The following is a 72,089-nucleotide window of genomic DNA, read 5'->3' on the forward strand; positions in this document are numbered from 1 at the left end:
GAAAGCAATACTGAGAGGAGAACTCATAGCTCTGAGAGCTTCCAAAAAATCAGGAGAGAGCAGACAATAGAAAATTGTCAGCACAGTTGAAAGCTATAGAACAAAAGGAAGCAGATACACCCAAGAGGACTGGAGGGCAAGAAATAATCAAACACAAAGCAGAAATTGACCAAATAGTAACAAAAAGAATTATTGAAAGAATCAACAAAACCAAGAGCTGGTTCTTTGAGAAAATAAACAAGATTGATAAACCGTTAGCCTGACTAACTAGAGGGCAAAGAGAGAGTATCCAAATTAACAAAATCAGAAATGAAACTGGAGACATAATAACTGAAACTGAGGAAATTCAAGAAATCATCAGATCCTACAATAAAAGCCTATACTCAACAAAGCTGGGAAATCTCAAAGAAATGGATTAATTCCTAGACAGATACCAGATATCAAGTTAAACAAAAACCAGGAAGACAATCTAAATAATCCCATACATTCTAAAGAAATTGAAGCAGTCATCAAAAGCCACCCAACCAAAAAAAGTCCAGTTCCAGATGGGTTCAGTGCAGAATTTTATCAGGCATTTATTGATGATCTAATACCAATAATCTCCAAACTATTCCACAAAGTATAATCTGATGGAACACTACCTAACTCATTTTTAGAGGGCACAATAACCCCCATTCCTAAACCATACAAACAACCTATAAGGAAAGAGAACTTCAGAACAATCTCACTTATGAACATTGATGGAAAAATACTCAACAAAATCCTTGCAAAATGGATTCAAGATCATATCAAAACAATCATTCACCATGATCAAGTAGGATTCATCTTTGAATGCAGGGATGGTTTAATATATAGAAATCCATCAACATAATCCACCATATAAACAAACTCAAATATATATATATATATGGTCATCTCACTACATGCTGAGAGCATTTGACAAAATTTAATACCTCTTCATGTTAAAAGTCTTGGAAAGAGGGCGCAAAACAGAGCCCAGTCCATCTGTCTCTTAGACCAGCAGCTCCTAAAGGTTGAAAAACTGGTGAGTAGGAGATCTAGGCAGCCAGGGAGCAGAGAGATCTCTGCGGAGTGCGCAAAAAAAGTGCACCCTCCGACCTGCCTGATCCAGGGACCAGGAACAGAACTTTGGAACTTCTGTTCCCACCCAGCAACTCTGAGTTATAGAACAGGGCTCAGCCCATCAGCCACCTAGACCATTGGAGATCCAGGGACACAGACTAGATACAAGGGAAATGCAAGAACATATCACTGAAAACAAAATGGAAAGAGGAAAGCGAATGAGAATATCCCAAAAAAACCAAGACAAACTGGCAATACCAGAAGCCAGCTCTCCCATAACAGCAAACATTGGAATGCCAAAAACTCCAAAAAAAGAAGAGGCAGACCTGAAATCATACCTCAAGATGCTGATAGAGATATGTAAACAAGAAAGGGAGGAAAAGCAAAAATATTCAGAAGCTTTTAAAGAGGAAACAAGAAAAACACTCAAAGAACTCAAAGAACTAGAGGAAAAGAGATACAAAGAAATGAAGGAATGGAAGAGGGAATTTAAAACGGAAATTGACACAATAAAGAAAACACCAAAAGAGATAACTCTAGAAATAGAACACCTAAAAAAGAAATCAGGAGTCACAGAAGAAAGCATTTCCAATAGATTACAAGAGATCGAAGACAGAATCTCGGGGGCAGAAGACAACATTGCAAACATAGAAAAACAGCCAGAGAAGATGCAAAAAACAAAAAAGCTCTTAACCCAAAATGTCCAAGAAATCCAGGATACAATGAGAAGACCGAATTTAAGGATAATAGGAATAGAAGAGGGAGAAGAGTATCAACTAAGAGGCACAGTAAATATCTTCAGCAAAATCGGAGAAGAAAACTTCCCTACCCTCAAGAATGAGATGACCACAAGCATAAAAGAAGCCTTCAGAACTCCAAATAGGTTGGACCAGAAAAGAAGTACCTCCCAACACATAATAGTCAAAACACCAAGTGCCCAAAGCAAAGAAAGAATACTAAAAGCAGTAAGGGAAAAAGGTCAGGTAACATATAAAGGCAGGCCAATCAGAATCACACCCTATTTCTCATCAGAGACTATGAAAGCTAGAAGAGCCTGGACAGATATCATGCAAACCCTAAGAGAGCACAAGTGCCAGCCCAAGGTGCCATACCCAGCAAAACTATCAATCACCATAGATGCAGAGATGAAGATATTTCAAGACAAATCAAAATTTACACAATATCTGACCACAAACCCAGCACTACAACGAATTATAGATGGAAAACCCAATACAATGAGGGAAAATACAGCCTAGTAAAAACAAGAAAACTCCTAAACAAGAAAACCAAAAAAAGAAAAAGACACAGACACAACTCAACCCACAAAAGCAATAATGTCAGGAAACATAAACAACTATTCTTTGATATCTATTAACATAAATGGACTAAACTCCCCAATAAAGAGACATAGGTTCTCAGACTGGATACATAAACAAAATCCAGCCTTTTGCTGCATACATAAAACTCATTTCAGAGACAAAGACAGACACTATCTCGGAGTAAAAGGGAGGGAAAAAATCTTCCAAGCAAACAGCTCCAATAAGCAAGCTGGAGTGGGTATTATAATATCGAATAAAGTAAATTTCCAACCAAAAGTTATCAAAAAAGATAAGGAAGGACACTTTTTTTTTTTTTTTAAACGATTTTATTTTTCAAAACAAAGATAGATGTAAAGATTTTAAACATTTTTTGCTTAAAATTATACATTTTTATCAGTACTGTTTTTTCAGACATTAAAATAAATTTTACATAAAACCATGTGAATAAGTTTTTTAGTCAGTACTTGATTTTTTTCAAGGGCTTGACAGTATGCATTGAAAACGTACTAGTTGCAATAAGCGTAAAGTACATGCAAAACAAAACACAACATGGAAATAGTCAGTCTTCTTGTTTTGTGAATATATGTATAGTTTTTGTTTTCTTTATTTCTTGGACTTCATACAGTCTGTGAGTTGTTTCTGGGGGAGTGCAAGCCTCTGGGGTTAGCATCCCACTATCAGTGACTGCATATTATGTCTGTTCTTTTGTGACTGGGTTATCTCACTCAGGATGATCTTCTCTAGATGCAGCCATTTTATTAAGAATTTGGTTAAGTCATTGTTTCTGGTGGCTGAGTAGTATTCCATTGTGTATATGTACCACAATTTTTGTATCCATTCGTCTTCTGAAGGACATCTGGGTTCCTTCCAGCTTCTGGCTATTATAAATAAAGCCGCTATGAACATTGTGGTGCATATATCTTTGTTGTGTATTAAAGTGTCTCTGGGGTATATGCCCAGAAGTGGAATAGCTGGGTCTTCAGGTAGTACTATATCCAATTTTCTGAGGTATAGCCAGACCGATTTCCAGAGTGGTTGTATTAGCTTGCAACCCCACCAACAGTGGAGAAGTGTTCCTATTTCTCCGCAGCCTCGCCAGCATCTGCTGTCATCTGAGTTTTGGATCTTGGCCAATCTGACTGGAGTGAGGTGGAATCTTAGGGTTGTTTTGATTTGCATTTCCCTGATGGCTAAGGATGCCAAGCACTTCCTCGGATGTTTTTCGGCCATTCGGAATTCCTCAACTGAAAAGGATTTGTTTAGCTCTGTACCCCATTTTTTAATAGGGTTATTTGATTCTCTGGTGTCAAGCTTTTTGAGTTCCTTGTACACCTTAGATATTAGGCCTCTATCTGATGTGGTGTTGGTAAAGATCTTTTCCCATTCTGTTGGTTGCCGTTTTGTTTTCTTGACGATGTCCTTAGCCTTACAGAAACTTTGCAATCTCATTAAGTCCCATTTGTTAATCTTTGACCTTAGAGCTTGAGCCATTGGTGTTTTGTTCAGGAAATTTTCTCCTGTGCCTATGTGTTCTAAGGTTTTCCCTACTTTCTCATCTAATAATTCCAGTGTATCAGGTTTAATGTGGAGATCTTTAATCCACTTACACTTGAGCTTTGTACAAGGAGATAAGAACGGGTCTATTTTCATTCTTTTGCATGTTGAGTGCCAGTTGGACCAGCACCATTTGTTGAATAGGCTGTCCTTTTTCCATTGAATGTTTACTGCTCCTTTGTCAAAAATCAGGTGACCATATATATGAGGGCTCATTTCCTAATCTTCTATTCTATTCCATTGATCCACTTGCCTATTTCTGTACCAGTACCATGCAGTTTTCAGCACAATTGCCTTGTAATATAGCTTGAGGTCAGGGATAGTGATTCCCGCTGATGTTTTTTTGTTGTTGAGGATGGTTTTCGCTATTCTAGGTCTTTTGTTATTCCAGATGAAATTGCACATTGATCTTTCCAATTCCATGAAGAACTGGGTTGGAATTTTGATGGGGATTGCATTGAATCTGTAGATTGCTTTTGGTAGGATGGCCATTTTTAAGATGTTGATCTTTCCAATCCATGAGCATGGGAGATCTTTCCATTTTCTGAGATCCTCCTCAATTTCTTTCTTCAGAGGTTTGAAGTTCTTGTCATACAGGTCCTTCACTTTCTTAGTTAGAGTCACACCAAGGTATTTCATAGTTTTTGTAACTATTGTGAAGGGTACCTTTTCCCCAATTTCTTTCTTCACATGTTTGTTTTTTGAGTATAGGAATGCTACTGATTTGTTTGAGTTAATTTTGTATCCGGCCACTTTGCTGAACTTGTTTATCAGCTGTAGGAGTTCTCTGGTGGAATTTTTGGGGTCACTCAAGTACACTATCATGTCATCGGCAAAGAGTGATGTTTTTATCTCTTCCTTTCCGATTTGTATCCCCTTGATCTCCTTTTGCTGTCTAATTGCTCCAGCCAGGACTTCCAGTACTATGTTGAATAGGTAGGGAGAGAGTGGGCAGCCTTGTCGAGTCCCTGATTTTAGTGGAATTGCTTCAAGTTTCTCGCCATTAAGTTTGATGTTGGCTGTTGGTTTGCTGTATATTGGTTTTATTATGTTTAAATATGGGCCTTGGATTCCTGTTCTTTCCAGGACTTTTAACATGAAGGGGTGTTTGATTTTGTCGAATGCTTTCTCAGCGTCTAGTGAGATGACCATGTGATTTTGGTCTTTAAGTTTGTTTATATGGTGGATTACATTGATGGATTTCCTTATGTTAAACCATCCCTGCATCCCAGGGATGAAGCCTACTTGGTCATGATGAATGATGGTTTTGATGTGTTCTTGGATTCGGTTTGCAAGGATTTTGTTGAGTATTTTTGCATCAATGTTCATAAGTGAGATTGGTCTGAAGTTCTCTTTCCTTGTAGGGTCTTTGTGTGGCTTAGGTACGAGGGTTATTGTAGCCTCAAAAATGAGTTGGGTAATATTCCATCTGATTCTATCTTTTGGAATAGCTTGGTGAATATTGGTGTTATATCCCCAATAAATGTCTGATAAAATTCTGCACTGAACCCATCTGGACCTGGGCTTTTTTTGGTTGGGAGGCTTTTGATGACTTCTTCTATTTCTTTAGGTGTTATAGGGTTATTTAGATGGTTTACTTGGTCCTGGTTCAACTTTGGTACCTTGTATCTGTCTAGGAATTCGTCCATTTCCTCCAGATTTTCCAATTTTGTGGAGTATAAGTTTTTGTAGTAGGATCTGATGATTTCTTGAATTTCCTTAGTTTCAGTTGTTATGTCGCCACTTTCCTTTCTGATTTTGTTAATTTGGATACTCTCTTTTTGCCCTTTAGTTAGTCTGGCTAGGGGTTTATCAATCTTGTTGATTTTCTCAAAGAACCAACTCTTTGTTTTGTTGATTTTTTCAATGGTTTTTTTTGTTTCTATTTGGTCTATTTCTGCCCTAATTTTGATTATTTCTTGCCGTCTACTCTTTTTGGGTAAATCTGCTTCCTTTTGTTCTAGGGCTTTTAGCTGTGCTGTCAGGTTGCTGATGTGAGCTCTCTTCAGTTTCTTCTTGGAAGCACTTAGAGCAATGAGTTTTCCTCTCAATACTGCTTTCATTGCATCCCATAGGTTTGGGTATGTTGTGTTTTCGTTTTCGTTGAATTCTAGAAAATCCTTAATTTCTTTCTTTATTTCTTCTTTGACCCTGCTATCCTTTAGCAGAGTGTTGTTTAGTTTCCATGTGTATGTGGGCATTTTGTTGTCTTTGTTGTTGTTAAAGACCAGCCGTAGACCATGGTGATCTGAGAGGATGCATGGGAGTATTTCAATCTTCTTATATCGATGAAGGCTCGTTCTGTGTCCAATTATGTGGTCAATTTTCGAGAAGGTGCCATGGGGTGGTGAGAAGAAGGTGTATTCTTTTACTTTAGGATAGTATGTTCTGTATATATCTATTAATTCTAGTTGGTTCAAAGTCTCTGCTAGTTTTGCAGTGTCCTTGTTCAGTTTTTGTTTCCCTGATCTGTCCATTGGTGAGAGTGGGGTGTTAAAGTCTCCCACTATTATTGTGTGGGGTGAAATGTATTTTTTGAGCTTTAGTAGAGTTTCTTTTATGAATGTGGGTGATTTTTTATTTGGAGCATATATGTTAAGGATTGAGAGTTCCTCCTGACAGATTTCCCCGGTAATGAGTAAAAAGTGTCCTTCTTTATCTTTTTTGATAACTTTTGGTTGGATATTTACTTTATTCGATATTAGAATAGCCACTCCAGCTTTCTTCTTGGAGCTGTTTGCTTGGAAGTTTTTTTCCCACCCTTTTACTGTGAGATAGTTCTGTCTCTGTCTCTGAGATGAGTTTCCTGTATGCAGCAAAAGGCTGGATTTTGTTTATGTATCCACTCTGATAGTCTGTGTCTCTTTATTGGGGAGTTGAGCCCATTATGTTAATAGATATCAAGGAATAATTGTTTCTGTATCCTGCCATTTTTGCTTTTTTGGGTTGAGTTGTGTCCGTGTTTTTTTTCTTTTTTTAGTTTTCTTGTTTAGGAGTTTTCTTGTTTTTACTAGGCTGTATTTTCCCTCCTTGTATTGGGTTTTCCACCTGTAATTCGTTGTAGTGCTGGGTTTGTGGTCATATATTGTGTGAATTTTGATTTGTCTTGAAATATCTTTGTCTCTCCATCGATGGTGATTGATAGTTTTGCTGGGTATAGCAGCTTGGGCTGGCACTTGTGCTCTCTTAAGGAGTGCATGATGTCTGTCCAGGCTCTTCTAGCTTTCATAGTCTCTGCTGAGAAATCGGGTGTTAGTCTGATTGGTCTGCCTTTATAAGTTACCTGACCTTTTTCCCTTACTGCTTTTAGTATTCTTTCTTTACTTTGGGCACTTGATGTTTTTACTATTATGTGTCGGGAGGTATTTCTTTTCTGGTCCAACCTATTTGGAGTTCTGAAGGCTTCTTTTATGCTCGTGGTCATCTCATTCTTGAGGTTAGAGAAGTTTTCTTCTATGATTTTGTTGAAGATATTTACTGTGCCTCTTAGTTGATACTCTTCTCTCTCTTCTATTCCTATTATCCTTAGGTTCGGTCTTCTCATTGTGTCTTGTATTTCCTGGACATTTTGGGTTAGGAGCTTTTTGTTTTTTGCATCTTCTCTGGCTGTTTTGTCTATGTTTGCAATGTTGTCTTCTGCCCCTGAGATTCTCTCCTTGATCTCTTGTAATCTGTTGGAAATGCTTGCTTCTGTGACTCCTGATTTCTTTTTTTGGTGTTCTGACTCTAGGGTTATCTCTTTTAGCGCTTTTTTTATTGTGTTAATTTCTGTTTTAATTTCCCTCTTCCATTCCTTTATTTCCTTGGTTCTGTTTTCGTCTCGTTCTTTGAGTTCTTTGAGTGTTTTTCTTGTTTCTTCTTTAAAAGCTTCTGAATCTTTTTGCTTTTCCTCCCTTTCTTGTTTAAGTAACTCTATCAGCGTCTTGAGGCATGTTTTCAGGTCTGTGTCTTCTTTCTCTGGAGTGTTTGGAATTCCTATGTTTGCTACTATCGGAGAGCTGGGTTCTGGTGTTGCTAGATTGTCTTGGTTTCCTTGGGATATACTCTTTCTCTTTCCTCTTGCCATTTTGTTGTCAGTGATATGTTCTTGCCTTTCCCTTGTATCTGGTCTGTGTCCCTGGTACACTTTCCGTGTGCACTCCTCAGAGATCTCTCTACTCCCCAACCAGAAGTTATCAAAAACGATAAGGAAGGACACTTTTTACTCATTACCAGGGAAATCTGTCAGGAGGAACTCTCAATCCTTAACATATATGCTCCAAATAAAAAAGCACGCACATTCATAAAAGAAACTCTACTAAAGTTCAAAAAATACATTTCACCCCACACAATAATAGTGAAAGATCTAATACGCCACTCTCACCAATGGACAGATCATTGAAACAGAAACTGAACAAGGACACTGAAAAACTAGCAGAGACTTTGAACCAACTAGAATTAATAAATATATACAGAACATATCATCCTAAAGTAAAAGAATACACCTTTTTCTTACCACCACATGTCACCTTCTTGAAAATTGACCACATAATTGGATGGAGAATGAGCCTTAATCGATATAAGAAGATTTAAATACTCCCATGCATTCTCTCAGATCACAATGGCCTATGGCTGGTCTTTCACAACAACAAAGACAACAAAAATACCATATACACATGGAAACTAAACAATGCTGTGATAAATGATAGCAGGGTCAAAGAAAAAATAAAGAAAGAAATTAAAGATTTACTGGAATTCAATGAAAATGAAAACACAACATACCCAAACCTATGGGATGCAATGAAAGACGTACTGAGAAGAAACCTCATAGCACAAGTGTTTCCAAAAAGACACTGGAGAGAGCTTACATCAGCAACCTGACAGCACAGCTAAAAGCCCTAGAACAAAAGGAAGCAGATACACCCAAGAAAAGTAGACAGCAAGAAATAATCAAAATTAGGTCAGAAATAGACCAAATAGAAACAAAAAGAACCATTGAAAAAATCAACAAAACCAAGAGTTTGTTCTTTGAGAAAATCAACAAGATTGATAAACCTCTAGCCAGACTAACTAGAGGGCAAAGAAAGAGTCTACAAATTAACAAAATCAAAAAGGAAAGTGGAGATACAAAAACTGAAACTGAGGAAATTCAAGAAATCATCAGATCTTACTACAAAAACTTAAACTCCACAAATTGGAAAATTTGGAGGAAATGGATGAATTCCTAGACAGATACAGGATCCTAATGTTAAACCAGGACCAAGTAAACCATCTACATAACCTTATAATACGTAAAGAAATAGAAGAAGTCAGCAAAAGCCTCCCAACCAAAAAAAGCCCAGGTCCAGACAGGTTCAGTGCAGAATTTTATCTTACATTTATTCGGGATATAACACCAATACTCTCCAAACTATTCCACAAGATAGAATCAAATGGAATACTACCTAAGTCATTTTTTGAGACCACAATAAAGCTCGTACCTAAACCACACAAAGACCCTACAAGGAAAGAGAACTTCAGACCAATCTCACTTATGAATATTGGTGCAAAAGTACTCAACAAAATCTTTGCAAACCGAATCCAATAACACATCTAAATGATCATTCATCATGACCAAGTAGGCTTAATCCCTAAGATGCAGAGATGGTTTAATATAAGGAAATCCATCAATGTAATCCACCATATAAACAAACTCAAAGAACAAAATCACATGGTCATCACACTAGACGCTGAGAAAGCATTTGACAAAATCCAACACCCCTTCATTTTAAAAGTCCTGGAAAGAACAAGAATCCAAGGTCCATACTTAAACATAATAAAAGCAATATACAGCAAACCAACAGCCAACATCAAACTTAACGGTGGGAAATTTGAAGCAATCCCAATAAAATCAGGGACTTGACAAGGCTGCCCACTCTCCCCCTACCTATTCAACATAGTACTGGAAGTCCTGTCTGGAGCAATAAGACAGCAAAAGGAGATCAAGGGGATACAAATTGGAAAGGAAGAGATAAAAACATCACTCTTTGCTGATGACATGATAGTGTACTTAAGTGACCCCAAAAATTCCACCAGAGAACTCCTACAGCTGATAAACAAGTTCTGCAACCTGGCTGGATACAAAATTACCTCAAACACATCAGTAGCCTTTTTATGCTCAAAGGACTAACATGTGGAGAAAGAAATTATGGAAAAGGTAACCTTCACAATCATCACAAAAACTATGAAACACCTTGGTGTGACTCTAACTAAGCAAGTGAAGGACTTGTATGACAAGAACTCAAACCTCTAAAGAAAAAATTGAGGAGTATCTCAGAAAATGGAAGATCTCCAATGCTCATGGATTGGAAAGATCTACATTCTTAAAATGGCCATCCTATGAAAAGCAATCTACAGATTCAACGCAATCCCCATCAAAATTCCAAACCAGTTCTTCATGGAATTGGAAAGATCAATGTGCAATTTCATATAGAACAACGAAAGACCTATAATAGCGAAATCCATACTCAACAATAAGAAAACATTTGTGGGAATCAAAATCCCTGACCTCAAGCTATATTCCAAGGCAATTGTGCTGAAAACTGCATGGTACTGATACAGAAATAGGCATGTGGATCAATGGAATAGAATAGAAGATCCATAAATGAGCCCTCATGTATATGGTCACCTGATTTTTGACAAAGGAGCAGTAAACATTCAATGAAAAAAGGACAGCCTATTCAACAAATGGTGTAGGTCCAACAGGCACTCGGCATGAAGAAGAATAAAAATAGACCCTTTCTTATCTCCTTGTACAAAGCTCAAGTGTAAGTGGATCAAATATCTCCACATTCATCCAGGTACAGTGGAATTATTAGAAGAGAAAGTAGGGAAAACCTTAGAACTCTTAGGCACAGGAGAAAATTTCCTGAACAGAAATCCAATCGCTCATGCTCTAAGGTCAAATATTAACAAAAGGGACTTAATGAGATTGCCAAGTTTCTGTAAGGCTAAGGCCACTGTCACAAAAACTATAGAGCAAGGAACAGTGGACTTCCAGGTACACATCCCTGGTGAGAAGGCAGTCTGTGTAGGTTGGGAGCAGAGAGATCTCTGCTGAGTGCTTAGAAAGTGTGCTGCCCCTTGTTTTGTTCAGGGAAGCAGGAACCCTGAATTTTGCTCTCTCTTTCCAGCTGGCAACCTGTGCATGCAGAACAAGCACTCAGGCCATCTGCCACCAGGAACAGTGAAGATCCAGGGACAGGGGACTAGTAAGATAGTGTTCTGAGTAGCCAAGTAGCCAGGGAACAGAGACTTCTGTTCAGAGCTTTCAGAAAGTGTGTCCTCTACCCTCCCCCTGCTTGATTCAGGGAAGCAAGAACCCTGCTTTGAGCTGTCTGCTATCAGCCAGCAGCATAAGCTTACAGAATAGTCGCTCAGGCCATCTGCTACCTGGAACACGTGGAGATCCAGGTACATAGGCCAGGAATAAGGGAGAGGCAAGAACCAATCACTGACAAGACCACTTATAAACACAGACAGCAAGGTGGCAAGAGGAAAGGGAAAGAACTTACCCCAGGGGAAAAAAAGACAACCTGGCAACACTAGAACTCAGATCTCCCATCACAACAAAGAGCAGAATGGGAAATACTCCCAAAAAAGAAGACTCATTCCCGAAGTCATACATCAAGATGATTATAGAGATCTTTAAACAAGAAAGGGAGGAAAAGCATAAAGAATTAGAACCTCATAAAGAGGAAACAAGAAAATGACTCAAAGAACTAAAGGAAAACAGAACCAAAGAGTTGAAGGAATGGAAGAAGGAATAATAAATCAGAAATGGACACAATAAAGAAAATACTAAAAGATACAACCCTAGAGGTAAAAAACCAAAAAAGAAATCAGGAGTCATAGATGCAAGCATTTGCAAAAGACTACAAGAGATGAAAGAGAGAATCTTGGGGGCCAAAGACAACATTGAAATCATAATCCAAACTATCAGAGAGGATGCAAAAACCAAAAAGCTCCTGACCCAAAATGTTTAGGCAATCCAGGACACAATAAGAAGACCAAATCTAAGGATAATAGGAATAGAAGAGGGCAAAGAATGAGATGACCATGAGCATAAAACAAGCTTAGAGAACTCCAAATAGGTTGGAATAGAAAAAAATTCTTTCCAACACATAATAGCCAAAACAACCAGTACTCAAAGCAAAGAAAGAATACTAAAATCAGTAAGGGGAAAAGGTAATGTAACATATAAAATGAGACAAATCAGAATCACACCTGATTTCTCAACAGAGACTATGAAAGCTAGAAGATCCTAGAGAGACATCAGGCAAAACCTAAGAGAGCACAAGTATCAGCCCAAGCTGCTATACCCAGCATAACTCTCAATCACCATAGACTAAGAGACTAAGATATTCGAAGACATAACAAAATTTACAAATTATCTGACCACAAACCCAGAACTACAATGAATTATAGGTGGAAAACCCAATACAACGAAGGGAAATGCATCCTAGTAAAAACGAGAAAACTCTTAGGCAAGAAAACCAAAAGAAGAAAGACACAGGCACAATTCTACCTCCAAAAGCAAAAATAGCAGAAAACAGCATCCACTATTCCTTGATATCTGTTAACATAAATGGACTCAATATACCAATAAAAAGATATAGGCTATCAGACTGGATACATAAACAAAACCCAGCATATTGCTCCATACAGGAAACTCATCTCAGAGACAAAGACAGGCACTATCTCAGAGTTAAAGTTTGAAAAAAAATTCTTCCAAGAAAATGGCCCCGAGAAGCAAGCTGGAGTGGCCATTCTAATATTGAATAAAGTAGATTTTCAACCAGAAGTTGACAAAAGATATAAGGAAGGACAGTTTTTACACATTATAGGGGAAATTTGTCAGGAGGAACTCTCAATCCTTAACATATATACTTCAAATACAAAAGCAGCCATATTCATAAAAGAAACCCTACTAAAGCTCAAAAAAATACATTTCACCACACACAGTAATAATGGAGACCTCAACATGTCACTCTCATCAATGGACAGATCATGGAAACAGAAACTGAACAAGGACATAGTAAAACTGGCAGAGGTTATGAACGAACCGGAATTAATATATATCTACAGTAGACATCATCCTAAAACAAAAGAATATGCCTTCTCAGCACCTCACAGCACATTCCCGAAAATTGACCACATAATTGGTCACAAAACGAGCCTCAATGGATATAAGAAGATTGTAGTACTCCCATGCATCCTCTCAGATCACCATGGTCTAGGGCTGGTCTTTAATAACAACAAAGACAACAAAAAGCCCATATATACATGGAAACTAAACACTGCTCTAAAAATGATAGCAGGGTCAAAGAAGAAATAAATAAATAAATTAAGGATTTTGTAGAATTCAAGGAAGACGAAAACAGAACATACTCAAACCTATTGGATGCATTGAAAACAGTACTGAGAGGAAAATTCAGCTCTGAGTGCTTCCAAAAAAAATACTTGAGAGAGCATATACCTGCAACTGAGAGCACAGTTGGAAGCTCTAGAACAAAAAGAAGCAGATAAACCTAAGAGGAGTAGAAGACAAGAAATAATCAAAGTTAGGGCAGTAATAGAACAAATAGAAACCAAAAGATTCATTCAAAGAATCAACAAAACCAAGAGCTGTTTTTTTTTTTTTTTTTTTTTTTTTTTTTTTTTTTTTTTTTTTTTTTTTTTGAGAAAATTAACAAGATTGATAAACTCTTAGCCACACTCCCTAGAGGGCAAAGAGAGGGTATTCAATTTAACAAAATCAGAAATGAAAGTGGAGATATAATAACTGAAACTGAAGAAATTCAAGAAATTCTCAGATCCTACTATAAAAGCCTATACTCAATAAAGCTGGGAAATCTCAAAGAAATGGATTAATTCCTAGACAGATACCAGATACTAATGTTATACTAGGACAAGACAAATCATCTAATTGATCCCATAGCACCTAAAGAAATAGAAGCAATCATCAAAAGCTTCCCATCCAAAATAAATAAATAAATAAAATCCCAGGTTCAGTTGGGTTCAGTGCAGAAATTTATCCGAAATTTATTTATTACCTAATACCAATACTCTCCAAATTATTCCAAAAAATAGAATCTGATGGAACACTACCTATCTCACATTTTGAGGCTTCAATAACCCTTGTTCCTAAACCACACAAAGACCATACATGTAACACAGGATGTAACCTTGAATTCGTCAAAGTTTTCTTGGTGTGCAAGGAGTAAACATAATAGATTTTTCTTTTCTTTTTTTTTCTTGAACTTCACACAGTCTGTCAGTTGTTTCTGGGGTGTTCAGAGCTTTCTGGGGTTAGTATTCCATTATCAGTGACTGCATATTATGTCTGTTCTTTTGTGACTGGGTTGTCTCACTCAGGTTGATATTCTCTAGATGCATTCTTTTTTTTGAGAATGTCATAAAGTCGTTGTTTCTGATAGCTGGATAGTACTCCATTGTGTAAATGTACCACAATTTTTGTATCCATTCATATACTGAAGTACATCTGGGTTCTTTCCAGATTCTGGCTATTATAAATATAGCTTCTATGAACATTGTGGTGCATGTGTCTTTGTTGTATGTTGGACCATCTTTGGGGTAAATATCCAGAAGTGGAATAACTGAGTCTTCAGGTAGTACTATGTCCAATTTTCTGAGGAATCGCCAGACTGATTTCCAGAATGGTTGTACCAGTTTCCAACCTCACCAACAGTGGAGAAGTGTTCCTTTTTCTCCACATTCTCACCTGCATCTATTTTCATCTAAATTTTTGTTCTTCGCCAATCTAACTTGTGTGAAGTGGAATCTCAGGGTTGTTTTGATTTGCATTTCTCTGATGGCTAAGGATGTTGAGCACTTCCTTAGATGTTTCTTAGCCATTCCATATTCCTTGATTGAGAACTTTTTGTTTAAGTCTGTTTCCCATTTTTTTAATGGGGTTATTTGATTCTCTGGTGCCTAGCTTATTGAGTTCTTTGTATACCTTGGATATTATGTCTCTATCTAATGTGGAGTTGGTAAAGATCTTCTCCCACTCTGTTAGCTACCATTTTGTTTTCTTGACAGTGTCCTTAGCTTTACAGAAACTTTGCAATCTCATTAAATCCCATTTGTCAATCTTTGACCTTAGAGCCAGAGCAATTGTTGTTCTGCTCAGAAAATTTTCTCCCATGCCTATGTTTTCTAAGGTTTTCCCTACTTTCTTATCTAATAGTTTCAGGGTACCTGGTTTAATGTGGAGATCTTTAATCCACTTGCACATATCTTAATGCACACTATCAAACAAAAAAAAAACAGGTACTGACATATATGTATTCATGTACTTTTATGAAAAAAGCTTACAATCTGTACATTTATCTTTGTTTAGAAAAATAAAGTTGTTCAATTAAAAAATAAAATAAAAACCTCCAGTCATAAAAATCAATACAATTTAGAGAAACAATGCAAAAGATAAATGATAGTATTCATACATTCCAAAAAATATTATACAGTTAAGATGATTTATTATGACAAAAGCCAAATTTGTAGTGATGAAAATATGTTGTTGATTGCATCACACCAGGGTCTTTATTGATTTTCATCAGAAATCATGAGCATTTCTTCAGCTAATAAGAAAACTAGACCTTGTAACCTCAATTAATTGTATAACCTCAGTAGATTTGTATGTAATCATTTGTAACTCATGCTTTCTGGTTCCTTTCAATGCTGTACCAAACTATGTATACATCCAAAAATACTTCCAATCACATACATTCTCACCAATACTTAGCCTCATTTCACTTATAAATATGTAACTATACAATACTCATAGAGGTCATCATCATTATAAATTCATTTTCACAATGAAGTTAGCCTTTAATAGGTTCCTTTTCTTATAATTAATTATTCATTAATTTTGCTATATTTTATGATAATTGCTTTTTAAATATTTGATATGTAGTAGGCATACAATGATAGTTTTAGAAGGTGACAATATTATTCTGTGTTGAATGTTTGCCCCATGAAAGTGTCCATATTATGATATACAAAATCTTAACTGCTATATATAAGTAATGCTTGTGTTACCAAATGACATATTTGTACAAATTTCACCTATTTAGACACAAACAAATTCTCCTATATTTTTCTCTTTGCTTCTGTTTTAATTGTAGTTTTAGGTTTTACATCAGAAGCCTTCTTGTGCCCTGTGGGTTTTTTTTTGTTTGTTTGTTTTTGTTTTTTTAACACAAACTAAGAAATATTGAAGACATTCCAAATTGAATAACCTAATTCATGCTTGTAGTCAGGAAGAAACAGCATGTTCTCCAATATATGCATCAAGTATCCTTTTACCTGCAGCTTTAGTGTTTCTTTGTATTCAATAAGCGATACCTCATTAGATTATAAAATTGATGAAAAAGACCTCTATATTAGTAAGACAAATATGGTGCCTCTTGATGAATAGTTTGCAGTGAGGTTGAGCAGTGCCAAAATTGATAAAAAAAATAAAATAAAAATAAAACAATACAGAGACAAGCAGGTTCGAAGCCCTAATATAGTATCATGGAAAGTTCTTTTCCATTGACAGTTCTTTTCTTGGATCTCAGATTCTATCACTGTGTATTACAACTTATTACATGAGTGCTTAATAACTAGTGGAAAATAATTATATGTAGCAATCTTAGAAGTGGTTCCAATTCATATGTCTTCAGCAGAGCTTGAACATCATTTCTATACCACCTTTCAGTTCTTTATGTCTCTTTCAGCAGTAGAAGTAGATTACAACTGGAAATACATTTTACCATCCTATTATCCTCAAATTGTTCTCATTTTAGAAGCAGTACTATGAAATTTTGAATGGTACTTTGCAGACATATATCTAAGGCCTGGTTATAACTATAGTACTGTCTACAATTTAGATGTATCTTCCATAAATTCTTACTGTCACACTTAATCCCCAATGTCTGACTTTTACAATGTACTTGCAGCAGAATTATTTCATCATAGCTTCTTAACTTGGTTAGCCTAAATCTTAATTAGCCATTTTATTATCACAAATGGGTTAAAAAAGCATTGAATATTTTTACATAAATAAGAGCCACAGCAATTCAGTACTGACATTGAAATAGTATTAATATTCAGTAAGAAATTATATATGTGTATGTACTTTGAATTATTTGGGAAAAAATGTTATGCCTTCTTCCCCCCATCTCTTTGTCTCTCTGTCTCTCTGTCTCTGTCTCTGTCTCTGTCTCTCTTTCTCTCTCTCTCTCTCTCTCTCTCTCTCTGTGCATGTGTGTATGTGCATCTCTCTGTGTGTGGGTTTTTCTGTATGCTACATACAAATATAATTTATATTTTCAAGTGTACCTAATTCAGAATTATTTATGTGCACTTTTAGAAGAGCTTTTTTTTTTCTCCTTCCTTTGTTAGTCTACAAGGAGTTTAGAAACAGGGATAAATTACTGTCATTAAATGATGTGGTATTGCAAATGGAATCTTTAATTTTAGTGCTTGACCCAATGGGCTTTATATTATTATGTAGCTGTATTTATAAGAAATAGGTTTTTATTTCATTTTAGCTTTCACCTAGAAGTGATAAAACTTTTAAAATAAATCACAAATCACATTTATGTTTTACTACCATGAAAATTCCAACTACAAAATAAATTTGGTATTTATTTCCAAACATTTTCTGAAAGATGGTTCAAAGAGCTATCATGATAATATTATGATCATCCATAATTTAAAGCTGAAGCTGGTACATTAAAGGTTTATGCTAAACTAAGAGAGTGTAAGTACTGTGAGAATCAAAAGACAAGTAGAAAATGCTTTACTCTAAATAATAGACTATTTATGAAACTTTCATTTTAAGGGAAAATTAAAACACCATAAACACTCATAGGATGAACTATTACAAGTACATGTAATATGCATGGAAAACTGCTCCTGGTATCTATTTCTACAAAAGCCTCAGGAAGGCTTGTATAAAATTTCATAGAAAATATCTATAATGTTTTTTTCTTTCTATACTTTAAATAATGCCGCATAATTGATCTTTTTTTCTCATTTTATTAGATACTATGTATTTACATTTGAGCTATTATCCCTTTACCCCATCCTGCTCTCATCCCCCCACCAGTTGCCTTTACAAAAGCACTCTCTTCTTATCCCTCTCTCTACCCCATTGTCTTGTCATTCACCTACATTGAGAACGGGTGCCCTCTCTGAAACAAAATCCTCTTCTCACATTGATGCCAGACACTACTATCTTCAGCTACATACGAAACTGAATCTTTATATAACATAAAATTCTAAGTACAATATTCACCAGAAATTGTATGGTGCTGAACTTTAAATGACAGCATGTTGAACATATATGAATGGTAAAATATATTTTAAATTATTGATAAATTTGGAAGATATTACTACTACCTAAATGGAAATAGATTATAAACAATTAAAAGGTTGTATAGAAATGAAACTCAGATTCATTCCTGCCGAGAGAAGGGGACCGAGAGAGAGAGAGAGAGAGAGAGAGAGAGAGAGAGAGAGAGAGAGAGAGAGAGAGAGAGAGAGAGAGAGAGAGAGAGAGTTGGATCACCACCATCAGGACTCAGGACCTGCCCATAGATGGCTGACCACTCAGAATCCTCAGAAGCACTCTTCCACCTGAGTCCATGGGAAGGACCCCACTACCTCAGCACTGATCTTCCTGATAGAGACCCCTGGGAATTCTTGGGAACAGGGAGTTTGGTGATCCCTGAGAATGGGTCAGAACAGGGACACCGCCATTTGAACTCAGGGCCTGATGGCAGACTGCTGAACACCCAGAAGAGCCTCAAAAGTGTTCTCTCACCTGAACCCTCAGAGATAGAAACAGCTCACTGCCATCAGAACTCACTACCTCCCAGCAGAGAGCACCCAGGAGCAATTGCCCACTGGAGCACATGGGCTCCCAGATGCATAGGAGAGACAAAGCTCCAGTCAGAGACAACAAGGTCACCTAACATCACAAATAGCAAAATAGCATGAGGCAAGCAAAAGAACCTAAGCAATAGAAACCAAAACAACCTGTCAACAGGAGAACCTAGTTCTCCCACCACAGCAAGTAGGGGATATGCCAACACAACAGGAAGATAAGATATGGACTTAAAATCATAATTCATGAAATCAATGGTGGTCCTCAAGAAGCTCATGAAGCCCTTAAAGAATTACAGGAGAACCAGGAGAACACACATAACAAGTAGAAGCCCTTAAAGAGGAAACACAAAAATCACTAAAAGAGCTACAAGAAAACACAACCAATCAGGTGAAGGAATTGAAGGCTGATATAAAAACAATAAAGAAATCACAAAAAATGACAACACTGGAGATAGAAAACCTAGGAGAAGATCAGGAGTCATAGGTGTATGAATCACCAACAGACTACAAGAGATAGAAGAGAGGATCTCTGGGGCAGAAGATAACATAGAAAACATGTGATTCAATAATCAGAGAAAATGCATAAATTAAAAATCTCCTGACCCAAAACATTCATTATCCAGGATATAATGAGAAGACCAAAACTAAGAATAATAGATATAGAAGAGAATAAAGACTCCAAAATAAAAGGCCCATTAAATATCTTCAACAAAAATCATAGGAAAAATTTTGTTTGTAACCTTAAGAATAAGATGAGAATGAACACAGAAGAAGCCAACAGAATGTCAAATATACTGGGCCAGAAAAGAAACTCTTCCCAACACATAATAATTAAAATGCCTAATGTATAAAACAGAGAAATAATACTAAAAACAGTAAAAAAAAAAAAAAAAAAAAAATGAAGAGTAACATATAAAGGCAGAGCTATCAGAATTACACCAGACTTCTAAACAGAGATTATGAAACCAAGAAGTTCCTGGACAGAGGTCATATAGATCCCAAGAAAATACAAATGCCGACCTAGTTACTATATCCAGAAAAACTCTCAATTACCATAGATAAAGAGACCAAGATATTCTAGGACAAATCAAATCCAAATTTACACACTATATGTCAAAAATCCAACCTTACAAAGGATAGTAGATAAAAAACTGTAACACAAGGAGGAAAACTACACCCTAGGAAAATCAAGAAAATAATTTTCTTGCAAGTAAACCAAAAGAATGAAAACACACAAACAGCAGTCTATGTCTAAAAACAAAAAAAAAAAACAAGAAACAACAATCATTATTTCTTAATATCTCTTAACATCAGTGGACTCAATTCCCAAATAAAAAGGCATAATGTATCAGACTGGATATATAAACAAGATCCAGCATTTTGCTGCATACAAGAAATTCACCTAAGTGACAAAGACAGACACTACCTCAGAGTAAAAGGTTGGGAAAAATTCTTCCTAGCAAATGATCTCAAGAAACAAGCTGGAACAGCCTCTCTAATATTGGACATAGTACATATTCAACCTAATGTTATCAAAGAAAGATAAGGAAGGACAATTCTTATTCATCACAGGAAAAATATATCAAGATGAACTCTCAATCCTGAATATCTATGTATCAAATACAAGGATACCCACATTCATAAATGAAACTTTACTAAAGCTCAAAACATTTATTTTAATTCACCCAAGAACAGAGGAAGACTTCAACACCACACTCTCATCAATGGACAGATCATGGAAGCAGTAACTGAGAAGAGACCCTATGAAACCAGTACAGGTTATGAACCAATTGTATTTAACAGACTTCTATAGAGCATTTTATCCTAAAACAAAATAATATAAGATCTTCTCAGTATCTTATGATAACTTCTCCAAAATTGACCATATAGTGAGTCACAAAACAAGCCTCAACAGATAAAAGAACATTGAAATAATCTTATGCATCCTATCAGGTCACCATGGACTAAGGCTGGTCTTTAATAACAATAAAAACATCAAAAATCCCACATACACATGGAGCTGAACAATGCTCTATTCAATAATAACATAGTCAAGTAAGAAGTGAAGAAAGAAATTAAGAATTTTTTTAGAATGTAATGAAAAGGAAGGAACAACACACCTAAATTTTGGAATGCAATGAAAGCAGTACTAAGAGAAAAACTCGTAGCTCTGGATGGCTCCAAAAAGAAACTGCACAGAGCATGCACCAGCTACTTGACACCATACCTGAAAGCTCTAGAACAAAAAGAAGCAGGTACACACAAGAGGAGTAGATGGCAGGAAATAATCAAACTCAGAGCAGAAATCAACCATGTAGAAACCAAAGGAACTCTACAAAGATCAAGAAAAGCAGGAACTGGTTATTTGAGAAAATCAACAAGATCGATAAAGCCTTAGCCAGACTAACTAGAAGGTACAGAGAAAGTATAATTAATTGATCTCAAAATTTCCACCATATAACTTCAACATATGATAAGAAACTTCAGTAAAGTGACTGGTTATACAATTAACTCAAACAAGTAAGTAGCCTTCTCTACTCAAAGAATAAGCATGCTGAGAAAGAAATTAGATAAAAGATACCTTCACAATAGTCATTAACATTATGAAATTCATTGGTGTGAACCTAACTAAGCAAGTGAAAGATCTGTATGAAAAGAACTTCAAATCTCTGAAGAAGCAAATTGAAGAAGATCTTAGGAAATGGAAAGATCTCCCATGCTCATGGATTGGAAGGATCAACAATATAAAAATTATCATTTTACCAAAAGCAATCTGCAGATTCAGTGCAATCCCAATCAAAATTTTAACCCAATTCATCATAGAGTTAGAAAGAGCAATTAGCAAATTCATTTGAAATAACAAAAATTCTAGGATAGGGAAAACTATTCACAACAATAAAAAACTTGTGGGGGAATAACCATCCCTGACTTCAAGCTACATTATAGATAAATCATCCTAAAAACAAAATTGTATTGCTAAAGAGATAGGAAGGTAAGTAAATGGAACAGAATTGAAGACCCAGATATGCACCTACACGCCTGTAGTCATTCATCTTTGACAAATGAGCTAAAAACATTCAATGGAAAAATGACAGCCTCTTCAACAAATGGTGTTGCTTCTACTAGCATTCAGCATGCAGAAGAAAGCAAATTGATCCATTCTTATCTCCTTGTACAAAACTCAAGTGCTAGTGTATCAAAGACCTCCACATAAAACGAGGCATGCAGAAACTATTAGAAGAGAAAGTGGGGGAGAACATAGAACCCATAGGCACAGGGCAAGACTTTATGAACAGAATACCAATTGCCTATGCTCTAAGATCAAGAAAAAACACTTACTGGAGGAAATACAAGGTTAAATAGAGGAACAGGGATCAAAGAAACAGACCCACGCATTATTACTGATGCCAATAATTTCTTACTGACAGGAAGCAGATATGGATGCCTCCTTAGAGGCTCTGCCAGAGTCATTCAGGTACAGCTGAGGATGCTTCTAGCTAATCATCTGACTGAACATGGAGACCCCAATGAAGGTGCTAAAAAAAGGGACTGAATAAGTTTCAAAGTGTTCGGAGCTTCAAAGATTTTGGACCTCATGGAAAGAACATTATCAACCAACCAAAGCTTCCAAAACTCTCACAGAATAAAACACCCACCATTGAGCACCTATGGCAAGACTCATGGCTCCAGTTGCATATGTAGTAAAGAGAGAAGCAGCAGTGGGAGAAAAGTTCTTTGGTCTAGTGAAGGTGCGTTTTCCCAGTGTAGGGGAATGCCAAGGCACCATGGGGAAGAGGGTGATTTGGAGAGGGTACACCTTCATGAAAACACGTGGAGCAGGAGGGGGGTGGTAAAGGGAGAAGGGAGGTGGTAACATTTGAAATATAAATACAGAGCATATCTAATAAAACAATAAAAAATGAAATGAGTCTGCTGAAGGCTTCTGAATTGGAACCTCATTTAAGAATGCTGTATATAATTTTCTCCATTATTTATTAAGCACTCATGTAAGAAATCTTACTACAGAAAAGAAATAAAATTAGAAACCAACAGAATGCACTGTCAGTTAATATGCTCCTGACACTAGAATAAGGTTTTATATGCTACCTTGTCTCAGTATTGTTTCAGATTGTTTACATTTTGCACTGTCCTTCCTCATTAGGTTATGAAACTCTCTGCATATGTAATTATGGCCTTAACAATTCAAAACAATATCTATTCTACACTTCCTCCCAAATTAAAACATTGTATCTTTTAATTTTTAAAACTGTGCTTAAATATATATATATATATATATATATATATATATATATATATATATATATATATATGCTTACCTCATCAACAGAAAGTGCCAAATTCAGAAAGATCAAATTTGCTTATTACTTTTTTTCATACTTAAGTTTCTTTTATAATAATAATTCATTTTAAATTTTGTTAAAGAAATAATAGGGAAATTCAGGGCTTTTTTATGTCACATAAGATGCTGAGTATTTTCTTCTTCTGTTTCACTCAGCTTGATTGATGCTCTGGAATAATTATCCATACATCCGGGCTGGCCTAATATATGTGAAGCCCTGGCAAGCATGTAAGATATTTCTTTGTCCAGCACTTTGAATACTACCATGATAGGCTTATTCTGAAGCCAAAATCTTCCCATTTGCACCAAAAGCTATAATAGTTTTACATTCTTCAATATGAAGGCTGAGATACCAAAGATAATAGCTACTCTCTCCTTTGTGGTTGTTCAGGATGAGACATCATCATGTGGCAGATTCCAAATGGGGCATGAAGCTCTGGTTATTGACTAATGCTAGAACACTTTCTTGTTGTGGCTTCTTGTTCATCATTTCCAAGTTTATTACCTTCAGTTTGAACTACATTGATTCTCATAGGAAAGATTTGGTTTACCTCTAAGTTGCTTCATCTCTAGTTCAGATAATTTCTATTATTACCAGGCAGATTCCATTTAACATACAAATAATATCCAGATCCTGTTGCATGTGATAACAACTTATACTCAACAATGTAAAACAATTTTATCTCCTAGGTTCATTTGCTTCTCTCTGTGTGTAGTTGTTATCACAATTTTATCTCTAGGTTATTCTTTTGTAATAGAGGTTCCCTTGCCTTAAAAATCATTTGAGAGATAAAAATAATTACTAAGAACATACAGGAAAACTCACTGTCATATTTTTTATGGATGTCCTCCTATATTTCAATTATTTTATGTTTTCATCCAGATATCTTTCAGTATCTACGAAATTTATTTCACTTCTGGAAGTCTCATCCACATTTTGTTCATTCACCTAATGCTTCTCATAATAGTTTCTCAGAGATTACTTCAACTCTATTATATTTTATCATGTATTTCTTTGTATTCATTAGACATTAACTGTTGGAAGTATGTCTTAATAATTAAGGTTTGTTTGCATCAAAAATTTGATTAATTTAATTAATACTTTATTTTACATAATATATATACATATATTTAAATGTAGAAATTAATTGAAGACAAAGGCTGGAGTATTAATCCACAGACTATGTATACCTCACTAATTGTCTTTTTACTGACATTCTTTCCTTTTGGTTCTCTTCATTATACTTTCATACATAATATGCACTCATTATTTTTGTCTATATGTAATTTTAAAATCATAAACGAGAAAAAGACAGGATTTTTTTTATTTCTGCCTTCTATAATAAAGATATAACATTGTAAGGAAAAGACAGTACTGTGAATAATTATATTAAAGGATTAAAGGTCTTGATGTCTTTTATCCCATTGTAATCTTATTTGAATTAACTCAATCTCTTCTTAGTATTCTTCTCTATTGCAGCTGTAGCCTGAGCAAGTGGTAGGCCTTCAAAACTGCTACAAGTCTTACATTTACTGTTGGCAGTAAGATTCATTTGGAGTAAGAAGCATCACTTTAATATTCAGAGGGTAATAACTGTATAAGGGTGATTTTAAGAAACCATAGTGAAACTAAAGAATACCATGAAAGATGGCATTAGTCAAATAGCATTGTAAAATTTCATTGACCTAATAATAGGGGAGTATGACTTGCAAGAACAGTTGAGCCACAGATGGAATCTTGTTATTCTTACAGGACACTTGCAGATCACGTTTGCTGCTGTATGTGAGATTTCTCATTTCACTGAGGTGAAAGGTCACTGAGGCTAAAGGTGAAAGAAGATAGAGGACTTATATTTGTACTGTGTGGGGCACACTGTTTATAAAATGTAAGATTGACTTGTGCTTACCTTGAACCTCAATATTGACTTGGCCTCTTCATGAATGAATACATTCATTAATTTTAAGGCACAGTTTCTAGAAGAGACAAGATTTTTTCTGTGTCATGAATTTGTTCTTGAAAATAATTGTGAGGAGCCGCCAGAATGATTTTCAGAGTGGTTGTACCAGCTTGTAATTCCACCATAAGGGAGAAGCATCATTATTAACCAACCAAACCCTCCAGAGCTCCCAGGAACTAAAACATCAAACAATGAGTTTACATAGAGAAACCTATGGCTCCTGGTGCATATGTAGCAGAGGCAGCATTGTCTAGAGTCAATGGGAGAAGAGGCATCTGGTGTAATGAAGGCATATTTTCCCAGTGTAGGTGAATGCCAAGGTGCTGAGGTGTTAGTGGTTGGTTGGGAGAGGGAACGTCTTAATGGAAGCAAGAGAATGGGGAAGGAGGATGGGAGAGGGGGAAAGAGTATAACATTTGAAAGGTAAATACAAAAAAAAAATACCCAAAAATGAAAATAAAAAGAAAAGTATTTTGGTTCTCAAATAGGTTTACTAGAGTTCCTTCAACTCTGGTCAAATCAGGACTTGAAGTTTTGAGCACTTTCACGTTGCGCAATGGCTAAATTCTTCCATGGCTTAACTTCAAACAGAAGGAAGAGTAAAGTTAAAAGCTTATAAGCATTCTGCCTGAGTTATAGAAGTCACAGTACCGAGAGACTCATTATGATTATAGAAGAGAACATTGGAACCTTCATCACAGATTAAATAGGAAATGCTTCCAGAAGATTTCTACTGTAGCTCTGGCATAATGGCTCATAACTTACTCAACAGCAGTAGCCATATAGATTTTCCACCTTCATTGTTTGCAATCACTTTTCATTTAGTTTCAGTCACTCAGTGGGACCTCTTATAGGTAATAATAACAGTGCATTTTATTACTTAGAAATCATGGTAATAAAGCAACTAAGATTAAATAAAACACACGTGGAAATGATAAACTCATGGACTGTGAAAGGCATGGGGTGTGAGATAGCACTGTGCTGCAACACTACCGGAAACACAAGTATTATAACTCCACTCAAAAGAAGTTAAAATATATTATAGCAGGACCAGAACTATTCTACTTATAATTGCTGTCAACTATTGTTGATTGTACCTTTCATAGAACATCTGGTGAACATGTGGGTATACACAGAAGGAAATAACATTACATAACTCTCTATATCACTTTTTATCTGATACAAATACCTGAAGACCCAGTTATTCCACTTCTGGGCATTTATCCCAGAGATGTTCCAACATACAGCAAAGACACATGCACCACAATGTTCATGTCAGCGCTATTTATAATAGCCAGAAGCTGGAAAGAACCCAGATGTCCTTCAGTAGATGAATGGATACAAAAATTGTGGTACATTTACACAATGGAGTACTACTTGGCTATCAGAGAAAATGACCTCATAAAATTCTTAAGAAAATGGATGCATCTAGAGAATATCATCCTGAGTGAGATAACCCAATCACAAAAGAACAGACATAATATGCAGTCACTGATAATTGGATACTAACCCCAGAAAGCTCTGAATACCCCAGAAACAACTGACAGACTATGTGAAGTTCAAGAAAAAAAAAGAAAAGAAAAAAACCATTATATTTACTCCTTACACACTAAGGAAACCTTGACTAATTCCAGGTTACATCCTGTTTTACATTTACTTTATGCTCATTGTAATTAGTAAGTTCTTAATGCACAATATCAAACCTTATGAAAAAAAAGCCAAGCAATGACAAAAATGTCTTCGTATACTTTTATGCAAAAATGCTTAAAATTTGTACATTTATCTTTGTTTTTTTAAATAAAGTTCTTCAATTAAAATAAAATAAAATAAAATTTCTGTTCAATTCCTCTGATAAATCTGAAATCATACTATGATTTGATATACTGGAATCAGAAATATATTTTTAGATGTATTATTTCTATTAATCCCTATATGTGTGTATTATATATGTTTATGCATATGAAATATATGTGTTTGTATGAGCATATGTATGTACATGTATATATGTACATGTATATGCATAGTAACATGTACAAGTACATTCATATGAATACACTTATATATTATTATTTACATTACAGTTTTAAATTTCAATACTGTATAAATTGGGTTCTTCTCATTCATATTAACAAATGAAAGACAAAGTTGATCATATATATATATATATATATATATATATATATATATATATATATATATATATATATAGTTCAGGAATAAAAGTAATCTGTAGAAAACATTATTCCATTATTAATTTTGCCTTAATCCAATGAGCTCTGAAAATAAGAATATACATGCAAGTATAATGAGCAGATACTTTGAAAATAATTCCATCTTTTAACTCAGATCAAGTTTATGTATCTAGTTACACGAAGATTTTCAATATACCTTTTTCATATACAATTAGGAATTATAAAATAAACCAAGATGTTGTGTTTGATTCAAAATCATCTTAAGATCTCTGAGCATTACGTCAAAATATATTGAATAATGTGTACCATATAGATACCATGTATTCTGAATTAATGGTCTGCAGACCTTACCACTACACATAGAACACGACTAGAGACCAAACAGAATCAAACAGATCCAGAACTGGACAAAATACATTTGTCAGGGACACAGGCATATTAAAATGAGAAGGGAAAAACCTATACATCCTCACGGTGGTCAGAGGGATGGGACATGTATAGCAATTTAGACAAAAATAACTTAATCTACCATGAATTTTATATGGTCTGTATGAGTCCAGTGCAGATATATTTCATGTGTTGAAAGTACTTGGCTGTGGCTGTAAAGTCCTATGCACCACTGTAGTTCTCATAATTTTTCCAAAGAAAATGTGTGAGAAAATAGGCTGTGGTGATTCCAGGATGATTATGATTGTTTTCTATCACGATGCTGAAGTCATGCCAAATCCAACCCAATGTGTGAACATTAGAAACAAGAAGGTACAGCGGGGCCCTGAAAAGCAGGAATGGTAAGTCATGCCGCCTTGGAGATGCCAGATTGATCAACTTTCGTTCTTATGATAGGTATGATGAAAGAACATAATTGGCAATTTGGTGCCCAATTCCCTCAGAGTGTGACATGAAAGATAAAACATGAAAGATTCAGACCGTGGAGTTCAATGACATGAAGAGCTTTGAGATTTCCACTTGGAAAGTCACAGTGAAATGTTTCTATAATATAAAAAATAACATAACTGCTGTCTGAGGCCACTTACAATGAGAGTTTCCTATAATCAATAATCAAAAATAATATTATGCTTCACTTTTCATTGAAGGAACTTATAAATGCAATATCTTATATAACAAACAATAATTGAGTGTCAAAAATATAGAAGAATAAATATTTAGAAAGCTCCTAAATTGAAAAAGATTACCAATGCTTTGACAATCTAGTGATTTGGATGGAGGAATTATTCACTAGTAATAATGAATAGGATATTAATATAAAAAGTACAAAATTATAGCATTAGAATTGCACAAGAAAACTCATCAGCACTTTAGTACAAACTGTTTTAGAGAAAGAGATTCGAAATTTTTGTTTCAGGAGAAATACAAAATATGTAATTGTCACAAAATTTAACAAGAGTTGATGATCTTATTATGAACTAGAATTAAACTATATATGATTTTGTTAGAGTTTAACACTAAACTCTCAAGTGGCAAACATATATTTATTATAAAATTTTCCCTGATAAAGTAGTATAAGAAAGTCTATAGGAAGAACAACAATATCAACCAACCAAACCCCCAAAGCTCTAGGGAGTAAACCACCAACCAAAGAATACACCTGGAGTGACCCATGGTTCCAGCTGTATATATAGCAGAGGATGGCTTTGTGGGGCATCAATTGGAGGAGAGACAGTAGGTCTTCTGAAGGCTTGATGCCCTAGGGGGTAGAGGGGAATACCATGGCAAAGATAGGAGGAAGTAGGTGGGTGTGGGGGGGAGCATCCTCATAAAAACAGGGGGAGAGAGTATGTGATGGGTTTGCAAATGGGAAACTGGGAAAGGGGATGACATTTAAAATGTAAATAAAATATCCAATAAAAGAAAAAACATTTATCTTTTTTGTTTTATCATTTTTATTAGATATTCTCTGTATTTACATTTCAAATTTTATCCCTTTTCCCCCATATTTATTCCCTCTTCCCTTCCCTTACTTCTATAAAGGTGCTTTCTATCCCAACCACCCACTCCCACATCAATGCCTTGGCATTTCCCTACACTAGGAAAATGAGCTTCCACTGGACCAAAGGCCTCTCCTCCCATTGATGCCAGACAATATTATCCTCTGCTACATATGCAACTTAAATGTGTATTTTGAAACCTGAACTAATTTTGATTTTAAAATCTTTTGTTGTCTCTCAAAAAGGGAAGAAATAAAGTAGCTCATTTTATTTTTTAATTAATTTATTTATTCACTTTACTATCAAATATTAGTTCTATAAGCAACTTGTTCCTTATACAGGTTTTTCAGGAACTGGAGCAGAGGTTGTCCCTGAGCCTGTTGCCTGCCTGTGGATCCCACATCCCTAAATGAATTGCCTTGTCTGCTCTTAGTGGAAGAGGATGTGCCCATATTAATTATACCAGTGGCTCTCAATTTTCCTAATATTATGACCCTGTACCACATTTCCTCATATTTTATTATGTCAAACCATAAAATTATTATCATTGTTACTTCAGAACTATAATTTCTCCACTGTTATAAATAAATTGTGCTGTAAATATTTTTAAGAGAAAGGTTTGATAAATGGGCAGTGACTCACAAGTTGAGAACCAGTGGAGAAGTGTTATACAGACATTGTTGAATGACTTAACTTTATATTCCAACCAATAGCACTGTGGTTTATAGACCAAGTATGTTATGTTTGGTTTGTTTTTGTTTGTTGTTGTTAACTTTTTCTTGATTTTTATTGTACATTTCACATCTTAAACCCACATGCCAGTATCACTCACTTCCCCAACTCCTTCTATCTGCCCTTTGCTTTGCAAACTCCCACCACAAAATAAATACACACACACACACACACACACACACACACACAACAAAAACAAGACCAAATGAACAAGAAAGCAAGGTATAGAAAATATTTTGTCCTGGTAGGTGTATTGAGTTAGAAGGTGTCCAGAGTACATCCCTCTATCCACATATCTTCACTTGCAAACATTCATTGAAATGACTCATTAATCTGGTTTGAAGACTCTGGCTTTTGTAACACCATCAGCATTGGATCCTCACTTGGATCCAATTTTCCCAGCTATCCTGTTGTTGCCCTGTGTCGTGGAGATCCTGAAGCTTTGGATCAGAAAGCCTGACCCTGCTACATATCACAGCTATTCACAGATGATATAGAATTTGTGGTGTGCTAACTTAGGAGACCTGGGCCTATGTGGTACTTGGTCAGTGCACTAGCACTCCCTTACCTGCACCACAATGGTTAGCTATCCTGCACTGCTCTGATTAGCTGACACAATGATGCCATCAGCTTGAGGTAAGGTCATCTCTTCTAGCCTCATGCCTTCTGGGCCAGATCACCTATACCCAGGCCTCTTGAACAAGCTCCACTGTGGTGCTTTCTAATCAACTTTCCAAGTGTTGCAGCCTACATAGGACTGAGATAGCTCTCCTGTTCTCACTCATTGGTGCTTGCTCACTAGTGCCTTGAGCATCAGGTCCAGCTATACTGTGTGCCCAGGCTATGTGTAAAACCAGCTTTCTCCAGTGTTAAAGCCAACAAAGAGCAGAGTCAGTTTTTTGCTCACATTCTCTGAGGGGGTGGCTCACCTCTGCCCCTGCCACCAGGGCTTCCACTGTGCTGATCAATTAAGGCACATGGTTCATTCTACTGAGCACTGTGATAAATGGGGAATAGGGCCAGCTCTTCTGACTGACACAGGTGACAAGGAAGAAGTGGAAGACATCACCCCCATAGTCATGACACTTCACAGCAGAAAAGTGGCAGGATCAGCTCTCTCTTGCTTTCACCCTGAGAGTTGGTTCACCCATGTCCCCCTACCAGGGCTAGCACGGCTGTGCTGCCTAGGCAAGATGAAAGCCTATTCTCCTAATTTCTGTAGCCAGGGGGGAATAGAGCCTGCCAATCTGTTCTCATGACCCCAAGGTAAGCTCTCTTAACTGCCTCTGGTGTAAAGGGGTAAGGAGGTATATCTCCTCTGCACCCCATGCCACTAAATTCCAAAAACAATGGCAGGGTTGACTCTCATGCTCTTTCACTTGGGGCTGGCTTACCTGTACCCCCATTACCAGGTCTAGCTATGGAGGCAAGGTGTAGGAAAAGAGTGCTGGTGAAGGGTATGGGGTAGCTCTTTCATGCTTGTGGCCCTTTCTGCAGCTTTTCCACTGCCAGAATCAGCTATCCCAGGCTCACCCACACCCCTGACATCAAGGCCAGTTCCACTGTGCTGCCTGAGCCTCTGATAAAAAGATATAAAACAACAGACTGGATGCATAAAAAGGATCCAACATTTTGCTGCATACAGGAAATACACATCAGTGACAAAGGCAGACACTACCTCAGAATAAAAGAGTGGGAATCAAATAACCCTATTAAAAAATGGGGTACAGAGCTAAAAAAAACGTTTTCAGTTGAGGAACACCGAATGGCCGAGAAACATCTGAGAAAGTGCTCGGCATCCTTAGCCATCAGGGAAATGCAAATCAAAACAACCCTGAGATTCCACCTCACACCAGTCAGATTGGCCAAGATCCAAAACTCAGATGACAGCAGATGCTGGTGAGGCTGCGGAGAAAGAGGAACACTTCTCCACTGTTGGTGGGGTTGCAAGCTAATACAACCACTCGGGAAATCTGTCTGGCGATACCTCAGAAAATTGGATATAGTACTACCTGAAGACCCAGCTATTCCACTTCTGGGCATATACCCCAGAGACACTTTAATACACAACAAAGATATATGCACCACAATGTTCATAGCAGCTCTATTTATAATAGCCAGAAGCTGGAAGGAACCCAGATGTCCTTCAGAAGATGAATGGATACAAAAATTGTGGTACATATACACAATGGAATACTACTCAGCCACCAGAAACAATGACTTAACCAAATTCTTAAGAAAATGGCTGCATCTAGAGAAGATCATCCTGAGTGAGATAACCCAGTCACAAAAGAACAGACATAATATGCAGTCACTGATAGTGGGATGCTAACCCCAGAGGCTTGCACTCCCCCAGAAACAACTCACAGACTGTATGAAGTCCAAGAAATAAAGAAAACAAAAAATATACGTATATTTACAAAACAAGAAGACTTTGACTATTTCCATGTTGCGTTTTGTTTTGCATGTCCTTTACGCTTATTGTAACTATTAGGTTTTCAATGCATACTGTCAAGCCCTTGAAAAAAATCAAGTACTGACTAAAAAAATATATTCACATGGTTTTATGTAAAAATTATTTTAATGTCTGAAAAAACAGTACTGACAAAAATGTATAATTTCAAGCAAAAAATGTTTAAAATCTGTACATTTATCTTTGTTTTGTAAAATAAAGTCGTTTAAAAAAAAAGAGTGGGAATCAAATTTCCAAGGAAATGATCCCACCAAACAAGGGGAATCACCATCCTTGACCTCATGTTGCATTACAGAGCAATAGTGATAAAATCTGCATGGTATTGGTACCATAGATTGTCAAAAGAATTATCAAGTATCATAGATAGATCAATGGAATAGAATTGAAGATCCAGAACCAAACCCACATACCTATAAACACTTGATCTTTGACAAAGAAGGAAAAACAGGACATTGGAAAAAAGATAACATTTCCAACAAATGATGATGGTCCAACTGGTGGTCAGCATGTAGAAAAATGCATATTGATCCATTATTATTGCTCTGTACAAAGCCCAAGTTTAAGTGAATCAAGGATCTCCATATAAAATCAGGTACATTCAAGCTAATACAAGTAAAAGTGGGAAACATCCTTGAATACATTGACTGTGTGGAATGTTCATTGAGCAGAACACCAAGAGCTTGAAGATCAAGAATTGACAAATGAAATCTCATACAATTGCAAATCTTCCTTAAGGCAAGGGGCATTATCTTTAGGACAAAATGTCAACTGACAGAATGTGAAAGATCTTTGCCAATCAAAGGTTAATATCTAATGGAACTCAAAAGCCCAGATAATGAAATAACACTATTGAAAATGCAGGAAAGAGCTAAACAAAGATTTCTCAACTGAGGATTATTGATTATCACCTAAAGTAATATTCAACAACCTTACTCATCAGGGAAAATCAAATAAAAACAACCCTGAGATTCCACCTCACACCAGTCAGAATAGCTAAGATTAAAAACTCAGGTGACAGCAGAAGCTGGTGAAGATGTGGAGTAAAAGAAGCACTCCTTTATTGGGGATGAATTTCAAGCTTGTACAACAGCTCTTGAAATCAATCTGAATTTCATCAGAAAATTAGACATAGTTCTATCTGAGGATCCAAAATATTACTTTTGGGTATACCCAAATGATGCCCCAATATATACCAAGTACTCATACTATACTATGTTTAAAGTAGTATTATTTGTAATAGCCAGAAGCTGGAAAGAACTAAGATTTTTTTCAATAGAGAAGTCAAGATAGAAAATGTGGGGATTTACACAGTGAAATACTATGTAGCAATTAAAAACAATGACATCATGAAATTCTTAGGCAAATCATTAGATCTAGAAAATATTTTCCAGAATAAGATAACCCAATCCAAAAAAAAAAAAAAAAAAATACACCCAAGCTATGCCCACACTTATAGGTGAATATTAGCCCAAAAGTTCAGAATACCCAGGATAGAATCCACAGACTACATAAAGCTCAAGGAAGATGACCAAAGTATGAATGTTTCTATTCTTCTTAGAAATTAGAACAAAAATATTTTCTGCAGGAAATATGGTGAAAAATTTGGAGCGGAGACTGATGGATGAATAAATAGTCCATCCACAGGCTGCTCCACCTGAGAATCCAGACTATATATAGCCACCAAACCCATATAATACTGCTGATGGCAAGAAGTGCATGCCTGATATAGCTGTCTCTGAGAAGTTTTGCCAGAGCATGACAAAAACAGAGGTGGTGGCTATCTATTGAACTGAGAACAGGGCTCTTAGTGGAGGAGTTAGAGAAAAAATTGAAGCAGTTGAAGAAGTTTACAACCTTATAACAACAATACCAACCAAACAGAGCTCCCAGGGACTTAACCATTATCCAAAGATTATTCATGGACAGACCCATAGCTCAAGCTGCACATGTAACAGAGGATCGTCTTGTTGGGCATCAATGGGATGACAGTCCATTAGTCCTGGCAAAGCTCAATGCCCCAGTGTAGGGGAATGCCAGAGCAGGGAGGCAGGAGGGTATGGGTGGGTAGGGGGACACTCCCATGAAAGTAGAAGGAAGGGGAATGGGATGGGAGTTTATGAAGGAGAGGGAATAACATTTTAATCTTATTTACATTTACAATAAATAAATATTTACATTGAAATGTAAATAAAATATATCCAATAAAATAACTGAACAAAGCAGGCTTTAATGCAATTTTCTACTTTATAAATATAATTATATAAACTTCTAGTCTAAAACTCATCACTGGATTATCATATTTTTACTTAAACTATTTTTCAAGGAGAATTTGATATATGCTAAACTAAAGCATCACAAAGACTAAATTAGGAAGAGCATGAGTAAAAGGAAGTATGGCAAATCAAGATCCAGCTTGAGAGAAGACCTCAAGACCTGAAACTATTACTGATGCTATGCTGTGCTCACACAAAGAGGTCTATCATGTCTGCCCTCCAAAAGACGCAACAAGCAGCATAAAGAGTCAGAATCAGATACAACCAACTAACCAACAGAAGGTGGTGGTCCCTGTGGCTGAATTAGCGGAAAAGCTGAGGAGGAGCATAGGAATACCAGCATTCTCAACTACCTAGACCCCTCAGATCTGTCAGATACCAAGCCATCAACCAGGCACTATACACCAGCTAGTAGAAAGCCCCCAATAAATACACGGTAGAGGACTACCAGTCTGGACTCAGCCAGAGAAAATGCACCAAACCTCAAAAGACTTGAGGCTCCAAGGAGTGGGGAGGTCTGGTGGGGTGGAGGCAGGCAGGTATGGAGATCCTCTTGGGGACAGGGGAGGGCTTATAGAATGTGGAACAGTCAGAGTGTGGACCAGGTGGGGGACAAAATCTGGATTAAAAAAACATATTAAAGAATAAACAAACAAACAAACAAACAAATAAATAAACAGATAGACAAATTTATTTATTTATTTATTTATTTATTTATTTATTTATTTATTTATTTATTCTATAAAATATTTTTTGATTATGGTTTCTTTTCCTTTTTCACCTCCTATCAAGATTTGGGACTGTTACAGAGTTCTTCAATTTTTTTTGTTTTTTTTTTTTTTTTGTCCATTTGCATTTCTTCTTTTGATAATTCTGATTAGATCTGTATCCCCCTTTTATGGCTATTTGCTTTATTGATATCCTGGGGTTTTATATATATATATATAATTTTAGTTCTCTGTCTGATGCTCAGTTGGTAAAAATTCTTTCCCACTCTTTAGGCTGCCATTTATCTTCTGAATTTTGGTGCCATTGACATTCAGAAGTTTTTAGTTTCATGAGATCTCACTTATTAATTGTTGTACTGATGGTATTCTGTCCAAGAAGTATTTTCCTGTGTAATTGTATTTAAGTCTACTACTGGCTTTTTTTTAATTAACTTCAGCATATATGGTTTTATGTTGAATTTTGTGCAGGGTGATAGGTATGGATCAACTGGGATTTCTCTACATGCTGGCATTCAGTTTGACCAGAACTATGTGCTAAAGATGCTGTCTTTTCCTGTGTGTAATTTTGTCTTCTTTTTAAAAACCTAAGGATCATAGGAACATGTTGATATCATATTCCTCAAAACAACATAAAATTTATGCTTCATATAAAACATAAAATTTAATTCTATTGTCATTTTTTGTAGAAGCTCAGTCCTTCTTAATTTTATGTTAACTTGACTCGAGTTAGAGTCATCTGAAAGAAAAGAAACTCATTGAATAAATGCCTCAATAAGATCTAGATGTTGTACATGTTCTTAGTTGGTAATTGATGAAGGAGGGCCCAGCACAAGGTAGGTGGTACCACCTGTGGGCTAGTAGTCCTGGGTTATATAAGAGTAAACTGTGAAGACAAAGCCAGTAAGCAGCACCCCGCCATGGTCTCTACATCAGGTTCTGCCTTTAGGTGCCTACCCTATTTGAGTTCTTGTTTATAATTTCTTCAGTGTACGCCTCTGATGCCAAATATATTCTGTCTCTCTCAAATGCCTTTTGGTCAACATATTTCATAACAGCAGGAGAAACCCTAAGACTTATGGGTTAAACAATAATGGCTTTGAAAGTTGTTATATATATATATATATATATATATATATATATATATATATATATATATATATATATATATATAACTCAGTAGGGTGCAATTAACTTTAATTTAGAAAATGTATTTGAATAAATGTTTACTTGCAACCAGCAAAATATACCAAAAGAAAATTCAGGGAAAGACTAGGAAACAATTGGGTATTGTCAAGGTAACAAACTTAAATTTTAATAAAGCTGTTTAAAAAAGTCCAATGATCTTGCCTATAATATCCTTTATTTAATGCACTGAGTTTCTTTAAGTTATATTATATTTTACAGTAAATTACTTAAAAAAAACTTTCTTAGTTCTTTGTGTGAAACAAATACAACACACTTTCACAATTTACTATGCTTTTACACAAGTCAAGTGAAAATGTTTAGACAAATGACCCATCTCATGAGCTACTTAAAACTAAAGTGTGTCTAATTACTGACTATAAAACATGTCAGATATTTTGATGTTGCTTCTCACAGCTCTTGTTTTGAACAGATAGATATATGTAAAATTACTTTGATTATTATTAAAAATCCATATTATAAAATGGCAGAAGAGGTCCATGAAATTGCTCTGCAAATAAACACAATTATAAACAAAGCTGATGACTTCAGTTCAGGCTCATATATAACCTATAAAATAACTATAACTATAACTATATATATATATATATATATATATATATATATATATATATATATATATATATATATATATATAGAGAGAGAGAGAGAGAGAGAGAGTGTTAAGGACAACCTGTCTTAACTGTATAAGGATTCTCTGTATATTTTCATGACTGATCATTTGATATTGAATAACCTTGGTAAGCTCTTCCCTGAAAAACACAAACATACACACACAGACACACACACACAGCTATAATATATTATTTAATAGATAATATGTCATATTATCTACTACTAATATAACCTATCACAATTATCTATATTCTACACAGCAGTAATAACCTTACTATGTTCAAAGGATGATATAATATTTATTACATTCTTTTACTAGACAACATGGACATTTCAGTTACTTCTTATAAAAATTATAGTTTTGAATAAAATTAATAAACTTTTAAATCTCACAGTTATATTGAAAAATTAATACATATCTTACTTTAAAAAGTTCAGAAATTAACATAATAAAATGATTATAAATATATTAATTCTAAAATTTTATGGCAAAGAGAACATTATTCATTGCTTATGTTAACATAAAGGAGTGAAGTATTTATAGAAAAAATAAGTATGTTTCTTAACAGCTTAGAATTAGAACTATTTTATGACCTTACAATACTACTGCTGAGCATTTATCAAAAGAGCTTTATATACTACAGTAGTTCACATTCAATTCTAATGTTCCACTATTGATAATAGCAAGGAAGCAGAATTAATATACACATCTAACAGGAGATAAATGAATAATGAAAAATGTACATACAATGCAATAGAATTTTCTCAGCCATATGAAAATAAAACTAAGAAAATTGTTGAATCTTGAAACCAACTTTATTTACATAGGTAACACAAATTCAGAAAGTCAAGTTTCATATGTTCTTTTTCACTTGAGAATAATAGATTTAATGTTTATCATTTTTCAAAATATATACTTATTATTAACAGTAAAATATTACTGCATCCTCCACTTTTCTTCCTTTAACTTCATGCAGCACATTCTATCCCCTCTAAAATCATGACATTGTGTTTTGTAAAAGTGTTATTGTTACATATATTTATAAATGCATAAGTATATAGATTCAACATGTGGTGTTGCTTGTATATACAGAAGTTCAGGGTTTATCCCTTGGCATTAGGTATCCAGCTATTGGCAGAGTCCTGCAAAATGCCAGTTCTCCTGGTCTGAGCAGTCCATATTTGCCAGAAATTCTTTGCTTAGGAGTGAGGCCCAAACACTTCCTTTTTTCACATTAATATATCTATTTGTATTGTTATTCCTCGGGTATTTTTTAGGCAGCCATAATAATGTTGTCTCACTGCCATATCATTCTTGTCATTTCTGGGAAACAAATTCTCATAGCAAACTCTCTGATCCTTTGGCTCTTATAACCTTTCTTCTGCTCCTTGATGTTCTTTGTACCTTAGGCACAGACTTTGTTTTGTAGATGTATACACCAGGCTTAAGCACTCCATAATTAATTTTTCTCTGAAGTTGTCCCAGTTGCGACATTCTCCAATACTATACATCAGTGATTCTTGACCTTTCTAATGCTGTGAAATTTTAGTACAATTTCTAATGTTGTCATGTCACCCATAAATGTATTTGGTTGCTTTTTCATAACCATAATTTTGCTAATGTTATCAATTATAATATGAATATTTGATATGCTGTATATATAATATGAAACATGTGAGAGGGTTGTTTGTTTTCCCAAGAGTCCTGACCAACATGGTAACTTCCTCAGCCATGTCTATTGTGGTTCAATTCAGAAAAATTAGAAAATGAAAACAGTCTAAAAGTTCTACAAGTGATAAAAGATTATAAAAAATATGGCACACACACACACACACACACACACACATATATGTGTCATATATATATATATATATACTATTTGGCTGTAAAAATGTGTAACTTGTAGGTAAATAAGTAGAATTGGGAAATATTAAAATGTGTGAGGTAACCAGCAACACAAATACTATGTGTTCTTCCCATCTCTCCTTCCTAGATCCAAAGATGATTATGCGAGCAAATGAAAGGAAGATAGCGTACGTGGGTGAGGAGTGAAAGTTAGATAGAGAAGTTGCAAAATACAATGAAATGAAAATGCTAGTTGGAAACACGGGAGGGCTTTTTTGCACATGTAATAAAAAGAGTAGAAAAAATACACTCAGGATATTTAAAAAAGTCATAACTTACTATATTTTTAAAAATTAATTGCACTTATATTTTTTCAGTGGTACATAGTTTATAAAATTAGCTATATTGGGGTTTAATGCATATATATTTTTGGAATAAAGAACAGAAATTTATTATAATCCAGTGAACACTAAACCAAGATGATATTACAATCCCAAATATATACATACCAAACTCAGAATTATATAGTCTCATAAAATTTTTTACTGAAATTAAATCTACAATGAAAAACTAAATCCATAATAGTCAGTGATTTCAATATCTTACTTTCTCTAACACAGGCCATTTGGAAAAACAAACAAATAATAAAGAAGATTTCAAATTAAATGGCAACAACCATTAAATATATCTAACAAATAACTACACAATATTGTATCCAAACACCAAATGACACATAAATACTAATATAAGTGTAGCTTCTGTAAAATAGGCCATATAATGGAACACAGAGACAATTTTAACAAACTTAGAAAAATTAAAATAACTCTATTTTGTCTAATCATAAAGCAACAAATTTCAATTTTACAGCAAGGCATTCTTTATCAATTAAAATTTCAATGAATGCACATTTCATTAATGAATTATGAATGGGTCAAAAGAAAAATTAATAAAGATATTTTAATACTGGAATTAAATGAAAATTAATGAAATAACACAACTAACCCCCCTTAAAACAGTCCTACATAGAAAGTGTATAACCCCAAGCTCTCACATATAAAATAAATGCAAAGAGCCTACGTGAATTTATGATGTAAATCTTGTTTTTTTAAAAAAATCAAAATCCAGTAGTTGACATCAAGAAAAAATTTTTGGCACATTAAATATTGTACCTGTTTACTTATAAATCATTAGTTTGAGAATAACATACTTAAATTTTTCCCTTTTTGCTTTCTGTGAATATTGCCTACATCTGTACTAAAGAATAAAGTTTCCAAAAAATAAAAAATAAAGAAAAAAAATCTAAAGGTAAACATGAAAAGAGACTTGTGGAAATGTAAAATAACTTTTTCCCCCTAAATTGGCATACATTGCAGAAGATGGAATTTAGGATTGAATAGCCATATCTTGTTCAATAGAAAAAATTAACACTGAATACATTTGTTTGCTGTAATTGATAGGTACTTGGTGGGAACAAGAGTCCACACACCAAACTCAAGCTTTACTTTAAACTGTACTTCTCTTATAACTTACAATATGCTTAATAATAATGGAAATACACTAGTTTCATTTTTTTCCTAAAATGTATTTCACAGAATGAAGTGTTTACCCACAATGAAAGCACTGTTTATTTGTCAAATCACCTATAACAATTTGCAAGTTGACAGAAATTTGATTCGTAGATTATTTTTTTTTCATAAAATTCACAATGTACCAATGAAGCCAAACAGGTAAATCATGTAGAGGAGGATTATGGGAAATTTATGATGAATGCTTTCGTCTTTCCCATCTAAGAGTTCCTCATACTCTTGTCATTTCTTGGCTGCCTTATTCCTTTTATGACACAGTTTTAAGTTACCCTATTCACTAGATTCTTCTGAGTTCTCTTCTGTCATGAACTTTGTAGCCATTTGTAGGACACATAATGTACATTCTTCCCTGAGAATCCTGATTTGTCTTGTTTGTAATTCCTCCTAAGAACCACATTTAGTTTTCTTCTTAGGTTTAGTGTTACTTATAAATGCTCTACCTATCTAATAGAGTCTTTGGCTTCATACAGAAGAGAAAATTGAGGTTCAGAGCTTGGCTATAATATTGTTGGACTCCTTGATGAAGACAAGAACCAAGATAAAAACTAAGTAAATAAATAAATGTTTAATTTTTTAATTGAATGCAAATGACTCATTCTTAATGCAACATGACAACCTACTTTGAAGATATCACTTTTATCAATAAATATTCTAGGAGATACAAATTGGAATCCCATATTCCCAATTGAGCTTCTCTTTCAACATGTCTCTAAAATTCATCACTAATGAAGTACAAACTTTTATTATTAATATTCTCATATGTTATACATAAGAAAATTATTTTTATATTGGTTTAGAGCCAAATGAAACAGGAAAATGCTTTGTTAAATTAAAGATAGACTCTTTGAGTTCTTTAATATCTCTGACATACATTTTATAGAACTTGCAGATTTCCCTCATGGTTTCTTTTAATCAAAAGATAATGCTTTAGTACTCTATAAGGAATTTTATGCATGTAATATTACAATTTTAAGAGATAGATGTCACCATTTTATGTGTTATTTAATCATTAAACATACACTGATGCTTATGAAAGAAAATTTCTGAATAAAGATTATGAATAATGCAACATCCAATATGTTCTTTTTGCATTTTAACAAGGTGTGTTTCCAAGAAAATTTCTGAATAAACCGTCACTATGTCACTACACTGAGATATAACTCACTCTGGTTGTTACTCTCGCCTTCATTTACTTTTGTTATATTGAGGATGAGTTGTTTTGGATTTTTGTTTTGTTTTTTGGATATTTTTTTGTTTTCTTTTCTTTTTCTTTTTTTTTTTAACTTGGGAAAACCAAGTTGTATGTAGAGTATCATGTTTTTACCTGGCAGTTGTAACCAATGATAAATTGTCGTTGAGAAAGAATGAACTGGTAGTGTGTATTTGGGTTGAGAACCAAATTAATCCTTGATAAGATTGTTTACTTGTATTGCCTTGTTTTCTTAGAACTTGACCATTATTGTTTGATGACATCTCTATTTCAGCTGACTAGAATGAATATCAAACTGTTACTATCTGTGACTAAGTGTGTGTAATGGGATGCATTGCTTTAGTAAATTAAGGAACTGAGAGAAAGAGAATGAGTGGAGAATTCAATGTTCATTTTCCATTGCTATCAAAAGTAGATTTTATAATTTAAACACCCGATTTTGTTCATATATTTGTCTGTAGTATATATTAAGTCAAATGTAATCTTTCTCATTTAAACAGTGTCTATTTCCCATAAAACAACCCTTCAGAGTATTTAGTTTTGTGACTGCGTGGTTCATGTCATCAATTACCTGTGTTTTCTTTTGCCTTCATGAACTCTTTATAATATTACTAGTAAAAGAAGGTCAGATTGTAAAGTATATTTTTACATTTGTGTGTGTGAACATTTTTATTTTCTTCTTACACAAAATACAATTTGTTGAGAATTTTTTTCAATTTTTTTAATTATTTTTTGTATAATCCAGTTATGATTCACCTCCTGGTCCATCCTACAAATGTTCTCCATCCCATCCACCCAATAATACCCACCTCACCATACCCCACCTTTACAGGTATCTCCACATCCTGGGGCCTAAGTCTCTTGAGGGTTAGGTCTCTTTGCTCACAGAGAGCATACCAGGCATTCCTCTGTTCTATATGTGTCCTAAAAGCTAGTGTATGCTTCTGGTGAGCGGGTCAGTATCTGAAAGATTTTAGGGGTTCAGGCTAGCTGAGACTGCTGGGTCTTATGGGATCACCAGCCTCCACAATTTCTTCCAACATTACTCTAATTCAATTGCAGAGGTTCCCAGCTTTTGTCTGAAATCAATCTCAACAGAGTGATTGTACCAGTTTGCAATTCCACCAGCAATGAAAGAGTTTTCTTCTTTCTCCAAATGTCACATGAGTTTTTTTATATAAGCCATTCTGATTGGGTTGAGGTGGAAACTCAGAATGGCTTTGATTTGCATTTCCCTAATCACTAAGGACTTTGAACTTTTCAGTGCTTTTATGTCCTTAGATATTACACTGTTGTGAATTCTCTGGTTAGTTCTACACCCCATTTTTATTCAGTTGTTTGTTTGTTTTTTTGGTTGTTTGTTTGAGTTTAGCTTCTTAGGTTCTTTATATATTTTAGATATTAGCTTTCTATCAGTTGTAGGGTTTGTAAAGATTTTTTTCCCCAAAATTTTGGTTGTGGGTTTCTCCTATTGACTATGTCTGTTGCCTTACAGAAGCTTTTCAGTTTCATGGGGTTCCATTTATCAATTCTTGATCATAGAGCCTGATCCATTTGAGATTTGTTTAGGAACTTTTTTGTGCCAATAAGAATGAGGCCCTTTTCTAATTTATTTTCTATTAGATTCAGTGTATCTGGTTTAATGTTTTAGGTCCTTGATCTACTTGTACTTTAGCTTTGCTAAATGTGACAAATATAGATCTATTTTCATTTTCTAGAGACAGACTGTCAATTAGGCAAGTGCCATTTACTAACCATGCTTTCTTTTGTCCATTGTCTATTTTTTGCTTTTTTTTTTGTCAAAGAAATAAAAATCTACCAACAGAGAGTCTTTATTTGCAAAATCTACACTTCAAATGCAAGGGCAATAACATTCATAAAATAAATTAATGAAAGATCAAAGCATACATTGATCCCCACACAATAATAGCAAGAGACTTCAGTACCCTACCCTTACCCATGGACAGGTTGTTGAAACAGAAGCTGAACAGAAACACAATGATAATACCCGAGGTTATGAAGAAACAGATTTAATAAATATATACATAATGTTTCACCCTAAAACAAAAGAACTTAACTTCTTCTCAGAACATCATGGTACCTTCTCCAAAATTGACCACAAAATTTCTCACAAAACAAACCTAAACAGATAAAAGAAGATTTAAGTATTTCCAACTACCCTACCAAATCACTAACTACTAAGGCTAGACTTCAATAACAACTAAAACAACAGAAAACCCACATACCCATGGAAACTAAAAATCTCTCTAAATCTATGATAACTTGTGCAGTAAAAATAATAAAAAAAATAAATTTAAGACTTCATTGAATTGAATGAAAATAATGACAGACATATCCAAATTTATTGGACAATACCCTTCACAATAGTCAAAAACAATATGAAAAACTTTGATGTGACTCGAACTAAACAAGTGAAAGATCTGTATGACAAGAACCTCAAGTCTTTGTAAAAATAAATTGAAAAAGATCTCAGAAAATAGAAAGATTTTACATGCTCATGGATTGGAAGGATCAACATTGTAAAATGGCCATCTCACCAAAAGCAATCTACAGATTCAATGCAATCCCTAATAAGAAATTCCAACTCAGTTCTTCATAGAGTTAGAAAAAGTAATATGCAAATTCATCTGGAGTAACAAAAAACCTAGGATAGTGAAATCTATTCTCAACAACAAAAAAAATTTCAGTGGGAATCATTATCCCTGACCTCAAGCTGTATTACAAAGCAATTTTGATTAAAAACTGAATTGTATTGGAACAGAGATTGACAGGTAGATCAATGGAATAGGACTTAAGACCCAGAAATGAACACCCATACCTATGGTCACTTAATGTTTTGAAAATGAGCTAAAAAATATTTAATGGAATAAGGATAGCCTCTTCACCAATGTAGTTGGTTCAACTGGCAGTCAGCATGGAGAATAATACAAATTGATCCTTTCTTATCCCCTTGTACAAAGCTCAAGTGCAAGTGGATCAAAAATTTTCACATAAAACCAGGTACACTGAAAGTATTAGAAGAAATACTGGGGAAAAGCTTAGAACACGTAGGCACAGGGGAAATTTTCCTGAACAGAACACCAGTGGCCTATGCTCTATGATCAAGAATTGATGGATTTCCTTATGTTAAACCATCCCTGCATCCCAGGGATGAAGCCTACTTGGTCATGATGAATGATCGTTTTGATGTGTTCTTGGATTCGGTTTGCAAGGATTTTGTTGAGTATTTTTGCATCAGTGTTCATAAGTGAGATTGGTCTGAAGTTCTCTTTCCTTGTAGGGTCTTTGTGTGGTTTAGGTACGAGGGTTATTGTAGCCTCAAAAAATGAGTTGGGTAATATTCCATCTGATTCTATCTTTTGGAATAGTTTGGCGAGTATTGCTGTTATATCCTCAATAAAAGTCTGATAAAATTCTGCACTGAACCCGTCTGGACCTGGGCTTTTTTTGGTTGGGAGGCTTTTGATGACTTCTTCTATTTCTTTAGGTGTTATAGGGTTATTTAGATGGTTTACTTGGTCCTGGTTTAACTTTGGGACCTTGTATCTGTCTAGGAATTCATCCATTTCCTCCAGATTTTCCAATTTTGTGGAGTATAAGTTTTTGTAGTAAGATCTGATGATTTCTTGAATTTCCTCAGTTTCAGTTGTTATGTCCCCACTTTCCTTTCTGATTTTGTTAATTTGGATACGCTCTCTTTGCCCTCTAGTTAGACTGGCTAGGGGTTTACAAAGACTTGAGGTTCTTGTCATACAGATCTTTCACTTGTTTAGTTAGAGTCACATCAAAGTTTTTCATATTGTTTTTGACTATTGTGAAGGGTATTTTTTTCACTAATTTTTATCTCAGCCTCTTTATGCTTTGTATAGAGGAAGGCTAATGACTTATTTGATTTAATTTTATATTCTGTCACTTTGCTGAAGTTGTTTATCAACTGGAAAAGTTCTCTGGTGGAATTTTTGGGGTCACTTAAGTATACTATTCTGTCATCTGCAAATAGTGATATTTTGAAATCATCCTTTCTGATGTGTATCCCTTTGACTTCCTTTCATTGTCTAATTGATCTATCCAGGCCTTACAGTACTACATTGAATAGATAGGGGGAGAGTGTGTAGCCTTGCTGTTGGCTACTGGTTTGCTATATAATGTCATATTAAGATTAGGTATGGACCTTGAATTCCTGGTCTTTCCATGACTTTCAACATGAAGGGGTGTTGAATTTTGTCAAATGATTCATCAGCATCTAATGAAATCATCATGTATTTTTCCCCTTTGAGTTTGTTTATATGGTGGATTAAATTGATTGATTTCTATATATTGAAACATCCCTGCATCCTTAGGATGAAGCCTACTTGATCATGGTGAATGATCATTTTGATGTGTTCTTGGATTCGGTTTGCAAAAATTTTATTGATTATTTTGCATAAATTTTCATGAGGTAAATTGGTCTGAAGTTTTCTTTATTTCTAGAGTATTTGTGTGGTTAGGTATGAGCTTACTTTGGCTGGGAAGAATGACTTAGGTAGTGTTCTTTCTGTTTCTATTTTGTGGAATAGTTGGGAGAATATTGGTAGTAAGTCTTCTATGAAAGTCTGATAGAATTCTGCACTAAACTAATTAGGTCCTGGGATTTTTGGGGGAGATGGCTTTTAAAGAATGCTTCTATTTTTTAGGTGTTATGAAACTTTTTACATGGTTTACTTGATCTTTATTTAACTTTGGTATCTCTATCTGTTTAGAAATTTGTCCATTCCCTGTATTTTTTCAGTTTTGTTTAGTATAGGCTTTTGTAGTAAGATCTGATGATTTCTTTAATTTCCTCAGTTTCAGTTGTTATGTCTCCCCTTTCATTCCTGACTTTGTTAATTTGGATTTTATCTCTGTGGCCTCTAGTTAGTCTGGATAACGAGTTTTCAGTCTTATTAATTATCTCAATGAAAATGCTCCTGTGCCTATATGTTCTGAAGTTTTCCCTACTTTCTCATCTAATAGTTTCAGTGTATCTGGTTTAATGTGGAGATCTTTGATCCACTTACACTTGAGTTTTGTACAAGGAGATAAGAAAGGGTCTATTTCTATTCTTTTGCATGTTGAGTGCCAGTTGGACCAGGACCATTTGTTGAATAGGCTGTCCCTTTTCCATTGAATGTTTGCAGCTCCTTTTTCAAAAATCAGGTGACCATATATGTGAGGGCTCATTTCTGGATCTTCTATTCTATTCCATTGATCCACATGCCTATTTCTTTACCAGTACCATGCATTTTTCAGCACAATTGCCTTGTAATATAGCTTGAGGTCACGGATAGTGATTCCCGCAGATGTTTTTTTGTTGTTGAGGATGGATTTTGCTATTTTAGGTCTTTTGTTATTCCATATGAAATTCCACATTGATCTTTCCAATTCCATGAAGTACTGTGTTGGAATTATGATGGGGATTGCGTTGAATCTGTAGATTGCTTTTGGTAGGATGGCCATTTTTAGAATGTTGATCTTTCCAATCCATGAGCATGGGAGAAAATTTTCTGAACAAAACACCAATGGCTCAAGCTCTAAGGTCAAAGATTAACAAATGGGACTTAATGAGATTGCAAAGTTTCTGTAATGCTAAGGACATTGTCAAAAAAACAAAAAGGCAGCCAACAGAATGGGAAAAGATTTTTACCAACTCCACATCAGATAGAGGCCTAATATCTAAGGTATACAAAGAACTCAAAAAGCTAGACACCAGAGAATCAAATAACCCTATTAAAAATGGGGTACAGAGCTAAACAAAACATCCTCAGTTGAGGAATATCGAATGACTGAGAAATAACTGAGGAAGTGCTTGACATCTTTAGCTATCAGGGAAATGCAAATCAAAACAACCCTGAGATTCTACCTCACACCAGTCAGATTGGCCAAGATCCAAAACTCAGATGACAACAGATGCTGGCAAGGTTGCGGTGAAAGAGGAACCCTTCTCCACTGTAGGTGGGGTTGCAAACTAATACAACCACTCTGGAAATCAGTCTGGCGATACCTCAGAAAATTGGACATAATACTTCCTTAAGACCCAGCTATTCCACTTCTGGGCATATACCCCAGAGACACCTTAGTACACAACAAAGATATATGCACCACAATGTTCCTACCAGCTCTATTTATAATAGCCAGAAGCTGGAAAGAACCCAGATGTCCTTCAGAAGATGAATGGATACAAAAATTGTGGTACATTTACACAATGGAATACTACTCAGCCACCAGAAACAATGACTTGACCAAATTCTTAAGAAAATGCCTGCATCTAGAGAATATCATTCTGAGTGAGATAACCCAGTCACAAAATAACAGACATAATATGAAGTCATGGATAATGGGATGCTAACCCCAGAGGCTCGCACTGCCCCAGCAACAACTCACAGAGTGTATGAAGTCCAAGAAATAAACAAAACAAACAAAAAAAAAATCTCTATACAACAAGAAAACTTTGACTATTTCAATGTTACATTTTGTTTTACATGTACTTTATGCTCATTGTAACTATTAAGTTTTCAATGCATACTATCAAACCTTTAAAAAAAATCAAGTACTTACTAAAAAATATATTCATACAGTTTTATGTAAAAATTATTTTAAAATCTGAAAAAAAGTACTGACAAAAATGTATTGTATAATTTTATGCAAACAATGCTTAAAATCTGTACATTTATCGTTGTTTTGTAAAATAAAGCTGTTAAAAAAAGAAAGAAAATGCCCCTGGTTTTGTTGATTCTTTGTATGGTTCTTTCTGTTCCTATTTTGTTGATTTTTTGCTCAGATTTTCATTATTTCCTGCTGTCTACCCATCTTGGGTATATTGGCTTTTTTTTTTTTTTTTTTTTGTTCTATAACTTTCAGCTATGATGTCAAAGTGCTGGTTTGTTGTCCTTCCATTTCTGAGGGCACTCGGCGCTATGAGTTTTCCTCTTAGTATTGCTTTCATTGCATCCCATAGGTTTGCCTATGTTGTGCTTTCATTTAAATTACATTCTAAAATACCCTAAAATTCTTTATTTATTTCTTCTTGACCATATCATCGTTGAGTAGCACATTGTTCAGCTTTCATGTGTATGTGGCCTTTTTGTTGTTCTTGTTGTTATTAAAGACCAGCCTTAGTCCATAGTCATCTGATAAGATATGTGGGCATATTTCAATCTACTTATATCTGTTGAGGCTTGTTTTGTGACAGACTCTATGGTCAATTTTGGAGAAGGTACCATGAGGTGCTGAGAAGAAGGAGTGTTCTTTCATTTTAGGATGAAATGTTCTGTAGATGTCTATTAATTCCAATTGGTTCATAACCTCTGCTAGTTTCACTGTGTCTCTGTTCAGTATTTGCTTCCATGATCAGTCCATTGATGAGAGTGGGGTGTGGAAGTCTTCCACTATTATTGTGTGTGCTGCAATGCATGTTTTGAGCTTTAGTAGGGTTTTTGTTTTGTTTTGTTTTGTGAACATGGGTGCTATTGTATTTGGAGCATATAAATTTAGGCTAGAGAATTTATCCTTATAAAATGTAGGTTGGGCCAGAAAAGAATTTGTCACATAATAGTCAAAACACCAAGTGACCAAAGCAAAGAAAGAATACTAAAAGCAGTAAGGGAAAAAATTCATGTAACATATAAAGGTGGACTGATAAGAATCACACCTGATTTCTCAACAGAGACCATGAAAGCTAGAAGGGCATAGACAGAAATCATGCAGACCCTGAGAGAGTACAAGTGACAGCCCAAATTGCTATACCCAGCAAAAGTATCAATCACCATAGCTGGCAAGATGAAGATATTCCAAGACAAAGCTAAATTCACACAATATATGACCATAAACCCAGCACTACAACGAATTATAGGTGGAAAACCCAATACAATGAGGGGAACCACCTCAAAATAAAAACAAGAAAACTCCCAAGCAAGTAAACCAAAAGAAAAAAGACACACAGGCACAATTCAACCTACCAAAGCAACAATAGCAGGAAACAGCAACCACTATTCCTTGATATCTATTAGATAAATGGACTCAACTCCACAATGAAAAGATATAAGCTATCAGAATGGATACATAAACAAAACCCAGCATTTTGCTGCATAGAGAACACTCATCTCAGAGACAAAGACAGTCACTATTTTAGAGTTAAAGTTTGAAAAAAATCCTTCCAAGCAAATGGCCCCAAGAAGCAAGCTGGAATGACCATTCTAATATCGAATAAAGTAGATTTTTCAACCAAAAGTTATCAATAAAATAAGGAAGGACACTTTTTACTCATTACAGGGGAAATCTGTCAGGAGGAACTCTCAATCCTTAAAATATATGCTCCAAGCACAAAAGCACCCATATTCATAAAAGAAACCCAAATAAAGCTCAAAAATAGATTTTACACAACACAATAATTGTGGGAGACTTTAATACCCCACTGTCACCAATGGAAAGATTATGTAAACAGAAACTGAACAAGGACACTGTAAAACTAACAAAGACTATGAACCAACTTGAAATAATAGATATCTATAGAATTTATCATTCTAAAACTAAAGAATACACCTTCTTCTCAGCACCTCATGTAACCTTCTTGAAAATTTACCACATAATTGGAAACAGAACGAGCCTCAATCGATACAAGAAGATTGAAATTCTCACATACATCCTCTCAGATCACCATGGTCTAAGGCTGGTCTTTAATAAAAACAAAGACAACAAAAAGCCCATATACACATGGAAACTAAACAATGTTCCATTAAACGAAAGCAAGGTCAAAGAAGAAAAAAAAAGAAATTAAGGATTTTCTAGAATTCAATGAAAATGAAAACACAACATACCCAAACCTATGGGATGCAATGAAAGCAGTACTGAGAGGAAAACTCATAGCTCTCAGTGCTTCCTAAATGAAACTGGAGAGAGCATACAATAGCATCCTGACAGCACAGTTGAAAGCTCTAAAACAAAAGGAAGCAGACACACCCAAGAGGAGTAGATGACAAGAAATAATCAAACTTAGAGCATAAATAAACCAAATTGAAACAAAAAGAATCATCGAAAGAATCAACAAAACCAAGAGCTGATTCTTTAAGAAAATCAACAAGATTGATAAACTTCTAGCCAGACTAACTAGAGGGCAACGAGAGAGTATACAAATTAACAAAATCAGAAAGGAAAGTGGAGAAACAATGACTGAAACTAAGGAAATTCAAGAAATTATCAGATCCTACTACAAAAGCCTACACTCAACAAAGCTGGAAAATCTGGAGGAAATGGATGAATTCCTAGACAGATACAAGATACCAAAGTTAAACCAGGACCAGGCAAACCATCTAAATAATCCCCTAACACCTAAATAAATAGAAACAGTCATCAAAAGCCTCCCAACCAAAAAAAGCCCAGGTCCAGATGGGTTCAGTGCAGAATTTTATCAGACATTTATTGATGACATACTGCAAATACTCTCCAAACTATTCCACAAAATAGAATCTGAGGGAACACTACCTAACTCAGTTTTGAGGCTACAATAACCCTCATTCAAAAACCACACAAAGACCCTACAAGGAAAGAGATCTTCAGACCAATCTCACTTATGAACATTGATGCAAAAATACTCAGCAAATTCCTTGCAAACCAAATCCATGAACACATCAAAACGATCATTCACCATGATCAAGTAGGCTTCATCCGTGTGATGCAGGGATGGTTTAATATAAGGATATTGGTCAATGTAATCCACCCTATAAAAAAACTCAAAGGAAAAAAAAAAACACATGGTACCTCACTAGATGCTGAGAAAGCATTTGACAAAATCCAATACCACTTTATGTTGAAAGTCTTGGAAAGAACAGGAATCCAAGGCCCATACTTAAACATAATAAAAGCAATATACAGCAAACCAACAGCCAACATCAAACTTAATGGTGGGAAGCTTGAAGCAATCCCACTAAAATCAGGGACTCGACAAGGCTGCCCACTCTCCACTTACCTATTAAACATAGTACTGGAAGTCCTGGCCGGAGCAATTAGACAACAAAAGGAAATCAAAGGGATACAAATTGGAAAAGAAGGACTAAAGACATCACTATTTGCAAATGACATTATAGTGTACTTAAGCAGCCCCACAACTTCCACCAGAGAACTCCTACAGCTGAAAAACCAGTTCAGCAAAGTGGCTGGATATAAAATTAACTCAAACAAATCAGTAGCCTTCCTATATTCAAAGGACAAACATGTAGAGAAAGAAATTAGGGGAAAAATACCCTTCTCAATAGTCACAAGAAGTATGAAATACCTTGGTGTGACTCTAAGCAAGTGAAGGACCTGTATGACAAGAACTTCAAACCTCTAAAGAAGGAAATCCAAGGAAGATCTCAGAAAATGGAAAGATCTCCCATGTTCATTGATTGGAAGGATCAACATTTTAAAATTGGCCATATTACCAAAAGCAATCTACAGATTCAAATGCAATCCCCATCAAAATTCCAACACAGTTCTTCATTGAGTTGGAAAGAGCAAAGTGCAATTTCATCTGGAATAATAAAAGACCTAGAATAGTGAAATCCATCCTCAACAACAAGAATCACCATCCCTGACCTCAAGCTATATTAGAAGGCATTTGTGCTGAACACTGCATGTTACTGGTACAGAAATAGGCACATGGATCAATGGAATAGAATAGAAGATCCAGAAATGAGCCCTCATCTATATGGTCAACTGATTTTTGACAAAAGAGCTGTAAACATGCAATGAAAAACGGATAGCCTATTCAACAAATGGTATTGGTCCAACAGGTACTCAGCATGCAGAAGAATGAAAATAGACCCTTTCTTTTCTCCTTGTACAAAGCTCAAGTGTATGTGGATCATAGCTCTCCACATTTAACCAAATACACTGAAACTATTAGATGAGAAAGTAGGGAAAACCTTAGAACTCATAGAAACAGGAGAAAATATCCTGAACAAAACACCAATGGCTCGAGGTCTAAGGTCAAAGATTGACAAATTGGAGTTAATGAAATTTTAAAGTTTTGTAAGGCTAAAGACACTGTCAAGAAAACAAAACGGCAGCCAGCAGAATGGGAAAAGATCTTTACCAACATCACATTAGATAGAGACCTAATATCCAAGGTATACAAGGAACTCAAAAAGCTAGACACCAGAGAATTAAACTACCCTATTAAAAAATGGGGTACATAATTAAACAAAACGTTCTCAGTGAGGAATATCAAATGGCTGAGAAACATGTAAGGAAGTCCTCAACATCCTTTAGCCATCATGGAAATGCAAATCAAAATAACCCTGAGATTTCACCTCACACCAGTCAGATTGGCCAAGATCCAAAACTCAGATGACAACAGATGCTGGCGAGGATGTGAAGAGGAACACTTCTCCACTGCTGGTGTGGTTGTAAACTGATACAAGCACTCTGGATTTCAGTCTGGCGGTTCCTCAGAAAAATGGACATAGTACTACCTGAAGACCCAGTTATTCCACTTCTGGGCATTTACCCCAGAGACGCTCCAACACAGAACAAAAATACATGCACCGCAATGTTCATAGAAGCTCTATTTATAATAGCCAGAAGCTGGAAAGAACCCAGATATCTTTCAGTAGATGAATGGATACAAAAATTGTGGTACATTTACACAATGGAGTAATTATCATCTATCAGAAACAATGACTTATCAAAATTCTTAAGAAAATGGATGTATCTAGAGAATATCATTCTGAGTGAGATAACCCAGTCACAAAAGAACAGACATAATATGCAGTCACTGATAATGGGATACTAATCCCAGAAAGCTCTGACCAACCCAGAAACAACTCACAGACTGTGTGAAGCTCAACAACAACAACAAAAAAGAATATATTTTAATTAAAATAGAACTGTATCACATCCCTTATTAATCTCTACAGCCCTTCCTAATCTCTTTTCTATCCACTCAAATTAATAGTCTCTTTTCCTATATTATTGTTACATATATATATGTTTATGTACCCACAATTACTTAATTACAACCTTAAAATGTATCTGAAATAAATAATAAAATAAATAAATATATTTCAGGATTAAAAATTTCCTTTAATGAATAAAATTTGTCCTTTCTTATATTTTTTCATAACTTTTGATTGAAAATCTACTTTATTCGATATTAGAATGGCTACTCCAGCTTGTTCCTTAGGGCTGTTTGCTTGGAAGACTTTTTTTCCTGTCCTTATACTCTGAGATAGTGTCTGCTTTTGTCTCTGAGGTTTGTTTCCTTTATTTCAGTGAATAACTTATATCTTCCTTAAAGAACTCTATTATCCTCATCACTTTGAATTTTATGTCAGCATCCTGGCTTTTCAGTATGGTGTGGCATCTGGGGCTTTCTGTGAGCCAAGAGATCTGGGTTTTGATGGTGCCAGTGTATACTTACTTTTGTTATTTTGAGTCTTGTGCTAGCATCTTGCTACCTGTTTATCTCTGGTGTTAACTGGCTTGGATATATGTGACTGGAGGACGCTTCCTGTGTACAGGTTTCCTAGCAATCTTCTCACCCTGGTTGTAACATATCTCCTGGGTAGCCTTCAGACTGTCAGGTCTTAAGAGTAAATGACATGCTGATTATCGTCCCTGTTGCCCTGTGTGCAAATGATCTCCTTGGAGTAATTTAGACTGTGAAGTCTGTTGCCCTGGGTGTAGCAGATATCCTGGGAAGCCCTTGGACTGTGGGTTCTGAATAATTCATGTTGTGATCCTAGCATACAGTGTGTAAGTGTCACTCTATAAAAGAGTTTCTGTGTTAAGAAATTTAGATGAGCAATGGGTGTAAGTTACTAAACAGTGTTCCTCTGGGGTCTCTGGTTAAGTTCTTGCCCCTTGGACTCTGATTTTATTTCTTATCTTGACTTTCTCTATAATGGACTGCTTTGAAGAGTAAAATAATTCTGTGTTCACTAAGTTGTATTTGTTTTATCCTTTCAACAGAAAACAAATGGTGACCATGAATTTGCATAAGTAAGTTCTGAACATGTATTTTAATAAAAATTTTAAAATAGATATAATCCAGACTATTATGGATGCTAAGGAAATATATATGTGAGAGTTTGTAAGTATTAATGAAAAGAGAAAACTAATTACAAAGCTGTTTGTTCTGAAATGTCTTCTATGTCCTTCCAACTATCACCTTCCTAAGAAGTTTCTATTGTTTTTCTGGTATGCAAGGTATGTTGTGAGTATAAATGAGTTTAAAACAATAATTACATGGACAAATTAAATACAGTAAGTTTTTAATTTGAAGTTGATTGATAGAGAATTTATAGTTATACTGTGTGATGATTTAACCTTCCTAAAATCATAAGTTTACATTTTTTTTTAAAGTTGAACTCATCAAGCCAAGGCGAGTTTAACCAGATGTGAGATCATTACTTTTTTATTAGTCAAACAGTTAATTATATACTAAACCAATACTATGTTAGCTGTTATGATATAAAATGTTCGATTCTGAATAAAATATTACATTTAAATTCAAATAAAATACCAAATATAAAAATAACTTCAAAACATTTGGTGTCTGTAAAAGCCTTTCTTTTTTCATTTTTCCTTCATTTTAATTTTCTTTTTTTAAGCATTTTTCCATAAATGTATACAATACATTTTTGTCAGTGCTTGGCTTTTTTCCCCCAAAGGTTTGATAGGGTGCATTAAGGTCTTACTAGTTACAATGAGCAAAAAGTAGATGTAAAACAGGATGTAACCCGGAATTAGTGAAAGTTTTCTTGGTGTGTAAGGATTGAGCTTAATGTTTTTTTTCTTGAACTTCACACAGTCTATGAGTTGTTTCTGGGGTGCTCAGAGCTTTCTGGGGTTTACAAAATATTCAGTATGCTATTTTCCTTTATATGGCAAAAATATTGAGAAAGATGCAGTTTCAGGCACACATAGAAACATATTCATGCCAACTCATCTTTTTATAATGTTGTATTTTCTAAAGGAAGTACTGGAAAATGTTTTTTATCATACAGACTTAAATGTATATAAAGAAGGAAAAATAAGTTTTTAGATTAAGATAAAATTATCTCCTGGGTATTTACTTCATAACCTTGGCTTCAAGATGTACTCCAATTCTATTATGAGAAATATTGCTTTTGTAATTTTTAAATATTTCTAGTTTATGAATTCATAATGAAAACATGATATATATTCCTAAACTTTTTATTTTGTACATAGCTTGAATTTGTTCACATTGTAAGCAAACATTTCCTCATATTATCTCTGCACTCTTCATTAATCTATCTTTATACCCACCAGCTCATTCATCCATCACCCATCTACCTATCCATCCATCAATACATATATCTAAATCACTTTGGTTTCTATTATGAAGGAGCATTATATAGACTAGGAATATAACAAAGAACTAAGCTAATTATATCTGTTCTGAGAAAATTACATTCTACCATATGGGTTATAAATAAAATTAAATAGATCTTAAATAAAGTAAGAAAATGCGTATTGGATTTTTGACTCTATACTATAAACACTGAACAAGAAGAATGCTGTGAACGATTTTACAATTCTGCCAAAAGTACAAGTAGAACAAGTGAAACATTAAGTGGTGAGCTAAGTCACAGAAAATGTCAAGAGTAAATAGAGGACTGGAGCAATGGAATGAAAGATGTTTAAATCCTTGCCAGACAGCCATGAGTAGTAAGAGCATTCCCAGAGAAAGGGAAGTCTCCAAGTTGTTAATTCACTTGGTTTGTTAGAAACTGGTTTAATGTTCAGAAGCTAGTAGGGCACATTTTTGAAGAGTAAAAGGCAGAATGAGTAGAGATTAGAGCACATATGGGAACTAAGTCTGTCACATTTCAAAAGCTTATTATTTTTATTTGGCTCTATATTATTTTACATCTGACTATTTTGTCTTGGCTAATCAATCCAGGGCTGTTATCACTGAAGAGGCCAATTCTACCTCTTTCTAATGCCATTAGCTCTCAGGAAGGATATCATATCATTTTGGTCATTGTGGTCCACAGATGTCACAGCTTATTGGAGCTATCCTTTGCCAAATTGTATGGTATTTTCTGTTTCTGTGGAAACTAGACCTCTGAAAAGGTGTTTTCAAGTTAGATCCAGCTGGAATCATGTAAGACAAGTATACAAAATATATCTTCAAATATTTACCTTTAATATCTGGGAGGCACTCAAAGGCAACAGCAATAGTCTATATTGTATTTGTTGTCACTAGTCCTAACCTGACCAACAACTCTAATGCATGGTACTTGAGATATTGTTGTCTATCCTAAGGAACTTGTTTATGGTAAACATACAAACCCTCACATATATAATTATGCACATCTATATGTAACTGTTAAATTAATATTTCTGCCAAATTTCAGTAAAGCCAAAATGGTATAGAAGCTTAAGCACCAAGGACAGAGATCAAGACTATGAAAATCAACTCTGGATTGACAAAAGATGATAAATAGAGACTAGATGAGATCATGCTCTAGTTATGAATAATGCAAAAACATATTTGACCTCTTTGGTTTTCCAAATTAGTATATGAAGGTACAAAGTAACTAATTACCAAAACATGCTTAATAAAAGCAGTCAGTAGAAAAATAAAGCAATGGAAGTGTCTGAAGATATTAGGAAAGGCAATTGATACACAAAGCATACCCATCTGGGTCCAATTCTATTGTGATGACTTATAAGTTGACTATTCATTTTTGCCCTGAGGTGGACAGTGACCTCAACTTCATGTCTTGCAAGTCTATGACCCTTTATACCTTTGACCTCACTGCCCATCTACATATATCCTCTTTTAATAATGACTTTATCCACCTTTACAAAATATAAAAGTATATATATATATATATATATATGTATATATACCAAATTAAATAAAAATTAAGCAATTTAATTAAATGAAATACTGATCTCAATCCTTCTGCTTTAATAAAGTTCCCTAAAATTTTGAGAAAACCAATAAGATTTTGAATATCATAGTTTACTTTTTTATGCTGTAACAGAATACAAAAGTCTCAGTATTTTGTAATAACTAAAATTTTATTGACACATTCCTGGATATGGAATTTTAGGTTATTGGCTGTATCATTCCCAGGCAGTACAAATAACCAAGAAACATGTGAAGAGCATAGAAAGAAACAAATCACATTTAGATATATTTAACACTATATTTTTAAGCTCATGCCTATAATAATAACAAAATGTATTCACTGTGTCCTGAGGATTTACCCATTTTTGATTGAAATCATTGTACAAACACAATTGCTTGTTTCAATAGATTTCCATCCACCTTTCATAATATCTGTTCTCTCTCAAGTAGAAAATAGAAATTTAAGTTAGGGTTAAGTTATTTTTTTTTTTTTTGACTTCAGTATATACCAATCTTTGATAGATACAGGCTTAATTAATTTTTCTTAAGAGTTATAGATACCTAAATTATTTTGCCATAAGTTTCAATTTTATTGGGTATTCTCTGTACTTATATTTTAAATATTATACACCCCCCATTTCCCTCCATTCTCCTCCTCAACTTTCTTCAATGAAGGTGCTCCCTCTACCAATAATCCTCTCCACCTTAGTGCCTTTGGATAGTTGATGATGTTGTCCTTTTCATGAGGTTACAAGCCTTTCAGCTCTTCAGTCCTTCCTCTAACTCTTTCATTGGGGTCCCTGTCTTCAGTCTGATGTTTAGCTGTAGGCATCCTCTTCTGTAACTATATGACTCTGGGAGAGCCTCTGAGGAGACATCCATGTCTGGTTCTTGCCAGTAAAGACTTCTTGGCAGCAGCTATAGTGCTTGGTTTTGGTGGCTGCCTATGGGTTGGTTCTCCAGGTGAGGCAATCTCTGTAGATCTTTTTTTCAACCCCTGCTCCTCTATTTGACCTTGTATTTCCTCCCCTGTTTTGTTCTTCCTTCTAAGAAGGGCTGAGACATCCACATTCTGGTATTTCTTCTTTTTGAGCTTCATACGTTTTGTGGATGGTTTCTTGAGTATTTTGAGGTCTTTTTTGTTGTTTTGTTTTTTGTTTTTGTTTGTTTTTGTTTTTTGTTTTTTGTCAGGGGGGCTAGTTTGCCGTAAGTTTCTTAAAATTTTTAACTAATATACCACTGTATTGTTTAAAGTTAATGTAGTAGTGGAAATATGACCTGGTATTGGGTGAGAAAAAAGGAATGAAGCCCTGAGGCCCAGCAGAAAGAATGTAAACAGGTGACCTCTGGAGATAGGAAGGTGGGACAACCCTCCAGGATATGCCAGATTCCTGGGAAGCAAGAGACTCTCAGGACTCAACAGAGTATTGATATAATGCCCTACATTTGGGAGAGGAAATTTCTAGAGCCTACCTCAGCGGAAAGACAGGACATCAAGTAAGGATTGGGGTTGCTCTCTCACAGTCAAAACTCTGACACATAATTGTTCCTTTCTTGAACAAAAAAAAAAAAAAAAAAAAAAAAAAAAAAAAAAAAAAAAAAAAGTCCAAAACCTGCAAGGATGGAAATGGAGAAAATGTTGTAGAAAAGGGAAAGGCCAAAAAGGGGATCCAGCTCAAGGGGAGTCTCCAAGGCCTGACACTATTACTGAAGCTATGGAGAACTCACTAAAAGAGACTTATCATGACTGTCATCTTGAAAGACCAACAAGAAGATGAAAGAGATAGACTCAGATAACTGCACACACCCAACCAACAAAAGCTCCTGATCCCTGTGATTGAATTAGGGAAAAGCTGGAGGAAGCTGAGGAGGAGGGCTACCCTATAAGAGGACTACCAGTCTCAATTAAGCTGAACCCCTGAGATCTCTCAGATACTGGATCACCAACCAGGCAGAGTACTTCAGTTGGTATGTGTAAATTTATGTTAAGGCGTTAATGATTGGACAAAAAGAGGTAGGCGGAGAAAAGGTAGGAAAATACAAGAGGAAGAAAGATGGAGAAAAATATATCAAGTTGGAGCCAGGGATAGCAGATTTAGATCCTGGTGGCTGTAATCAGACATACGTAGACACAAATATTTAAAGAGATTCTATAGGTTTTTATCTCAAATGGTGCAGCAGTTTATATCTTTGTCTATTGGATATAATCATGTTGTGTAGAGGGTTTGTGAATTGAGAATCAATTATCTAAACCCGTTTGAAAAGTTGCCGGGCTTTGAAGCGATGTTTGTGTTGGGCAGTGGAGGAAGGAGACACTGGGGCTGTAATTCCCCCCAGGATGGAGGCAGTACAGCAGGCAATCCTGTGAAGAGGGTGTCATACAGACCAAGTGATAGAGCCCAGGCGCATGGCTCCATACCAGAAGCAGCGCCCACAGAGGGAGACTGCAACAGATATGAATCCCCCTACACATATACAGCAGAGGACTCTAGGGTGTGGGTTCAGTCTGAGAAGATGTACCTAACACTCAAGTGACTGGAGGCCCCAGGGAATTTAGAAGGCTGGCTGGGTGGGTGGCATGGGGTCAATCTTGTGGAGACAGGGAGGAGGTTGTGGAACAGTAGAAGAATAAAAAAATGATTGTAAAAGTAAAGCAATTTGGGGCCAATGCCTTAGCCATCAGGCCACCTGGCTTTTTATGCTTTTAAATTAATTAATTTTTAAATGTATATTTCTCTCATATAATACATCTTGATCACAGCCTCCTTTTCCTCCACTCTTACCAATACCCTTCCCTTCTTCAGAACCATTGCCCCTGCATTCTCTTTAGCTGTATTTTTAAATGTGCACTGTGCTATTATTGTTTTGCCTACATGTGTATATCTGGGTGGGGTTGCCTGATGCCCCAGAACTAGAGTTAGCAGGCAGTTGCAAGCTGCCATGTCAGATCTGGGAATTGAATCCCGGTCCTTTGAAAAAGCATCTTTGTCTTAACAATTTATATATTTCCTCAGTTCCATATGTTATTTTTCTTGGCTTATCAGAAGTTTTAGGAAACTTCTGACAATGAGAGTGGGGGTCTCTGACTCTTACCTCTTTTGGAGACCCATTTGCTCCTACTGGGCTACCTCTTCCATCTTTGCTGTGAGAGGTTTTGCCTGGTCTATTGTATCTTGTCTGTGGCTTGTTTAGTTTGCATCCCTGAAAAGCCTGTTCTTCTCTGGGAAAGAGTGAGGAATGTTTTAGACCTATGGTAGGGGATGAAGGGGAGGTGGAGGGGAAGTGAGACAAAGATGGACAGAAAACGCAGTTGACAGGATGTATTGCATGACTTAAATAAATAATTTTTTTAAAAAAGTTGGAAGGATGAGTTTATTTGGCTTACACATCCTGTATCACAGTCAATTGAGGGAATGCAATAGCCAAGGCAAGACCTCAAACAAGACAGGAACCTGGAGGCAGGAGCTAATGCAGAGACCATGGAGGAGTGCTACTTATTGGTTTACTCTTAATGGCTTGCAGAGCCTGCTTCCTTATAAAACCCAGGACCATTAATCCAGGGATTGCATTATCCACAGTATACTGGACCCCTCAACATCAAACATTCATTGAAAAACTGACCTACAGGCTTGGCTCCAGCCTAATCTTAAGGTAGTATTTTCTAAAGTGAGATTCCCTTCTTTCAGATGACCATAGCTTGAATCAAGCTGAGATAAATCAGACAGAACATCAACTCTTCAATTTTTATCTACATAGATAATGCTAAAACACTGGACATCACTATCAAACTCTTGATTTTAGTGCTTTCAACAAAAGGAGAATTCTGGGCAAAATATAAATATTTTTAAATATAATGAATATTTTTTCAAGCAATTTCAAAAATTGGTCGGTTTAAACTTAATGTCATTAGGCCATCTTGCCATCTCTGCTTTTGAGGGGTCAATGCAGGAGGATTATATAGTCAAGGGTAAACTAAACTAAATGTGAGACAATCTAAGAAAGAATGTGTTATTGGTTAAAGGAGTGTAGGGCTCTTCTCTGGAGCCTAATGTTATCATTGTTCAAACCTTGTTTAGATACCCATATGTGACTATAATAAGACAACATAAATTTGAAAGAGTTAGGGGAATATAGGGAGAGGTAGGGAGGGATAAAGGGAATTGGGAGTATGATGTAATTATTTTAAAGTATATCTATCCAGTATCTTTTTTTAGTGTTAGGCGATGTTACCTTTGTTCTCTTTATTTGGCCTCACCAATGTGACTGTCACACTTTTCAGGATGTATATTTCTTTTTCTTGCAATCCGGATAGGTACAACATGATAAGCTAAGAACTATTTGGCTTTTATTGACTTCGGCATTCACAGTATACAGGTACTTTTTCAATTTTCTTTTTATTTTTTATCTCCTCCATATACTTAGCTGTACTTTTATGATCATCCTAGAAGTTGACAATTTTTCTTCCTGTGAGCTCTTTAATTTATCCTTCTCTGGGTGAATAAGTTAGTGTAGATATTTCTAAGGAAGAGTTCCTTTTTTTTGTTTTTCTTTAATTCAGCATTTGTTTAGTTTCACAACAGGACAGTACTATATTTAAGCAGTAAAACAGACGTAGTTAAGAAAGCAATGTTTTCTTTAATTGCAAAAGAATGGGAACTTAGGAAGATAATTACTTAAATGGGACACAACACAGCATGCTCACACAGGTTTTTCAAGTTTCTCCTTAGAGATAAGCAACTGTGCAGAGGGGAGGAGGTGTGCTCTGAGAAAGAATCCATGTGCCCCATTACAGAAAGTTAGACACCATCTGAGTACCCTGACTCTCAATGTTTCACACTCAACTGAGAATACCAGAGATGAACAAATGCTCCTGAGCTGAAGTGGAGCAGATACACGTGGTTCTTGTTTACTCAAATGGATGGGAAAATTCTGTGTTCCCTTGTACCATCATTTTTTACCTCTACATTTGCTGTTAGTTTGGGCACTTTTTCTCCATTGCTGAATGTATTTGCAGTAGTGATAAGTAGTTTGACACACAAACAATTTGTGCACTTTTCTCAGTGAATGGAGTAATACTCTGCATGTTATCATGGCTTCTACATAGCAGATATTTTCTTTGCCAGTAGATCTTGTGACATGGTTAAATTCTTGGCAATTAAATGTAATATTCCCTGTTCACCTGATAAACTAAAAGTAAAGCTTTGTTAATTGGAGGGGGGTGTAGATGAATTAGTCTGTGGAGCTGCCAGGAAACGTCAACTGTTTCAGTGTAGGTGGGAAGTCCCCAGGATTAGAGGGCTTAGCATGATGTAAGGAATTGAGAAGCAGTGATACCCATTCAGAACACATCATCTACTTGAATACCATGAAATTATTTCTGCCATATTTTCGGGTGCTTCTTTTTAGTCTTGTTTTCATAAGAAAATGCTACTCAAAGTGTTGGCAAACATTCCTCTGCCACAAAAAGACAGACAATAGTATTTACACTATAATGAGCTGAACCATCTATGTATAAATGGCATGACTTCTGTTTATTGTAAATTTGACAATCATGAACTTATGAGCATAAAGTGTTTCAAAACACCTTTATTAAGCACAAGAACAGACTAATCACATTTAGTTGATGCATATAGTTTGTCTTTTCCAAGCCAGCCTCTATCACACAGCTATTATAGTCATCTTCGCCCTTTATATATTTCTAAATAATTTTATTAATGCATATTTAATTTACATATATTATTATTTATATTTTGTCTAGCTTTCAATTATAATATTACATTACTAGATAAAAGGCTTGCTTATATATGGAATCCTCAGGTATAAATAGACTAATGTGACTCTTCAGGTTTCTTTTTGTTACTTTTAGAAAGATTTTAAACATATAGTTGTTTACATTAGCTCTGTTGTAGAAACACCTCAGTTTGTTTGGCTTCTTATAGCTCTTGAGTAAATATTGTATTTGAGAATCAGATTTTTTTTTCAAGATAACTTCTACAATTTTCTATAATGTATATCCCACTCATTTTGTTTTTCAGAGATGAGGACAAAACCCAAAGCTTTGAGCATGCATAGCAAGTTCTCAAATGCTAAACAAAGTCTCCAGGTGCAATCGTTCACCTTTCTGTCACAGTGACAAAATATCAAATACAAAAACTGAAGGGAGGAAAGATTCATTTAGTGTGCAGGGGTCTCTACTGTCAATTGGCCCCATCACCTTGGGACAGAGATGAATTCTAATATCACAGAGAAAGTTTCTGTAGAGAAGGAGTGCAGGGACAAGAATGGTAAGTGTTGTAGTGTCCAGGCAGGTTTGGTGCAGGAGAAGCTGAGAGGTCATCAGCTTTTTCTGAAGGCTAAAAGGAGAAGACTGGCTTCCAGGCAGCTGCAGTGAGCATCTTATAACCCAAGCTGACAGTGATAGATCTACTCCAAAACGTTCATACCTCCTAATATAGCCATTCCCTTGTTTTTCATTACATTGCCAAGGTATGGTGCTTTATTATAGCAACTGTAAACAAAACAAAATGAAAAGAAATATCTAGTAAAGCTAATACCATAGTTGACACTGAGGCCAATACTGAGGTCAAGGTTTAAAGAATAGGTGAGAGAGAATAGGCTTAACCATAAGAGAAACATTTCTTTTTTTAAAAAAAACCTTTATTTTACAAAACAAAAATAAATGTAAAGATTTCAAGCATTTTTGCATAAAATTATACAATACATTTTTGTCAGTACTTTTTTCAGATTTTAAAATAATTTTTACATAAATCTATATGAATAGTCAGTACTTGATCTTTTTAAAGTTTTGAGAGTATGCATCGAAAACCCAATAGTTGCAATGAGCACAAAGTACATGCAAAACAAAATGTAACATGAAAATAGTCAAAGTTTTCTTGTTGTGTAAAAATTTTTTTGTTTTGTTTTGCTTTGTTTTCTTTATTTCTTGAACTTCCTACAGTCTGTGAGTTATTTCTGGGGCAGTGCGAGCCTCTAGGGTTAGCATCCCTCTATCAGTGACTGCATATTATGTCTGTTCTTTTGTGACTGGATTATCTCACTCAGAATGATATTCTCTAGTTGCAGCCATTTTCTTAAGAATTTGGTCAAGTCATTGTTTCTGGTGGCTGAGTAGTATTCCATTGTATAAATGTACCACAATTGTTGTATCCATTCATCTTCTGAAGGACATCTGGGTTCTTTTCAGCTTCTGGCTATTATAAATAGAGCTGCTATAAACATTGCAGTGCATATATATCTTTGTTGTGTACTAAGGTGTCTCTGGGGTATATGCCCAGAAGTGGAATAGCTGGGTCTACAGGTAGTATTATGTCCAATTTTCTGAGGTTTCGCCAGACTGATTTCCAGAGTGGTTGTATTAGTTTGCAAACCCACAAACAGTGGAGAAGTGTTCCTCTTTCTCCGCAACCTCGCAAGCATCTGTTGTCATCTGAGTTTTGGATCTTGGCCAATCTGACTGGTGTGAGGTGAGGTGGAATCTCAGGGTTGTTTTGATTTGCATTTTCCTGATGGCTAAAGATGTCGAGCACTTCCTCAGATATTTCTCAGCCATTCGATATTCCTCAACTGAGAATGTTTTGTTAATTCTGTACCCCATTTTTTAATAGGGTTATTTCATTCTCTGGTGTCTAGCTTTTTGAGTTCTTTGTATACCTTAGATATTAGGCCTCTATCTGATGTGAAGTTGGTAAAGATCTTTTCCCATTCTGTTTGCTGCCGTTTTGTTTTCTTGACAATGTCCTTCACCTTACAGAATCTTTGCAATCTCTTTAAGTCCCATTTGTTAATCTTTGACCTTAGAGCTTGAGTCATTGGTGTTTTGTTCAGAAATTTTTCTCCTGTGCCTATATGTTCTAAAGTTTTCCCTACTTTCTCATCTAATAGTTTCAGTGTATCTGGTTTAATGTGGATATCTTTGATCCACTTACACTTGAGCTTTGTACAAGGAGATAAGAAAGGGTCTATTTTCATTCTTTTGCATACTGAGTGCCAGTTGGACCAGCACCATTTGTTGAATAGGCTGTCTTTTTTCCATTGAATGTTTATAGCTCCTTTGTCAAAAATCAGGTGACCATATACATGAGGGCTCATTTCTGGATCTTCTATTCTATTCCATTGATCCACATGCCTATTTCTGTACCAGTACCATGCAGTTTTCAGCACAATTGCCTTGTAGCATAGCTTGAGGTCATGGATAGTGATTTCTGCAGATGTATTCTTGCTCATGAATTGGAAAGATCAACATTTTAAAAATGGCCATCCTACCAAAAGCAATCTACAGATTCAACGCAATCCCCATCAAAATTCCAACACAGTTCTTCATGGAATTGGAAAGATCAACATGCAATTTCATATGGAACAACAAAAGACCCAGAATAGCGAAATACATCCTCAACAACAAGAGGAACATTTCTATCACACTGAACTCCTCCCCAGGCTTAGGGATTTGGAAGAAAAAGCAGAAGTTAAGAAGCAGAGACAGCAAATGACTAAAATGAATGAATATTTTCATAAATGAACCTGGAGAGGGCAAATAATCATTTACAGTGGCTGTGCAAGATCAAGTCAGACCAAATCCCAGTGTGGGGTGATAATTTGGGCAGAAAGTTTTACCTCTACCTGAGAAGTTCTAAGTAATTGATAGCTCTGGGGGAGAGGGTAGATAGGTTTATTAAAAAGCATGTCCCCTTTGTGTTTTAACATGTTACAGAGGATAGCTACATTGCAATAGTATAGAGACAGCAATAATGAGATTTGCTGGGTTAAAAACAATGAGGCTACAATTCCAGTGTACATGGAATTTTGAGAGTTGAGGTGTGGAATAAATATAATTATGACTCAAATTAGGAAATTATCAAAAAATATAAATATACAAAATAAAACCAAAATGCATCCCAATTTTCCATTTCTGTCCTAATGGTACTGAAAAGTATTTGAACATGTAGTAGGGTTTTTTTTTTTAATTTTATTGAAGCTGAGTGTGGTAATGAATTTTTCTTTGTAAACTAAATCATAGTCATCATAAAAATATGTCACTGACTGTGTCTTTCAGGGTATTTTTAGTAATGTTTAATGGAGTGAAAAATGCCCTCTTTAGACTGGAACAGTTCCCTCCCATAAAAATTTTTGAATGAACCCCAAAATGCTTGCAAGAAATCAAAGTTATAACACTGGTTCCCTCGCAGTATTTGCCTGCATTTAAATGTTCTATTGATTCATATATAAATTTTCATAGATTATGACATGTTTTAACACCACACAAATAAACAATATCCAAATTCCGTATCTGCATAGAACTCTCCCCCCCAAAAACCCCCAATCGTTTATGATGTTTTATAGATCAAAAGTCCTACCCTTCTCTTTTGTGAAAGGATATATTTAACCCTTACAGCAAACCAGGAGTTCTCAGAAAGCAGATAATACTGTGCTCTCTGGAAAGGGGTTCATTTTGGCCTTGAGAAAGAGCAAGATCCCTGCCAGTAGTATTCATGACCTGTGGGCAGAGGGCTGAGATTGGAGAACAGCCTCACAAGTGTTCCCACACCAGAGCCCACAAAGACAGATCTGAGTCACTGCCACCAGAAATCACTGCTTGCCCACAAAAAGCAGAACACTAAGAAGTAATTTACTTCCTGAGCCCACAGGCCCTCAGATCCACAGGAGAGACCAGTGCCAAGTTACTGACAACAAGACCATATATAATAACAGATAACAAGATGGGGAGAAGAAAGCAAAAGAACTTAAGCAATGAAAACTAAGACAACCTGGCAACATCAGAACCCAACTCTCCTACCACAGCAAGTAGTGGATTGCCAAACACTCCTGAAAAACAAGACTCAGAGTTGAAATCATACTTCATGATGATGATGAAGATCTTGGAGAAGCATGTGAATAATGTCCTTAAACAGTCACAGGAGAACACAAATAAACAAATAAAAGCCCTTAAAGAGGAAACAGGAAAAAAAAATCCCTCAAAGAACTTCAGGAAAACACAACCAAGCAGGTGAAGGAATTGAAAATGGAAATAGAAACAATAAAGAAACAAATAGACAACCCTGGAGATAGAAAGCCTAAAAGGGATATTAAGAGTCACAGATGCAAGCATCACTAACAGACTACAAAAGATGAAAGAAAGAATCTCAATGGCCAAAAACAATATAGTCAAAAAAAAAAAAAAAAAAAAAAAAAAAAAAAAAAAAAAAACAGTCAGAGAAGATGCAAAAAGGAAAAAGCTCCTAATACAAAATGTCCAGAAGATGAGGACACAATGAGAATACCAAACCTAACAATAATAGGACTAGAATAGGGAAAAGAATATCATCTAAAATGCACAGTAAATATCTTCAACAAAATCGTAGAAGCAAAGTTCCCTACTCTTAAGAATGAGATGACCATGAGCATAAAAAAAGCCTACAAAACCCCAAATAGATTGGATGAGAAAATAAATTCTTCCCAACACATAATAGTCAAAACACTGAGTGTTCAAAATAAGTAAAGAATACTAAAAGCAGTAAGGGAAAAGGGACATGTAACATATAAAGGGAGACCAATCATAAATATACCACACTTCTCAAAGAGACTATGAAAGCTAGAAGATCCTGGACAGACATCATCTAGACTCTTAGAGAACATAAATATCAGCCCAGGTTACTATATCCAGCAAAACTCTCAATTACCATAGATGGAGAGACCAAGATATTCCAGGACAAAACTAAATTTACAGAACATTTGAACACAAATCCAGCCCTACAAAACATAATAGATGGAAAACCTGACACAAGGAGGGAAACTACACCCTAGAAAAAGCAAGAAAATAACTAAGCAAGAAAACCAAAAGAAGAAAGACACACAGACATATTTCTAACACTAAAAGCAAAAATATCAGGAAACAACTGTCACTATTCCTTAATATCTGTTAACATAAATCGACACGATTCCCCAATAAAGAGACATAGACTATCAGACTGGATACATAAGCAGAATTCTGCATTTTTCTACATACAGGAAACTCATCTCAGTAACTAAGACAGACACTATCTCAGAGTAAAAGCCTGGGAAAAAAATTTCCAAGCAAACGACCCCAAGAAACAAGCTGGAGTAGCCATTCTAATATCAAATAAAGTAGATTTACCACCAAAAGGTATAAAAAAAAAAGATAAGGAAGAATACTTTTTAATCATTACACAAAAAATTTATCAGGATGAATTCTCAATCCAAAACATGTATGCTCCAAATACAAAGCACCTATATTCATAAAAGACACCCTACTAAAGTTCAAAACATACATTGCACCACACATAATAATAGTGGGAGACTTCAACACCCCACTCTCATCAATGGACAGAACATGGAAGCAGAAACTGAACAGAGAAGCAATTAAACTAGCAGAGGTTATGAACCAATTGGAATTAACAAACATCTAAAAACATTTCACCCTAAAACAAAAGAATACACCTTCCTCTCAGCACCTCATGACATCTTTTTCAAAACTGACCATATAGGTAGTCACAAAACAAGTCTCAAAATGTTGAAATACTCCCATTCATTCTATCAGATCAGCATGGACTAAGACTGAACTCTAATAACAACAAAGACAACAAAAAGCCCACTTATACATGGAAACTAAACAATGCTCTATTAAATGATAGCAGGGTCAAAGAAGAAATAAAGAAAGAAATTAAGAATTTTCTGGAATTCAATGAAAACAAAAACACAACATACTAGAACCTATGTGGTGCAATGAAAGCAGTACTGAGAGGAAAACTCATATCTCTGAATGCTTCCAAAAAGAAACTGGAGAGAGCATACACTAGCAACTTGACAGCACATTTGAAAGCTCTAGAACAAAAGGAAGCAGATACACCCAAGAGGATTAGATGGCAAGAAATAATCAAACGTAGGGCAGAAATAGACCAAATAGAAACACAAAGAACCATACAAAGAATTAACAAAACCAGGATCTAGTTCTTTGAGAAAATTAACAAGATTGATAAACCCTTAGCCACACAAACTAGAGGGCAAAGAAAGAGTATCCAAATTAACAAAATCAGAAATGAAAGGGGAGACATAACAACAGAAATTGAAGAATTCATCAGATCCTACTACAAAAACCTATACTCAACAGAACTGAAAAATCAGGAGGAAATGTATAAATTTCTAGACAGATACCAGATATCAAAGTTAAATCAGGATCAGATAAACCATCTAAACAATCCCATAACACAAAAAAAGAAGCAGTCATCAAAAGCCACACACACACACACACACACACACACACACACACACACACACACAAATGCCCAGGACTACATGGGTTCAACGTGGAATTCTATTAGACATTTATTGACGAACTAATACCAATACTCTCCAAACTATTCCACAAAAGACAGTCAGATGGAAAACTATACAACTCATTCTTTGAAGCCACAATAACTCTCATTCCTAAGCCACACAAAACCCTACAAGGAAAGAGAACTTTAGACCAATCTTCCTTATGAACATTGATGCATGAATACTCAATAAAACTCTTGCAAACCCAATGCAAGAACATATCAAAATGATCATTCACCATGATCAAGTAGGCTTCATCCCTAGGATGCAGCTGTTAGGAATTCTCAGGTAGAATTTTTGGGGTCACTTATATATACTATCATATCATCTGCAACTTCTTTATTTAAAATTTGTATCCACTTGATCTATCAAGGAGTCTTTTAAATAATCTGTTTTGTTCATGGTATTTGTTCATTTACCTAAAATGGATAGCATAAATTATTTATACTATTTCTCATTTATCTGCTTATCATTGACAAAGTGCTGTATTTCACATTGTGATAATTTGTCTTTTCTTGCTTTCTTAATGATTCTAGACACTAATTAACCATTTCATTGAAATCTTCAAATATTTTTTTTAATCCAAAGACTTTGATTTCTCATTTAAATGCAAATTTTCCTTTTTCATATATTTTGGTTTTAGTAGACACAAATAAATATTATAAAGTTCTAATAATACAAATAAAATTTGTTTAAATAGGAAAAGAAACAGAACAAGAAGACACAGATCAGCAACAATTCTATTGCTTGCGTGAAGTTGACTTTTATTTTAAATTGTATCATAACACAGTAACAAACACTGAATTACTCTATAAATTAAGTGGAGCTAGTTTTCTTTTATTTCATGTAGTATTATGCATTTATCATGAAATTCTGTTATTTTTATATGATAAGAGAATATTTGTACTGAATAAAATGAATCCTTTTAAAAATAAATGCAAATTTTAAAAATTCTTATACTCAATTTGATTGACTAACACCAAGTACAATATTAAAACAATATTAAAAGGTAATCATGTTTTTAATATTCACAAATTTAACTTTATATAATGGATTCCTTGATGTTTTACAGATTTATGATGTATTGTTTTAATATAAGTGAATTTTCTATATAACCAGAACCCTCAATGCTTCCAGGAACTAAAGTACCAACCAAAGAGTACACATTGGTGAGCGATGACTCCAGCTTGATATGTAGAAAAAAATGGCATTGCTTGGCATCAATAGGAAGAGAAGCCCTTTGACCTGTGAAGGTCTGTTTTCTGAGTGTAGGGGAATGCCAGGGTATTGAGGTGACAGTGGATGTTTGGGAAAGGTACATTCTCATAGAAGCAGGAGGAGGAAAGATGGCAGATTTATGATATATGATGGTACATACCACCTTCAAGTTCAATGGAAGCTATTCAGTATGTCTAAAACTTCTAGGGGAGTAAAGATTTCTTCCTAATTCTATGATTGGTCTTATAGCAGTTTAGACAGAATTACAAGATCTGTGTAAATTTAAACCCAACAAAATTTTAGCATGAGATAAAATATGGGTATGACATCACACCTCTAATTAAAGAGATATTGTCAGTTGATAGATTCTGGAAGGTAGTTTGCTAGATTTATAAGAATAGGGCTGCTACAGGGTTGAAAAATCTATCAGTGATATTTACACCTGCAATAGTGTATGGGTGGGAAAAGTAAGATGTGATCAGAGAAATAGAAAGAGCAACAACAAGAAACAGGAAAAATAAAACACAGAAAACACAGATTGGTGGATTGAGACAAGGAATCTCAAGGAGCAGAACTTGGGGGATGAATGTGCTTAAAATAAATTCTAGGAGAGTATTAAATAACT

The sequence above is a fragment of the Micromys minutus genome, assembly GCF_963924665.1.
Source record: "Micromys minutus genome assembly, chromosome: 18".
Classification (NCBI taxonomy): domain Eukaryota; kingdom Metazoa; phylum Chordata; class Mammalia; order Rodentia; family Muridae; genus Micromys; species Micromys minutus.